Source organism: Panthera leo, chromosome D2, assembly GCF_018350215.1.
Source record: "Panthera leo isolate Ple1 chromosome D2, P.leo_Ple1_pat1.1, whole genome shotgun sequence".
In the NCBI taxonomy this organism is placed as follows: domain Eukaryota; kingdom Metazoa; phylum Chordata; class Mammalia; order Carnivora; family Felidae; genus Panthera; species Panthera leo.
Window position 1 is genome coordinate 29,682,089 of NC_056689.1, and position 60,948 is coordinate 29,743,036.

Here is a 60,948-nt window from a genome sequence, read left to right on the forward strand (position 1 = left end):
GCTTCCATTCTTGCTAAAGTGAAGAATAGACAGTTTATTTCATGAATTAATAAGGCGTCTCCTGTATGACCTTCTAACACCAGATTTGGAGACTTCTGTGTAGAAACTAAACTCAAAAGAAGCTGTGACAAACTAGGGTATTCCAACCAGTCTGTCCCTCTGTGAATAGAACAGCCTGGTTCTTCTGAAATCTCTGACTGGATCTGAGGGCAAAGAAAGAGGGCAAGTTTTTATTTACTTTTCATTCCTAAGAACATCATATGGCCCTAAAGAACTAGGGCCCCGTAATGTCTTAGGTACTACTTGGTGTATTCCTTAATCTTTCTGAATGTGATTTGACTCATCTCTGTAAGAAGGGGCAGGCTTTGGGGGTCAGATATGGGTTTGAATACTGGGCCCTTCAATACCCGTGTGGCCTCAGTTTTCCTTTGCGTAAAGTGGGGAGAATAGTACAAAAATAATAATAGTTAACACCACCAAGTGTTTATTGTGTTCCTGGCACTATGTTAACGTCTTTACGTGCATTTCTCATTTAATTTTGAGGACCAGCTTATGAGAAAAAACGACACTGTTAGATCTTCATTTCACAGAGGGGGCTCAGGGAGGTGAAGGTTTCCCAGGTCACCAGTAGCATAGCTGGGACTTTACTCCAGGTGGCTGATTGCCCAAGCCTATTCTAACCTTAAACCCTGGGCTACTTTATGGGGTTGTTGGGAGGACAATGTATCTAAAAGGCTGGCACAGGGTGGATGTTGCTATTCTATTTATGGTCATTCTATTTATGGTCTATTTATGCTCATGCCCACACCTTACCTTCTACCAAATTTGGAATTCATTTAATCAACAATTTCTTCTGGACAGAGTGATGAGAAGCTGTGTGAGAGGTACTTAGTAACCACATGGGTTCCTTTTTTGGGGTAGGTTCTCCTGTGCGGAGGGCCAGGTACCAGTGGGTACGCTGTAATCCTGAGAGTAATTCTGCAAACTGCATTGATGAAAAGGGACCAATGTTCAACCTGCTTCCAGATGAAACCAACAGAATCCTCCCTCCAAGGACTGACCCTTTTTTGTAAGTGAACTTTCTCTGATCTTACTTTCACTGACCCCTGTTGAGACCTTGGCTTGGAGATGGGAGGGTTGTCCAATGTGTTTTTCTTCAGGCTCTTGCCTTGGTGGCTTGGTTTTCACCACACAGTACATGGTAAAGCTGTATACTGTATTTACTGGTGTGTGAGATGCGCAAGAATGCACGATTCATCCATACTTTTGCAAGGTCATTTTGTGGTGGCAGAGACAAAAACCAACTACTTTTCACCAACAAGTATTGGAAATGATTGAGCATTATTCTGTTTATATAAATAGAGCACGTTATATATTAAAATCCAATAGGAGTCTGGCAACTGCGTGCATAAATAAAATGCAGTATTTCGTTAGAGTGGACTGTTATTTGGCCAAATAAGGAACGAAGTATGCGATCACATGGATCCTATCCTGAAAACATTATGCAAAGTGAAAAAAAACCAGACACAAAAAGCCACACCTTGCATGATTCTATCCATATGAAATGCCCAGAATAGTCAATTCTATGGAGGTGGAAAATAGATGAGTGGTCACCAGGGGCTGGAGGAGAGGGAGGAATACAGAATGATTGCTAATAGGGGTTATTAAAATATCCTGAGATTAGATAGTAGTGATGAAAAAAGAAATTAGGGAAGAGAAGAATAAATGGCCATGGCTTATCAGAGACAAAGCCAAACCTCTTCTTGATGAAATAAAACCTGATTTAAACTTGCAAAAAAGATCCAATAGGAATTCATAAGTAACAAAAATGGAATTGTCTTAGAATCAGTTGTTTTAGTAAGCAGCAAAGTCGTATAACAGGTAGCAAAAATGCGTTATGAAAAGGATTATCATAAAGGTTTAATCTTCAGACTTTGAAGATTAACCCTAGAAAATTACTCTCCGCAAAGCCAGGGAAGTCATCGTGCCCAAACCAGGTGAGGCCATCATCACTCAGCGGGGGAGGGGGGAGGTCCTGGCGGGGGAGGGGGGGTCCTGGCGGGGGAGGGGGGGTGGTCCTGGCGACCCTCTTCGTTGCTGGCACTCACTGCATAAGAGATTACATCGTCACCATCCTCAAAATGTCGCTCTGAAATCCTGCTCCTATGCCTCTACTTCCTTTTTTTTTCTTTTTTTTTTTTTTATAACCTTTATTCAGTATTGAGAGTCAGAGAGACAGAGTGTGAGCGGGGGGAGGGGGAGGGGCAGAGAGCATGGGAAACACAGAATCCAAAGCAGGCTCCAGGCTCTGAGCTGTCAGCACAGAGCCCGATGTGGGGCTCGAACTCAGGAACCGCGAGATCATGACCTGAGCTGAAGGTGGCCACTTAACCGACTGAGCCCCCCCAGGCACCCCTCCTGTGCCTCTACTTTTAGTCCACAGCATTAAGCTTGAAATTGATTTTGTAGCATCCTCCATTATTTTAACTTCTGAGTTTCCACAGTAATTCATTTAAAGCTAAAATGTTGGAGGAATAACCCAAGTTCTCCCAAACAACTATTTTTACACCATTTCGTCTCTCCTTAAGTCTCTACAATCTTCTCTTTCCTCAGCTGGGAAATTTTCCATCTCACTCTGACACCCCAGACACTTAGGAGTGAACAGTTCTTGCTTCTGTGTTAGTCCCAGGCCCATTTGCCCTCCTATCCATTCTTTTTCCTTTCCTCTTCCTTCTCTGTATTGGGTAAGGGGTGAGGGCTCATCCCTTGGTCTGCATCTCTCAGGCTCCCTGATCTGTGGCTGAGTTTGGACAATGGAAGGCACAGAAGGGAGACCAGAGAGCATGAGAGGCAGGGAGAGATCAGGATGTTTCTTCTCCTCGGTCCCTGCCTTGAGTGGCACCTCTGGCAGGACTGTGTCCCCTCCATGACTTCGGCTCCCACCAGGTATCCCTAGTAGCTGGGCTCAGGGAAATCCACCTCCTTCCATTGTCCCTTTAGCCCACGGAGAAAAGTATCTTCTCTCATCTCTGGGTTTCCTCGCTCTCCCCTATCTGGCTTCACTGCTTTTCCATCACACATTAAGTAGTTTCCTGTGTTAAATATTGAGATGAGCTTCCTGATTGGACTCTGTGGCAGCTTCTAGGGCCACTCCTCCTTGTTCTGGGGATCCCACCTCTACACGCCTTTTCTAGGACTTCAGTTCTGCAGTGCCTCCTGTGAGACCAGCATCTTGTTTCCACCGGGGTGCAGAATTCTCTAGCATCTCAGGCAGTTAGCTAGAATCCCTTCTTTGACTCTGCATCCTGTCCAGCTATTGCCTGTTCTCTGCTCCTCTTCACGGTAACACTTACTGAAAAGGATGCTTTCTGTCTCCCCATCCCTCTACCCCTTCTGTTTGGACTTCGTTCATTTCTACCTTCCCCTCAGAATGTTTGGTAAGGTCACAATTACTCCTGGTTAACACATCCACTCTTTACTTCTCTGTGTTTGGCTTTCTCAACTTTTTAATTGCCTTCAAAACAGTTGATGCCCCCACCCAGGAAATGCTTTCTTCTCTAGCTTCCATGGCCCCACCTTATCTTGAGTTTTCTTCTACTTCCCTGACTATTCGTTCTTCTCTGTTCAATATTTAATATATTGGTATGGCCCTGGCTCTGTGCTGGGCCTCTTTTCTATCTGCATGCTTTCTTTAGGTGACCTCATTGTTCCATGTTTTTGATACTCTGTGTGTGTGTGTGTGTGTGTGTGTGTGCGTGTGTGTGCGTGTGTGCGCATGCGTTTCCACTTTTCCGGTGCTGATCCCTTTTCCCTGACCCCACAGTCTAAACTAGCCACCTGGTCACCCTTTCATACATTAGTCTATTTCACTTCTCTGCATAGCATTTAGCACCATCTCATAGTTTCCTGATTTATTCACTTTTTATGGTCTGTCTTCCCCAATAAGTTCTAAATTTCTCGAGGAGGGACCTCATCTGTTTGCCCCCATTCTATCCTAGGCACTTAGAATAGGGATCCGATGTTCAATATTTACTGAAGGCATGCATGCATGATGCTCTGATCTGTTGTATGGCCTGTGGTTCACTATCTTCACGGAAAAAATGACCCATAGACTATGAAACACAGTTTTTGTCTCTGATATTTCGTTGTGTTGTTGTACCACTGAGGGGTAGCGACATGGCTCTGGTCTTTTGGTGCTGAGTGGACTTCTAAACCACCAAACTGAACCCAACTGAATGAATATATTTACTTTTTTTTTTAAGTTTATTTATTTATTTTGAGACAGACAGGGAGCACAAGTGGGGAAGCAGCAGAGACAGTGGGGGAGAGAGAGAATCCCAAGCAGGCTCTGCACCGTCAGCGCTGAGCCCAATGCAGGGCTCGATCTCACGAACCATGAGATCATGACCTGAGCCAACATCAAGAGTCGGACGCTTAACCTTCCGAGCCACTCAGGTGCCCCAATACATTTACTGTTTGAGAGGAAATTGAATGTTAATATGGTGGCAAACATAACGCTTAACATGTCACAAAGAATTTCTTTAGATTCAGTTGTGTTGAAGCACTGTGAATATTAGAAGTTTTGTAGAAATTTTAAATTTGGGAAAAATGTCATCTATCTAGGCTGACTTACTTGTTTGTGCTTTCTTTAATGGAAGAAAATGGGAAAATATATCTTTTTTTTTTAATAAATGTCCTCTTAATTTACCAAATACAGGATTGCTATGCTACTGATAAGAAAATTAGCATTGCTTATATGAGTCTGCAATGTGTAGATGTTGATAGATAAATGCAGTGAGTTAAGTCTAGGCAAACATGTAGAAAGGCCTGATTGATTTGTTTTTTGTTTTAAAGCATTGACTAACTGGGAAATGTGTAACTTTTAGTTTGAGCAACTGGGTGGCTGCATTAATTTTCTACCTTAAAAAATTTTTTATGGTTATCTTTCTTATGTCTCAAACTTCACTGTTTTTTCTTTTCCATTTTTTTGGTCTTACTTCAGAATGACAGGATCCCAGAACTTGAATGATGTCTTCCCTCTCTCTGAGGACTATTTTGGATCTGGATCCGGATCCGGATCCAGCTCTGGCTCTGGCTCTGGCTCTGGCTCAGGATCTGGAAGCGGCTCTGGAAGTGGCCTCCTCACTGAAATTGACCAGGAATACCAACCAGTAGATGAAAACGATGCTTTTTATTACAACTTTAGGCCTCTCAAGAGAAATCTGCCCTCAGACAACCAGGACTTGGGCCAAGATGGACCAGAAGAGAATTTCATTCTGTGAAAGGGAGGGTTTCCCATTTTGATGCCAGGCAATGCATTCTATACGTTTTATGTACCGGAGTGAAATGATCAATTCTGGAATAAAAAAAGGTTTATAGGATTTCAAAAACATCTGAAAGAAAATTTTAGGTTTCATCACCTTTTTTTCTTCATGAATTCTTCAAGCTTCCTTCACCTATCCTGTTGTCCTGGAAAATACCTGCATTCCCTTTGTATTGTATTCAACCAACATCACTATGAAATTACCTAGACTGCCCACGTCTAGAAAATGGCTTTAAAGAATAACTTAACCTGTTTAAAAAAAATTCAGCCTGAGAGAAGCAAATTGACAAGTGATATTTCACACCCCAGTCTTCAGAAACCTGACACTGATTGTGAATTATATTGATATGCCCCTTTTCTTATGAAAAATCCAGATGAAACACTGGGTAAATTTATAGAGTGGGTGGGTAATTGACAAGTCCCCTGTAAAGTGTACCACTCTGTTGTTACCACTGGATGTGCTGGGAGAGCTGGTGGGCCATGTTTGCTGAGAACTACGATTGGTGTTACAATGAGAAACTTAGGACCCAAACTAAAGCACGACTGTGCTCGGAATACTTCATACTGCTTTCCTTTTTTTTTTTCCTGGATATCTGTGTATTTTCAAATGTTCCTCTATTAAAGCAGAACTATAATCAATGAGTTAAGCTGTCTGAGATCTCTTGTTATAATAGATAAATTAAGAAATAATCATTTTTGCTCAGATGTTTCTAGAAGTCTTATCGACAAGATATCAGCAAGATTATTTTACAGAACAAATTTTGCAATCAAATCCTATTAACCAGCAGATGAAGAAAACAATTGTGGTAGAGCGAGGTTATTCTTGTCCAGGCGCCTCTTCTTCCTGAAGGCTGTTCCCATCTCTGTTCCCCTGAGTTCTGAAAAGCTTGTCAGCATCGTTGTCATGAATCCTGTTCTTCCTTTATTTAGTCTTGCTTCCTTCCATTCCCCTTCCAGGTTATCTATCCTGAGAATGCTCCCTTAGAAACTTACTGCATTGCTACATGGAGAGTCCAACTGGTGACAGTTGGCGACAGGAACGTAGAAAGCAGACGCTAAAATGGGATCTGGGAGCTAGATCACCTGCTGCCTGACTGGCAATGAGGACCCCATCCCCGGCCAGAGATGCAGCACAGGGACAGGACAGCACTGCAATTACTGAAGTTTTCACTGACGATGACCTGGGGGGTACTAGGGCTAGGGTATTGGGCATTGAGAAATAGGAGGAAGTGGTAATTATAAAGACAATAGTATTGGATGGCTATTGCTAGAAGCAAGTAATGCTTTTAAAAGAGACAATGAAAGACCAAGGATGGTTAATTAAAGGCTAAATGTGAAAACAGATGGGCTTCCTTCGCAGCATTGGGGCACGCCTCAGACACATCGCAGTTTCAGTTCCAGACCACCACAACAAAGTGAGTTTTGCAATAAAGTGAGTCAAACGAATGTTCTGGTTTCCCATTCCATATAAAAGTTATATTTATACTATACTGTAGTCTATTAAGTATGCTCTAGCGTTATGTCTAAAAAAAGCCAAAAACAATGTACATACCTCAACTTAAAAATACTTTATTGCTAAAAAATGCTAACCATCATCTCTCAGTGAGTCATAATCTTTTTGTTAGTGGAGCAACTTGTCTTGATGTTGATGGTCGCTGACTCATCAGGGTGGTGGTTGCTGAAGGCTGGGGTGGCTCCAGCAATGAAGTTTGCCGCATTCATTGACTCTTCTTTTCACGGATGATTTCTCTGTAGCAGGCGATGCTGTTTGATAGCATTTTATCCACAGTAGAACTTATTTCAAAATTGGACTCAATCGTCTTGAACCCTGTCCCTGCTTTGTCAGCTAAGTTTATACGATATTCCAAATCATTTGCTGTCGTTTCAACCATTTTCACAGCATCTTCACCGGGAGTAGATTCTGTTCCAGAAACTATTTTCTTTGCTCGTCCATAAGAAGCAACTCCTCATCTGTTCACTTTTTTTTATTTTTTTTAACGTTTTTTATTTATTTTTGAGACACAGAGAGACAGAGCATGAACGGGGGAGGGGCAGAGAGAGAGGGAGACACAGAATCTGAAGCAGGCTCCAGGCTCTGAGTTGTCAGCACAGAGCCCGACGCGGGGCTTGAACTCACGGACCACGAGATCGTGACCTGAGCTGAAGTCGGCCGCTTAACCGACTGAGCCACCCAGGCGCCCCTCATCTGTTCAGTTTTATCATGACACTGCAGCCACATCTTCAGGCTCGACTTATTTTTTTTTCAGTCTCCACTTCTTTAAAATTTTATTTTTAATCTTTACTTTTGAAAGGGAGAGAGAGAGAGACAAAGATACAGTGCTCATGATACATGAACTCACAAACCGCAAGTTCATGACCACCAAATCAGCCAGTTACTTCCTCCACTGAAGCCCTGAACCCCATGAAGTCATCCATGAAGGTTGGAATCAACTTCTGCCACACTCCTGTTCATGCTATTTTGAAATTTTTTTTTTTTAACGTTTATTTATTTTTGAGACAGAGAGAGACAGAGCATGAACAGGGGAGGGGCAGAGAGAGAGAGAGAGACACAGAATCTGAAACAGGCTCCAGGCTCTGAGCTGTCAGCACAGAGCCCGACATGGGGCTCGAACTCACGGACCGTGAGATCATGACCTGAGCCGAAGTCGGACGCTTAACCGACCGAGCCACCCAGGCGCCCCTGTTCATGTTATTTTGACTGCTTCCGTGAATCACGAATGTTCTTAATGGCATCTAGAATGGTGAATCCTTTCCCGAAGGTGTTCCATTTACTTTGTCCAGATTCATCAGAGGAATCACTCTGTATGACAGAAATATAGATAAGAAATATATTTCTTTAAATGATAAGACTTGCAAGTCTCAGTGTCTCCTTGACCTGGGGCTACGGAATGGATGTTGCGTTCGCAGGCACGAAAATGACATTAATCTCCTTGTACCTCTCCCTCAGAGCTCTCGGGTGCGTTGCCAACGAACAGTAACATTTTGAAAGAAATCTTTCTTCTAAGCAATAGTTCTCATCAGTGAGCTTAAAATATTCAGTATATCGTGTTGTCAACAGAAATGCTGTCATCCAGGCTTTGTTCCATTTATAGAGCACAGGCAGAGTAGATTTAACATGATTCTTAAGGGTCCTTAGGAGTTTTGGAATGGGAAATGAGCCCGGGCTTCAACTTAAAAGTCACCAGCTTTACCGGCCCCTAAAAAGAGAGTCAGTCGGTGCTTTGAAGCCTTGAAGCCAGGCATTGACTTCTCTCTAGCTGTGAAAGTCCTACGTGGCATCTTCTTCCAACAGGCGTCTTGTCTATATTGAAAATCTGTTATTGAGTGTAGCCACCTTCACGAATGATCTTAGCTGGATCTTCTGGAAAACTTGCTGCAGCTTCTACACCAGCACTTGCCGCCTTACCTTGCACTTTCACGTTATGGAGAAGGCTTCTTCCCTTCAACCTCACGAATCAACCTCCGGTAGCTCCAAACTTTTCTTCTGCCACTTTCTCACCTCTTTCAGCCTTCAGAGAGCTGAAGAGAGTTAGGGCCTCGCTCTGGATCCGGTTTGGGCTTGAGGGAATGTTGTGGCCGGTTTGATCTTCTATCCCGACCACTCCAACTTTGTCCATATCGGTATAAAGCTATTTTGCTTTCTTATCGTTCATGTGTTGGCTCGAGTACCACTTTTCACTTCCTTCAAGAACTTGCCCCTTATATTCACTACTCGGCTGTTGGCGCAAGAGGCCTAGCTTTCCGCCGATCCTGGCTTTCGGCACGCCTCCAGGCCTTCGTCACTAAACTTAGTCATTTCTAGCTTTTGATTTAAAGTGAGAGATGTGTGACCGACTCTTCCTTTCACTCGAACACTTAGAGGCCCTTGTAGGGTTATCAATTGGCCTAATTTCAATACTGTTGTGTTTCAGGGAATAGGGAGGCCTGAGGAGAGAGAGAGAGACAGAGAGAGAGAGAGGAGAGACAGGGGAACAGCTGATTGGCGGAGCAGTCAGAATACACATATTTATTAAGTTTGTCATCTTATTTGGGTGCAATTTATGACACTCCAGGACAATTACAATACTAACATCCAAGATCACCGCTCACAGATCACCGTAACAAGGATGGCAACGAGAAAGAAATATTGTGAGCATGACCAAAATGTGACGCAGAGACACAAAGTGAGCAAACGCTGTCGAACGTTAAACTGTCAACCTAGCCAAGTCTGTCATGTAAAGTCAGGGCCCTGACTGGAAAAAAAATGGGACCCTGAGAGATGACATCCAGGTTGATACATTCAGATCTCGATGCCCCTGATTCCCTCAAGCCCTCTGAACTTCAGCGGCCCACTCCTTAAGAAGTAGGTCTTCCCTCTGGCTTAAAGGTGGTTAAGAGGCTTGTGCCCTTCAATACCACACGCAGGCTCCCTCAAGGTCTATCCCTAACTTCTCTCCTTACCCATGAGATGAGTAACTACAGCTACGATAAAAATGAACGGGGAAATTTGGGGCCCGCTAAGAAAGAAAGGTAATATAGTCTGCGGGTTCTGCAGAACCCAGCTGTCATGTACCTCAGCAGTGAGTGTCTATATGACTTAATTCGAAGAGTGCTGGATTAAGGGACAGAGGTAAAACATAGAAGTAGTATTCTGTTTTAACACCCTGGCAAGAACTCCGGGAGAAGGTGTTGACGCCATGCTAGAATGGCTCTTAGAAGCTAGAAGAAAGCAACAGCCCTTCTTAAGTGGAGTAGGAATGCTTACAACCACCACAGCAGGCCGTGGAAGAAGGGGTGAAAGGGTTTAAGGAAGTGAGCACGTTACATGAACAGACTGTCAGTCTTGAAAACCCCCAAGAAGACTTTGTTCTACGGGAAGCCCCAAGTGATAAAGAATACGCTGGTGAGAAAGACGACATCTCTGAGCTATCAGTAATAACTTTCCTCTGAGGGGCAAGGTTAATGGTACAGATGTTGCTGCAGAACTGGGCTCACTAATAGCAATGGGAATGAGAGGTTCGCGAAACGATAGAGGCCAGGTGGTAGTGCAACCGTTAGAAGCCAGGCGGTGCAGTTACCATAATAAGCGGTGGGGGCAGGTGGAATCCAGGGGAGCCTGCTGGGCAGAGTCATGGAAATGTCCTCTCTAGAGGTAAGAGAGCTGGTAAGCGTTCTGCATCCTGTTCCAGTGTGTGCCTGAGGGGTTGTGTGTGGGCCAACACCAGCTAGCAAGTCAAACACACACACACACACACACACGAATATTAGGTACAAAAAAGAATGAAATATTGCCATTTGCGGCAACACGGATGGACCTAGAGGGTATTACGCTAAGTGAAATAAGTTAGACAGAAAAAGACAAATACTATATGATTTCACTTCTATGTGGACTCTAAAAACAAAACAGAAGTGGACTCATAAATATAGAGAACTGGTGGTTGCCAAAGGGAAGGTGGTAAAGGGATGGGTGAAATAGGTGTTGTCTGTTTAGCTGTTTTCTGACGATCCCTTTTTTATTTATTTTATATTTTATTTTTATTTATTATTATTATTTTTTATTTATTCCTGGACCAATCTGAGTTATTTATGTAAGCCATCTGCTGCCACAAGCAAAGGGATGGAAGGTCAGCATACTGGTCGTCATTTGATACACGTAAGGAAAGGTGAGCTTCAGGTCCCACATACTTTTCTGGTCCGTGTGCGGAGTCATGGTCCAAACCAGTGCTGTGGTCCCCGCCCCCCGGGGCCGTGGTCCAGGTTCTCTTTATTCATCTCCGTAGCCGGTGGGAAGTGGATTCACGTGGGAGTCATGGAATAGAGTGGGATTACCATCTCCCCAAGGAAAAGGCTTGGCCCTGATGCGGAGATGGGGGGAGGCGACCAACTAGGGTCTCTCGCGCTCTGCGCGATGCGAATTCAGGAAGACGTTCCGCATGCTCACTTCCACGCCAGGAAGAGCTACGAAGTAGGTGAGGGCCTTTCATGTGCGAGCTAAGCCCTCCTCGCCATGGGTGCCGCTGGACGTGGACCAGTCCCAGCTGTGCCCCGGACCGACCTGACAGCCCCGGAAACCGGGACACAGCCACCGCCCCCCATTTTCGATCTGGACAGCCTCAGCACCTGATGATCCCCTTTTTATATTTGAACTCTGAGCGCTGGCACATGACTGGGGTTTCATACTAGTTTCTTCTTTTTGTAAAAGATTCATTCTACCTCTGGGGTCGTTCCTGGTTAACTGCCCGCGCTAAGGCCTGGCTGGGCCTGCTCTCCTGGCCCCACGCGGTGCCTGGCCTGTCCCAAGAGGGAGCCTTCCTCTCGTGGGTCCTCATATGACGAGCAGCGAGGGGAGTGCCAGCTGCACCCCCGTGTCTGTGATGCCCGTGGCAAAGAGAAAATCTGCTGGAATAGATTTCTTCGGGGTAGGAGAGCTCAATAAAATGTTGATTACAAAAAAAAAAAAAAAAAAAGCAATAAGTACAAACCTCCAGTTATGAAACAAATAATTCATAGGGGTATAAAATGCAGTGTAGGGAATATAATCAAGTATATTGTAATAACGCTGTGACAGATGACAACTATACTTATGGCAGTGAGCATTTAATAATATATACAAATGTTGAATTGAGATGTTGTTTATGTGAAACTAACATGATACTGTATGCCAACCGGGCTTCAATTAAAAAATACATCTATTGTTGGGGGGGGGGCACCTGCGTGCCTCAGTTGGTGGAGCATGAGACTCTTATTCTTGAGGTTATAAGTTTGAGGCTGACGTTAGGCATAGAGATAACTTAAAATCTTAAAAAATATATATATATATATATATGTATATGTATATGTATTGTTGAAAGTAGTTCCGATATAATAAAAGAAAAAAAAGAAAATAGCTGTGAGAGGAAATTCTTCCTGTGGGCAGAGCTTCAGGTGGTGTAACTGGTCATTTCCTCTGTGTGGAAAGAGAAGTAGCCTAAGGTTAGAATATATACACTTTCATGGGTAGTGGTGAATGTTTTGGTCAGGGGCCTAAAATAGAAAGATTGTAGATTGGGGACTAAGAAGTCTGAGGTAAAGGTATGTGAATGGCTTAAAGTAAGACGTAGAGTGTGAAAATATGTTTTTAAAATAAAGTCTATTTATTTTAGTAATCTCCACACCCAATGTGGGGCTTGAACTCACAACCCCAAGATCAAGAGTCGCTTTTACAACTGAGCCAGCCAGGTGCCCCCAGAGTGTGAAAATCTTTGTATCAAATGTAATGCCCATCAGAAAGCATCCGTCCCAATCTTTATAGCATTTTACTTTTGGTGAGAGTTGTTAAGTTATACCCTCATCTTCCCATTAATAAATCTGTGATTTTTCAGGAGGAAGTTTGTGAGTTTTTATGCTCAATAGGGTGTTACCGTCATGAGACCAATTTTTTTGGCTCCCATAACTATTCCAACAGAGGGGAAAAAAGGCGTGTTTTAGAAAATATACTGCTTTGTGTTTTCTAGTTAAGTGTTACATCTTACATATTTGAAGAATAGAGGAGCGCCTGGGTGGCTCAGTTGGTTGAGTGTCCTACTCTTGATTTTGTCATGGTCCCAGGGTTGTGGGATCGAGCCCTGCATTCTGCTCTGAGCGTGGAGCATGCTTGAGATTCTCTCTCTCTCTCTCTCTCTCTCTCTCTCTTTCTCTCTCTGCCGCTTCCCCTGCTCATGCTCTCTCTCTTTAATGTAAAAAAAGGAAGGAAGAATAGATAGCCTAGGTTGATTTTTTTTTGTAGTTTCAAGTTTTTATTTAAATTCCAGTTAGTTAACATACAGTGTAATATTGGTTTCAGGAGTAGAATTTACTGATTCAGCATTTACATACAACACTCAGTGCTCATTATAACAAGCGTGCTCCTTAATACCCATCCCCATTTAACCATCCCTAGGTTGGTTTTTATTTATAATACAATACTTTTATGGAGAAAGATTTTAAACTAGCCACAAAGGAACTGTAGAATATTTCGATCTTTGGAGAGGTAATTAGACTGAATGAAAAAGTGTAAGTTTTAGAACTGCAAAGTCCTGGCTTAATACCAATTTCTCTCTTTATTAGCTTTGTAACTCAAGGCAAGTCACTTAATTTTGCTAAGCTTGTCCAGGGAAGGAAATAGTGAAGGGGTTAATTGTGTGAACTCTGAGGGCAGGTTACCTGGATTCAAAACTCTGTCACTCACCCACTAGGCAACCCTAGATCAGTTACTTAACCTCTCTGTACCTCAGGTTCCTCCTCTTTAAAATGAAGATAATGATAGTGCCTACCCTACAGGCTTATTGAGAAGATTGAATAAATTAATGTATGCAAAGTGCTCAGGACAATGTCATTGAGTGAGTGATCAAAAACACAGGCTATTATCATTATCAGTATTACAGGTTAACAATATTTGCCAAAGGGTGGTGGTGAAGATCAAATAAGGCAATATATGAGATATGGTTAAGCTCAGTGTTTGGCACATAGTCCCTAAAAAAATTCTAATCATGGAAATGTGTGTTATAGCTACTTCATAAGATTATTATTTTTTTTTAATTTTTTTTAACGTTTATTTATTTTTGAGACAGAGAGAGACAGAGCATGAACGGGGGAGGGGCAGAGAGAGGGAGACACAGACTCCAAAGCAGGTTCCAGGCTCCGAGCGGTCAGCACAGAGCCCGACGCGGGGCTCGGATTCACGGACCGCGAGATCGTGACCTGAGCCGAAGTCGGCTGCTTAACCGACTGAGCCACGCAGGCGCCCCTCATAAGATTATTTTAAAGGTTCCATCTATGTGCCAGGTACTGCGCTAAGTGATGGGGATACAGAGAGAAGCAAAGACCTACAACATAGCCTTTGTCCTTGAGCTTAGAGTCTAACAGAGATTGAATGAGAATCAACGTGTCAGTCTTGCCTGGCACAAAAGCAGGTAGACAGATGGAAGTGAATATTCTCAGACACATAAAGGAAGTAGAAGCCAAGTAGATTTTTTAAAATTCTGATTCTTTTACTTTTGGGTTCTATTTGTCAATCATTGCCATAATTCTAGGGCTTTTTAGAGGGGGAAGACTTAGGGTTTCTTCTAATTTGTACTTTTGAGTAAGTAATCCATCATCTTTTTTCTCATATGATACAATCAACAAAAATCTACAAAGGATCAAGTTACCAGGAATAAACAGTTAAGAATATTCCCAGTGTTGGGGCGCCTGGGTGGCTTGGTCGGTTGGGTGTCCGACTTCGGCTCAGGTCATGATCTCACGGTCCGTGAGTTCGAGCCCCGCGTCGGGCTCTGTGCTGACAGCTCAGAGCCTGGAGCCTGTTTCAGATTCTGTGTCTCCCTCTCTCTGACCCTCCCCCGTTCATGCTCTGTCTCTCTCTGTCTCAAAAATAAATAAAAACGTTTAAAAAAAAAAAAAAGAATATTCCCAGCGTAACGGGGGAAACACATGCATAGCTATAATACATTTTATGTTGTATTTTTTCAAATCTGTAATAATTATACACAAAAATCTAAGGTAGCAAAGAAGAGGCAATGATTGATTTTGCGAAAGTGTTTTGTCTCCATTCCCTCAGCATGCGGTCTGTTTTACCATCTGAGTCACTGCTTAAAATATTAATACAATTGATCTTTCAGAACTCTATTTGTCTTCTTAGGTTTACACTAACGCAAGGTTTCTCAGCTTTAACATTATTGACATTCTGGACAGGATACTTCTTTGTTGTAAGGGGCTGTCCTGTGCATTGTAAGATGTTTAGCAGGATTTCCGATCTCAGTAGCACTCCTACAGACTTGACGATCAAAAATGTCTTCAGGCATTGGCAAAAGTCCATTGGAGAGAAATATCCTGTCTTCTTGAGAACCACTGCACTAAACCAATGATTATTTTGGGACTTAAGTCTTATCAGTTATGTTTCTAGCTTATAACGGTATAGTATGATTTATCACTTATAATTGGTTCACAGGAACTTGGAACTTTACTATCATAATCATGCAGCTAGTTGATATGTGATTTGTTACAGAGGAAATTATGCACAAATCTACACTTTAAAATGTTTATATGTTGATTACTGGATATTTTATTTCTTTATCTTCACAAGGACAAAATGCTAATAAAATGAGACTTTCAGAGAATAATAAACTGTTCTTAAGAATTAAAAAAATATAATAGTATCTATTAGTTAATTATTGCTTTTAATAAATTACCTCAAAACTTATTGGCTTCAAATAACAATAAACTTTAATTATTTCATAGTTTCTGTGGGTCAGAAATCTGGGAGTGGATTACCTAGGTATTTCTGGTCAGGAGGTCTTCTCAGGAGGTTGCAGTTAGGATGTTAGCTGGGTGGCAGTCATCTGAAGGCTTGACTGGGATGGGAGGACCAGCTTTCCAAAATGGTTCATTCACATGGCTGGCAAGTTAGTGTAGCTGTTTACAGGAGGCCTTGACCCTCTCTTTGTGGACCTCTCCATCGTGCTACATGACATGGCTGCTGACTTCTCTCAAAGTGAATGATCTGAGAGAGCAAGTCAGAAGCAGCCTTGGAAGTCACACACTATCACTTCCATCTTTTTTGTGTTGGGCATACAGAACAACCTTGATAGAATTTGACAAGGGACTACACTGACGTATGGATCGTTGGGAGTAATCTTAGAAGCTGGCTACCATAACATGGCAATAAAAAAAAATTGTAAGTGTTGGGACAAAAAGTTGGGGAAAAGAGAGAAATAAAAACAAAACAGCCAACCAGATAGGTGGAAAATAGGAAAGAAAAAATATGAAAATGACACAACCAATCCAGTAAGCCCAATATATGACTAATAGAAGATCCAGGAAGAGAGAGGAGAGAAAAGAGGTGAGAGGAAATCAAAGAAATGTATCAAGGTTGCAAGATACAAAGTCAAAATAGAAAACCATACACACAAGCATTAAAGAATTAGAAAATGAAATTTTAAATTTCCATCAAAAATATAAATGCTTAGAGCTAAATTTAGCAGTAGATGTATAAGACCTCTACACTGGAAACTACAAAACATGGCTGAGAGAAGATCTAAATAAATAAATATACCATGTTCACGGATTGGAAAGCTTGATATTGTTAAGATGTCAATTTCCCCCAAACTGAGCTACCAATCTCAATAAAAATCACAGCAGGTTTTTGCTGTTGTTTTTGCTGTTGTTGTTGTTGTTGTTGTTTTGGTGGAAGTAGATGAACAATTCAAAAATTTGTGTGGAAATACAAAAAATTTAACCAAAACATTCTAGAAAAAGAACTAAGTTCCAAGTAATTACACTTCCTTACATCAAAACTTACTATAAAGCTATAGTAATCCAGACAATGTGGTATTGCATAAAGGTGGACAAACAGATCAATGAAATAGAATAAAAACTTAAGAAATAGATCTATAATTATATAGTCAATAAATTTTTGACAAGGCACCAAAGCAATTTGATGAGGTAAAGAAAATTATGTTCAATAAATGGTGCTGGAACCATGTGGACATAAGTAAGCCCTCAAATCCCACCTCATGTTATTTGCAAACTTTAATTTGAGATGGATCACATACCTCAATTTAAAAGCCAAAATTCTCAGGTCATCCAAAAACATTTAGAAAGTAAATAGGCAAGCTATAGACTTAGAGAAAATATTTTCAATTAATATATCTGATACAGGAAATGTATCCAAAATATTTAATAAACTAGAACTCAATAATAAGATAAACATCCTAATAAAAAATTGGCAAAGTCTTTTTTTTTTTTTTGGAAAGAGGATTTTTTACCTTTTATTTTATTTTTTAATGTTTATTTATTTTTGAGAAAGAAAGAGAGAAAGACAGACAGACCATAAGCAGGGGAGGGGCGACATGGAGGGGAGACACAGAATCCAAAGCAGGCTCCAGTCTCTGAGCTGTCAGCACAAAGCCCGAAGTGGGGCTCGAAATCATGAAGTGTGAGATCATGACCTGAGCCAAAATCCACTGCTTAACCAACCGAGTCACCCAGGTGCCCCAAAGATTGGCAAAGTCTTAACAAACACTTCACAAAAGGAGGTATACATATGGCCCACAAGCACATGAAAATGTGCTTGACATTAATCTTCAGGAAAATGCAAATTAAAACTACAGTGAGGGTCGCTTGGGTGGCTCAGTCGGTTAAGCATCCAACTTCGGTTCAGGCCGTGATCTCACAGCTCATGAGTTCAAGCCCCGTGTTGGGCTCTGTGCTGACAGTTCACAGCCTAGAACCTGCTTCTGATTCTGTGTGTCCCTCTCTCTCTCTCTCTCTCTCTCTCTCTGTGTGTGTGTGCCTCCCCCACTCGTGTTCTCTCTCTTTCAAAACTAAATGATTAAAAAAAACTACAGTGAGATAACTACACATCCATAATGGCTAATATTGAAAACATTGACAGCACAAAATGTTGGCAAAGATGTAAAGATGTTAAACTTTTAAATACTGCTGATGGGAGAGTAAAATGGCACAACGGTTTTGGGAAAGGGTGCGGTAGTTTCTTAATAAATATATACCTGTGCTACCCGGAAATTCCATTTTAGGTATGTTCACAAAAGGGCTTGTATATGAATGCTAATTGCGCTTTCAAAAAACAGATGTTCATTAACGGGAAGAAAGGAAAAATATTCCGTAATCTATTCATACAATGGAATACTACTAAGCAATAAAAACGGACGAACTGCTGATAACATAGAATAACATGGATGAATTTCAAAATGATTATGCTCAGCAAATGAAATGAGACACAAAAGAGTACTTATTGTATGGTTCCATTACTGTGACATTACAGAACACTCAAAGCTAACCAATATTGAAAAAAATCAAAATAGCATTTGCTTCTTGGAGACGGGGTTGGTTGAGACAATATAAGGTTTTCTGGGGTTGATGGCAGCATTCATATCTTGATAGAGGTGTAGGTTAAACAAATGCTTGCATTTGTCAAAACTGATCAAATGGTATACTTAAGACTTGCATATTTCATTGTATGTAAATTATATCTCAATTTAAAAAAGGGGGACACTGAGATAAAACATTGAGTACATTTAAGAAAAGAACTATGTATTTTTGAAAGAAACAATTGCTATTTACAATGGTGACTTGAAAAGGGGGAAAAAAAGAGTATTTACTGTGATTACAACTGTACCAGCTAAAGTTAAAGAGAATAAATATATTCTATTTATATATTCTCTCTATATTTTCTACTACATATATATCCTATAAATATATTTATATATTTATCTATATATATCTATATATATAGATAGATATTATCTATATAATATATCTATATTATATGTAGATAGATATATTATCTATAGATGATATCTATCTACTAGATATCTATCTAGATAGATAGATATCATCTATAGATTATATATGTTTATATATATATTTTCATATATATCATATATTACATATTTTATATATTATATATTTTTATATTTTAAAATATATTTATATATATTTATATATATTCTTTATCTATTTAGAATACATATCTATATTCTAAGTTGAGAAAAAAAGTGTTTTTATACTCAGCATACTGTAAATTCGATTTTAAGGTTTTCATTCTTTTGGTATATTTATTCTTTTTTTTCCTTTTTCTTTTTACTTATTTGACAGAGAGAGAGAGAGAGAGCAAGGGAGAGGGACTGGAGGAGAGAGTGACAAAGAGAGAATCTTGAGCAGGTTCCACGCTCAACACAGAGCCTGACACGGGGCTTGATCCCATGACCCTGGGATCATAACCTGAGCTGAAATCAAGACTTGGATGCTCAACTGACTGAGCCACTCAGGTGCCCCTCATGTATTTGTTCTCGATTCCCTTTATTTAGCTTTGGCTCTCAACTCTGCAAATAGCTGCTCCTTTACACTGTCACAGGTATTAATATGACTTTTTAGTTTTCATGAATTTCAACAAATGGCTATTTTTCTCTTAAGAGGTTGCTGGTAGGTAGATAAAGACTCAAACTATCTTCTCACCTAATACTTTTTTTTTTTTTTTAACGTTTATTTATTTTTGAGACAGAGAGAGACAGAGCATGAACGGGGGAGGGTCAGAGAGAGGGAGACACAGAATCTGAAACAGGCTCCAGGCTCTGAGCTGTCAGCACAGAGCCCGATGCGGGGCTGGAACCCACGGACCGCGAGATCATGACCTGAGCCGAAGTCGGCCGCTTAACCGACTGAGCCACCCAGGCGCCCCTCACCTAATACTTTTTTCCTAAACCTGGTCCTTCTGTTTATGAAAGTAAATGCTCATAAGTTAGTCCTATTTTCCCCACCTCTTTTATTTGCAAAGGGCAAATTTACAGATGTCACAGTCCTTGCCTGGAAAAACACTGTACTTCTTACAATGCAGCTTTAACATTCTGGCTTGCCAAATAAGTAGATAGGTAGGTAGGTAGGTAGGTAGGTAGATAGATAACTTGCTCAACAGCTCCACTGCTCCTTGTATTTATTACAATAACATAGCTATTGGGTTTTGATCAGCAGAACAAGTCATTAGCACAAATTGGCCTTTGGCATGACCCTCTTTGCCAGCTCTTATTCATACTTGGCTTCAGTGTTTCTTCACTGCTGCTACTTTTCTTTCATTTATTCTCCTTAATGTGTTGATATTTAGGCCCCCAGACAAGAGTGGGTGGGAACCAGAATAGCAGTCAAGAAAACAGGCATATCTTCTAAGTATATATATAAAAAAAAAAAATCATCTTCTTTTTTCATTAGTAATGTCATTTCATGAAGATTTGGCATTGTTGTTATGATTTTCTTCTCACAGTTCAAATGACAGTATCAGCATCAATACAGTTATGAGTAATATACTAATACCTAATACAGCTTTAAAATAACTTTTGGAAATTTAGAAATCATTGGACTCCATCCAGGTTCTATCTGACTTATTAAACGGGCTTTGACTATGCTCTTTATTATTATTATTTAAAATAATTTTTTAATGTTTACTTTTTTTGAGAGAGAGAGAGAGAGAGACAGTGCACGAATGAGGGAGGGGGAGAGGAAGGGGGGGACACAGAATCCAAAGCAGTCTTCAGGCTCTGAGCTTGTCAGCAGAGCCTGACATGTGGCTCGAACCCACGGACTATGAGATCATGACCTGAGCCAAAGTCGGACGCTTAACCAACTGAGCCACCCAGGCACCCCTAGTATTTATTAATGTCAAGTGGGTAGTCTGGTAGGGTTAAAAAGAACTGTACTGTAGGTCAGGTCATCAGCTCTTCTACCCTCACCATTTGTATAGTCTTGATCCTAATAAGAGTCAGGACTAGTTGATCTCCACTTAGAGATCTAATTAAAAATTAAGTCAAAATATTTACTGTGGGTTTACTGGGTTTTAGGTACTGCAGTCGGTCAGAGGTATGGGATGAAGTTGTAACTTTTGGTTCCTTCCCTAAACTGGTAAGGAAGAGAAACTATTTAAAGGGAGGTGACTCCTCCTTTCATATTTCAGTTTAAAGGTCAGTTTCCTACCACCCTATCTAAAAATAGCTCTTTTCTGAGGCGCCTGGGTGGCTCAGTCGGTTAAACAGCTGACTTCAGCTCAGGTCATGATCTCGTGGTTAGTGAGTTCGAGCCCCTCGTTGGGCTCTGTGCTGACAGCTTGGAGCCTGGAGCCTGCTGTGGAATCTGTGACTCCACCTCTCTCTCTGTCCCCTCCCCAGCTCATGCTGTGTCTCTGTCTCTCAAAAAATAATAAACGTTAATAAAAGAAAAATTTAAAAATAGCTCTTTTCCACTCATGTCACCTTGTTTATTTCTTTTTAGTGCTTTCTTCTAATTAAAAATATTATATTTAATTACTTGTTTATTGACCACTTTCTACACTAGAACATAAGTGCTTGGGGACAAGAAGCTTATTATTATCATTCATTATTATTATTATTACTTTCTAATTGGTTCTATCTCCACAGCCTAAAACAACACCTGTCATTTAGTAAGCACTCAATAACTATATGTTTAATGAACAAATGTCTGCATCCCAGAATCCAAATATCTGGCTTCAGGAAATAGTTATTTGATGGAGATTCCTATTTAAAAAACAACAACAACAACAACAACAAAACTATCTAGAAGGGGAAAACATAGAACACATTCCCTCTTCTTAGATTTAGCTTTACTTTCTTTGCAGCCTTAAAGTTTCATTTGTTTTTGTTTCATTATTATCTATATTTTATTAAAGTTTACTTATTTATTTTGGAAAAGAGTGTGGCAGAGGGGCGAGGCCGAGAGAGAAGGGAAGAATCCCAAGCAGGCTCCTTGCTGTCAGGGCAGAGCCCCACAGGGGCCTTAATCCCACAAACTGTGAGATCTTGACCTGAGCTGAAACCAAGGGTCAGATGCTTAACCGAGTGAGCCACCCAGGCACCCCTTTACCTATATTTTAATGCTGATTTGAGCATCAACCATAACAGAGACAAACTTTAAAACATGTACAAAGATGTTGTCCCACTCCACTAAATAGGAATTTTAGAGGCACACAAAGGAACACATTTAACCACAGTGTAGGGCTAACCCACAGATCATGGTTTTTACAGAAATTTCTACTTTATAAACTTGGTTTAGGATTTTCTGCAGCTAAGGTTATGAAGGATGTTGATGTGCAGTTTTCTTTCCTGTAATGTCCTTGTTGGATTTTGATATCAGGGTTACGCTGGCCTCAGAAAAGGAGTTGGGAGGCATTCTCTCCTCCTGTATTCTCTTAAAAAGTTTGTGTAGAAAGCTTGGTATTGTTTCTTTGTTACAGTTTTATAGAACTCACCAGTGAAGTCTGCAGCCTAGATGAATTTTAGGGTGGGAAGATATTAAATTTTGTGTTCAATTTCAGTGATGTAAGACTGTTCAGATTTTGTATTTCCTCTTATGTTCGTTTCAGAAAGTTGTTTTAATGGAACATGTCCATTCCCCTAAGTTGTCAAACTTATTGGCATAAAAGTTGTTCACATATTTCCCTGTTATCCTTTTGATGTCTGTAGGATCTGAAGCGATGCCTTCTTTTCCATTCCAAATATTGTTAATTTGTGTTTTCTCTTATTTTCTTGATCAGTATTGCTTATCAACTTCATTAGTCTTTTCAAAGAACCAACTATTGGGTTTCTTGATCTTCTCTACTGCTTGCCTATATCTATTCCATTGATCCGTTCTTATCTTTGTTTTCCTTCCTTCTACTCTCAGAGTTTAATTTTTTTGTTGTGGTAAAAAAACACACAAAATTTACCAACTTAACCATTTTTAAGTGTACAGTGTGGTAATGTTAAGTATATTCACATTGTGAAACAGATCTCCAGAACATTCTCATCTGGCAAATCTGAAACTCTATATTCATTAAACAGTAACTCCTCTTTCCCCCTTCCCTCAGCTTCTGGGAACTTTTTGTGTCTATGGATTTGACTAGATACTTCATATAAGTGGAATCATCCTGTATTTATCTTTTTGTGTACGGCCTATTTCACTTAGCATAGTGTCCTCAAGTTTCCTCTATGTTGTGGGGTGTGATAGGATTTCCTTCCTTTTCAAGACTGATTAATATTCCATTTATCTGTCTGTGAGCATCTGGGTTGCTTCTACCTCTTGGCTATTATAAATGAATATGAGTGCTCATATGTGCTATGAACATGTATGTGCAAATACCTCTTTGAGACCCTACTTTCAGTTCTTTTGGATACATAGACAGGAGTGGGATCGCCAGATCATGACAGTTCTATTCTCAATTTTTTAAAGAACCTCCATGCTGTTTTCCATAAGGGGCCTTGACATTTTGTAATTCCACCAGCAGTGCACAAAGTTCCAATTTCTCCACATCCTCACCCATACTTGTTATTATTATTTTTAATGGTAGCCACCCTTGGGGCACCTGGGTGGCTCAGTTGGTTAAGCGTCTGACTTCAGCTCAGGCCATGATCTTACAGTCCGTGAGTTTGAGCCCCTCGTCGGGCTCTCTGCTGACAGCTCAGACCGGGAGCCTGCTTTGGATTCTGTGTCTCCCTCTCTCTCTGCCCCTCCCCTGCTCATGCTTTGTCTCAAAAATAAATAAAAACATTAAAAAAAAATAGTAGCCACCCTGGGGTGCCTTGGTGGCTCAGTCGGTTAAGGGCTGACTCTTGGTTTCAGCTCAGGTCATGATCTCACTGTGAGCTCAAGCCCTGAAGTGGGTTCCATACTGACAGTGTGAAGCCTGCTTGGGATTCTCTCTCTCTCTGCCCCTCCAGTGCACACACACTCTCCCTCTCTCTCTCTTTCTCTCTCAAAATAAATAAACTTAAAAAAAAAAGTAGCTGCCCTCATGGCTGTGAGATGCTATCTTGTAGTTTTAATTTGCATTTCTCTGATTAGTGCTGTTGAGCAACTTTTCATATGCTTATTGGGCATTTGTATATCGTCTTTGGAGAAATATTTGCTCAAGTCTTTTGCCCATTGTTTAATCGCGTTATTTGATTTTTTGTTATTGAGTTATAGTATTCTTCCTATAGTCTAATACTATGTTTAGCTGTAGGAGTAATTTATATAGTCTTAATATCTTATCAGATATATGATTTGCAACTATTTTCTCCCATTCCATAGGTTTCCCTTCCACTCTGTTGTGTCCTTTGATGCATAAAAGCTTTTAAGTTTGATACAGTCATTTGTCTATCTTTGCTTTTGTTGCCAGTCCTATGCCTGTCATTTCTGTTGCTTTTGGTGTCATATTCAAGAAATCATTGCCAAGTCCAAAGATCTTCCCCTATGTTTTCTCCTACCAGCTTTATAGTTTTAAGTCTTAAGTCCATTTTGAGTGAATTTCTCTATACGGTGTAAAATAAGGGTCCAACTTTACTCTTGTAAGTGGAAATCCAGTTTTCCCAACACCATTTGTTGAAGAGACTGTCCTTTCCTCATTGAGTTGTCGTGGCATCCTTATTGAAGATAATTTAACCATCCCTGTGAGGACTTACTATATATATATTTAATTTTAGATAAGCTTTAAGTTCACAGAAAAGTAGAGTGCAAAGTATAGCTCTCATATACCCCCTGCTCCCCTCCACATGTTCATATGCTTTTACTTCCAGATGTGAACTTACATTGCTGATTTTTAAACTCTTCTTTTCAAATATATACATTTAAAGCTACAGACCTCCCTGTATATACTTCGTACCATAAATTCTGCTATGTTGTATGTTCATTTTCTTTTAGTTCAAACTATTTTTAAGTTTCCACTAACGTCTTCTTTGACATAGAGGCTTAGAATTATGTTGCTTAGTTTCCATATGTTTGTGGATTTTCTGACTATCTTTTTGATATTTCTAGTTGAATTTTTTTGTGGCTAGAGACCATACTCTAATTTTGTGCTTGCTTTATGGCCCTGCGGCACCAACTGGATTTTGTTTTACGATGGGATAACGATGGCGCGTTCAGATTATCATTCTTTTCCTGCTTTGGTCAGGTACAGAATACACCGTGGTGGTTCAACACTGCTTTTAAAAACTATAACAGCCTCCCATTCAACTGGAGGGCCTCTAGGCTACACCACAGCGTCAGGATGCGGTTAAAACCAGAGTAGTGGCTAGTAGCATCACCTGTTTTAGGAAGGCTTCCCCCACCTCACGCACTGGCTGGGCTGCAGGGCCTGGGGGAGGCGGGGCTAGATCGCAAGCTATCCGCGTACTTTACAAAGCAACGGATGTAGCACCCTCACGTTTTTTCTATTGGTCGGCTCTTCAGAGGCTACAAAGCTAACAAGTTTCTCAAAACCCAGAACCTCTCAGAAGGAGCGGGAGCTGGGCAGAGTTCCAGAAAGATGGAAAAATGCATAATCCCTGGATGAAGAGAGCACGTACCCTGCGAGGCCTAGGGAAGCAGGGCCTCGGGTAACAGCGCCCCTTCACCTCGGAGGGGCCCTAGTAACCCACCCAGGGAGATAAACCACCCCCCCCGTCCTTTTCCAGTTACTCAAACTTCCACAGGGAAGAGGAACTGGGCGTGGCAAAGCCCGTCAGCCGACCGCCCCTCACGTGACGGAAGGGAGGGAGAGGAGGGCCTGTGGTGCCTGCGTCCGCCCAGGCCCCTCCCACTTTACGTCATCTCAGTGGCCCCGCCTCCTCAGCCGTAGGGTGGAGCACGAGGCCCCGCCTCCAAACTGCCAGTCCTCGAGGGCCTGGGTGGCCAGTGGGGCGGGGCAAGAGGCCGGGAGGGGACCTGAGCAGGGGGAGAGGAGGAAAGGAAGGGAGGGGTCACGTGCGGCCAGCGGCTCCAGGTCACGTGACGGGCGCTGGGGCGGAGGGAATCTGGGCTGGGAGTTCTCCTGAGGGAAGCGGAGTAAAGTGGGGGGGACGCGGCGGCGGCGCTGACAATGGTGAGTGCGCGGCGGCCCGCGCGCTCGCCTCCAGTCCTGGCCCTACAGCGCGCGGCGGGCCCGCCAACGGCGGGCCGGGTATCCCGGGTGGGGCGGAGGGGAGCGGCAGGAGGGGGGCGGCGAGCAGGGCGGGGAACCGGGTTAGGCCTGTCTAGCCACCCCGGGAGCGGGGAAGGGCGGGCGGGGCCGCCTTTTCCCGGTCTCGCAGAGGCCCGAGCACCTGCGGGCGGCTGCGCGCTCTCCTGGCCATGTCGGAGCCTCTGCCCGCCTTCCTCGACCGGCTGTGGGGGCCCTGGCTGGGTACTCGGACCCCGCCTCTGCGGGGGCTCAGCGCCGCCTCCCCTTCCAAGGTAGCTAGTCCCTCCGCTCCTTCCGGACAGCCTAGCTTCCCTTCAGGTGGAGTGACCCGGGAGTCCCCCAGTTCCGGGCTGGTGGGGGGGGGGTACTGGGTCACTCTCTTTCAGTGTCACGAGCTTGATAAACTCCGGGTTGTTGTTGTTGTTTTAATCTCTTTGTGGTGACATTCTGCCGTATCCTGACCCCAGTTCAGCCTTGATTTTGACACTTGTAGAATGGGAGAAAAAAAGGAAAGGACGTTGAAGTGGGATGATTTTAATTCAGACACTGGTTTTGTGCCCGCTAGTTTAAGCTTTGGCTCTCATTTCCTTCCCCAAGCCATTTTCTAGAAACTTAACGCTTCGGGATGTTGAAATGGCCTAGGGAACAGAGAAGGGAGGGAAATCGGAGTACTCCAACCGGTTCGTGGGAAGCACAAGGCGTTTAACTTTGTGTGCGTTGGCCGTCTCTAGATTGGATCTCATTTGGCTCACTTTGTGGTATTCGTTTGATTTTAACAAGTGTACGTTGAGTGCCTACTGTGTGCTCTCTTGATACTGTTAGCTTTACCAAAGCTCCCTGGTTGAGTAAACTGAGAGTTTTGGCTGAAGCAGAAGCTAGGTTTATTTAAAAAAAATTAAAAATAAATTGTTTTGAATAAATACATCTTAAACTCAGAAATCGTGTTGATTTAATTAAAATCAGAAAAGTAAAAGACAGACCTATTCATTCTTAAACTGGGGGCCCTTTTTTTCATGCAACAAATAATTACTTAGGTTGGCCAGGGGCCACGAGCAAGACTGAAACAGGCCTTGCTCTCTTGTAGCTTACAGTCTAGAGGGAGGTAAACATCTGTTTGATCTGTTTGTACAAATTATTTATTTAACGTGGAAATTACAGTTGTGATAAATCTAAAAAGGAGACCTTGCCTAGTGAGGGAGTTAGGGAAGTCTTTTTTAATTGAATATAATTTGCCAAGAAGACCTAAAAGGCCCTCCTATTTATTGCTTATTTTTAAAATTATTACTTTTAATAAGCTTTTGAATAGTTTAAGAGCAATTTATTTTCAAGTTACTCATCAAACATAAACTGAATTGTAAAGCTTTATAACACAAATGGACATAAATGTAACCTATGCAAGAAAATTTGCTGTTTCATTGCTTGTGTAAATTTTGAGAGCCTCCCTATCCACTCACCTTGAGTTGCATTTCTTTACATCCACTGGAGGTAGTGAAATTTCTTCAGTGAGGGCTAAAGAGTTTGTTGGCTTTTAACATATTCACATGTAATTTTGCTGGGTGGTAATGCCCAGTATGGGTTTATGAATTATATGGAAAATCTTAAGTTAACCTAAAGGTGATAGGAAGGTTAGGCCACAATTAGAAAACTGTAAAAACAATGCTGTAATCTTTTAATAGTCATAGATATTGCAGGTTAGCTATTTAAAGGCTACCTAAGAGTTTTGACTTGTATATTATTGTCTAATATTGCTCCTGAAAATCTCATATTTTAAATGCTCACTTGAAGATATGAGTAATCTTTCAGTTTAATACATGTCTTCTGTAATTTCAGCAAAAGCCTATGTTAATGTATACTAACCTTCTTTACAATTTTCACTCACTTTCTACCTCCTAGTCTTCACCATCCTGTCAATTATGTATTTTGATTTCTTTACATAACAGGAAAATTATTAAAATTTGAAGTGAATAATTAAAAAAGATTTTAATTTTATGACTTTTGTTTGAAATGACGGAAGATGCATATCTTGTAGTAAAAACTTCAAAAGCAAGACTTTGGGTAGACAAATCTTTTTTCTTTCAACTCCTTTTAGAAGGAGAACAAAGGGGCGCCTGGGTGGCTCTGTCGGTCTGGTCGCTTAAGCATCTGACTTTGGCTGGGGTCATGATCTCAAGGTTCATGGGTTTAAGCCCCCCTTGTTGGGCTCTGTATTGACAGCCTAGGGCCTGCATCGGATTGTGTCTCTCCCTCTCTTTCTCTCTGCCCTCCTTTCCACTTGCTTGCTCTCTCTCTCAAAAATACATAAGCAACAAAAAACAAAAAGAAGGAAAAGAGAAAAGCCAAACTTTTACCTCAGATGTCTTTTTCTCTCCGTTGTCTACTTGTTAATTGTAAGACCTTGACAGTTTTCTGGAGGCCTTTGATAAGACTAGTTTGTTTTTGATGTGTCCTAACGTGAAAAACTGGATGTTAACCTGGTGCTGAATTCTCATGGTGTTTGTTAACTTAATCTTGTTAAAATGTTACAGTTTATTAATCTATTATGCTTCTGTATGTATTATAACTGGGCTTTTAAAAAAAATCTAATCTGTCCCCATCTTAGTGTTTTGACAATTTATGTTGAAAAGTAAGCCTACTTTTTAAAGTTTTAGTTGTGAAATACTACAGGCATACAGAAAGTAATAAAGGATAACATAGCTTTCACATATTTTTAATGCGTAGGAATTTTTGATTTTTACCTATCATGTCAAAATAAGACTATTTAACTATATAATTATGTTATTAGTTAATTGTGAAGTTTTATAAGACTAGCAAGTGTGAGCGGGAGAGAGGCAAGAGAGAGGGAGAGAGAGAATCCCAAGCAGGCTCTGTGCTGTCAGTGTAGAACCCCCATGTGGGCTCGATCTCCTGAACTGCAAGATCATGACCTGAGCTGAAATGAAGAGTTGGTCGCCTAGCCTGACTGAGCCACCAAGGTGCCCCTCTTTTACACCACTTTAATTAGTGGCAATTTTGATTTTGATCTTTTAGTGTCAGCTTTCAAATCCTAAGTTCTCTGTGCGTTAAGTATCCATATGTGGGAAAAGTTACCATAATATTTGCTTTTATTTGTAAAAGAATTTTTGTAGTTTTCGAATCTCATTTTTCCTGGAAGCAGCTCTGGGAAGTATTAAAGGGGAATGAAAAAATTGAATTTTATTTTCCTGCTTCTATTTTATATCTTAAATGAGGTTGTTGTCTTCTACCCTTTCATAATTGCTCCTCCCATAGCAGTTCCCACCTTCCCACCCTTCCCTGCCACCTTGGCTGCTCAGTAGTTTGCACATAGTTGATAATTAGTAAATATCAGCAGCCTGATTTTGAGCTGCTGTACATTGTCATATCTGTAGCCCTTAGGAGAACATAAACCATCTTGAGCAAGTTTTGAATTTAAAACTTGGGAGTGTGAAAGCTAACTAGGAAGGGACAGTGCACATGACCTATCACTGATGTTTTTCATTCTAAGTTCAGAATCATTTTCTGATTAAAATTAGTTTTCTGGTTAAAATTGACTTTGTTATTTGTAATGTTGCCAGGAAAGATTAAAACATTGCTGAAAGGAAAACATGCTGCTTGTGTTTTTGTAGTATGTCAAAAATACAAATCTGGCAATTTTTTGAGTTGATTTCTTGAAATTACGATATATTTATTTTTAAACTTGCCCATTTTTTTTTAAGTTTATTTATTTTGAGAGAGAGAGAGCACAACTCGGATGAAGGCAGAGAGAGAGGGGAGAAGGAGAATTCCAAGCAGGCTCTGCACAATCAGTGTTGAGCTGGATGCGGGGCTCAAACCCACAGACCGTGAGATCAGGACCTGAGTGGAAACCAAGAGTCAGACGTTTAACCGACTGAGCCACCCAGGCATCCCTGAAATCACAATCTTTTTGTTAATATAGGATTAATAAAACCCAGCAGGCTCAGAATTTAGGAAAACACTGTCTTCTTTGATCATGGTATCATCCTGTGACCTACTGAGTTTTAAGAGGATCATTAGCTTGCTTGCTGTTACTCTGCTACCTAAGGACAGAATTGAGATTTGATGCAAGTTCCTTGCTCTAGACTTATCTACTGCACCGATGCTAACTTTTGGGGGGAGGGCTAGTTTCATCAAATATTCCAGATTTAACTCCTTTCTTTTGTATCTATTTTTTATTATGAGGACAGCATGTGTTTTTAACTTTTTTATATTTAATTTTTTTAAGTTTTCTTTAATGTTTTTTTTGACAGAGAGAGAGAGAGAGAAGAGAGAGAGAGAGAGAGGGAGGGACAGAGAGAGAAGGAGATAGAGGGTCTGAAGCAGGCTTCACGCTGTCAGCCCAGAGCCCAGTGTGGGGCTTGAACTCAAACTGTGAGACCATGACCTGAGCCGAAGTCGGGCACTCAACCGACTGAGCCACCCAGGGTCCCCAGAACAGTATGTGTTTTATTCAATATTAATTTAACATTCAATATATATTTTAATGCTTTCTACTAAATTCCACATACTACCCATAGCTACTGTGTCTTTAGTGATGAGCAAAGGATAAAGTATTTGTCGTCAGGGAATTTACGGTTCAGTTAGGGATTCAGGTATTGAATAAGCACACAGTATAATAAATGATGAAGTAAAAACTACATGGTGTTGTGAGGCCTAAATTTGGAGACTCTAGTTTCAATTAGGAAGGAAAGGAAGGCCTCTTTATGGAAATGAGTCAGACTGAGACTCAGAGGATGAATTAGTTAGGTTAAGGATACTTGGTCTAGGATGAGAAAGAAACTGGCAAATTTGATTAACTTGGATAATTTGAGGCTGGTGTGGTTGGAGGTAATGGGTAGAGCCAGTTACATGTAGGCCACGTTAGGGAATACGTGTGTGTGTGTGTGTGTGTGTGTGTGTGTGTGTGTGTGTGTAACAGTGAAGTACAGAAGAGTGCACAAATATACAGCTTGATGTATCTTCACAAAGTGAATGAACCTGTGTAGGAAGTGCTCTGATAAAAACAAACAGCATAGGGGGGCGCCTGGGTGGTTCAGTTGGTTGAGTGACCCACTTCAGCTCGGGTCATGATCTCATGGTCCGTGTGTTTGGGCCCCAGGCTCTGTTGACAGCTCAGAGCCTGGAGCCTGCTTCAGATTCTGTGTCTCCCTCTCTCTCTCTGCCCCTTCCCCACTCATGCGCTGTCTCTCTCAAAGAATAAATAAACATTAAAAAAAAATTTAAAAACACAACAGCATAACTAGCCCTCTAGAAGCTCCCTCTGTGCTCTCTTCTAGCCACTTCCTGATTTCTAATACTAGAGTGTATGTTACATGTTTTTGACTTTTTAATAAACGGAATAATATTGCATGTGTATTCTTTTTGTGTCTGACCTCTTTCAGTATTAGTGGGTATGTGTGTGTGTGTGAGTCATCTGTGTGTATAGTTGTGTCTCATTCCTTTGCCTATTTATGAATAGACTAAAATTTATGTACCCATTCTCTTGTTGATGGATATTTGAATTGTTTCCTATTTGGAGCTATTGTGAACAATGATGTTGTTAACATTCTTACATTTACATTACATTTACATTTCCTGGTTCATGTGTAAGAGTTCTCTTCAGGGTAGATAACTAGGGGTGTAATTGCTGGGTCATGGGGTATGTATATCTTTAGCTTTACCAGATAATGCCACCTGTTTTCTAAAGTAGTTGTTCCCATTTGTACTCTCACCAGCCTGTTGAAGGATTTTAAACAGCATATGATCAGGTTTATGTTTTTGAGAGATTACTATGGTTGTGTAGGGCAGACTAAGAAAGGATGTAGGATGACAGGATAGGAGATGGTTCTTCATGTAAATTTTATTATTTATTTATATTTTAGAGTCAGAGGGGCAGAGGGAGAGGGGGAGAGAGTGAATCTTAAGCAGGCTGTGTCCCCAACACAGAGCCTGATGCGGGGCTCATCCCACAACCCTGAGATCATAACCTGAGCCGAAGTCGGATGCTTAACCGACTGAGCAATCGAGACACCCCAGCTTATACATTTTCTTTGGAAAAATTCACAGAAATTTAGTCAGTCTCCTCTACTAGAGCCAGTTTTATTTATTCCAAGGGCTTACACAATGTAACGCATCCTGTTCAGACCCATATCGCAGTGCATTTTATAGTAAGTATTACATAGTAATAATTCATTTGGATCTATACGCATAATTTGGATTTTATGAGTTCTGCTATATGAAAGATCCACGAATAAAGGGGACTTTTCAAACCATATATTAAGAATTAATTTTTAGGGGTGCCTAGGTGGTACAGTCTGTTTGTTGAGTGTCTGTCCCTTGATTTTTGCCCAGGTAATGATCTCACAGTTTGTGGGTTTGAACCCCACATTGGGCTCCACACTAACAACATGGAACCTTCTTGGGATTCTCTCTGTCCCTCCCCTGTGCACTCTCTCTCAAATCAATAAATAAAAAAAAATTTTTTTAGATTTCTGGTATATGTTAGTAATTATTTATAGCATTTACCTATGGCAATGATTGAAATTATAGCATGTTTAAATTTTAGTTTTCTTTTTGTCTTTTAAGAAATTGTGGTAAAAAACATATAAATTTGTCCTCTTAACATTTTAATGTACAGTACAATATTAGTTGTATGTGCATTGTTATACTAAATTTGTTTAGGTTTTTTGTTTTTTTTTAGGATTTTATTTTTAAGTAATCTCTATACCCAATGTAGCGCCCAAGCTCACAACCCCGAGGTCAAGAGTTGCACGGTCTGACCCAGCTCGGGTGCTCCTAAATTTGTTTAGTTTTGATGTGGAATTTAAGTTCTTATTTCCTTGTTGTACTCAACAGATTTGCAGTCTGTTTAACTGTAGGTCATAGGTAATTTTACTTGAATTACAAAATGTACTGTCTGACAACACATAATTATGGGCATTTTCCTTTTATTTCAGAGTTTTCTTGGAGGCTTTTTTGGACCCATTTGTGAGATCGATGTTGTCCTTAATGATGGGGAAACCAGGAAAATGGCCGAGATGAAAACTGAAGATGGCAAAGTAGAAAAACACTATCTTTTCTATGATGGAGAATCTGTTTCAGGAAAGGTAAATCTTGTGTTTGGGAGAACTATCTAGTTGTAGGATATTAGAATTAGTCATCAAAGTTGTCTGCGCTGTTTCTAAATTTGAATGATTTTGTTGGAGATGGAAGGTTTTTTTGGAAGGTCAGCTAAAATCCTTGATTCCATTAGAGCATTTATAGGAAAGATTTTTTTTTTTAAAGTTTACTTATTTATTTTGAGAGAGAGAGAGAGAGAATGGGGCAGGGGAGGGGTACATGAAGAGGGGGAAAGAATCCCAAGCAGGTTCCACACTATTAGCGCAGAGCCTGACTTGGGGCTCAAACTCACGAACTGGGTGATCATGACCTGAGCTGAAGTCAAGAGTCACTTGACTGACTGAGCCACCCAGGTTCCCCTACAAGAGAGATTCTTACTGGAGGGATTACAGGGACAGAGTCTAAAATTGTATGCAGAATTTTGTGTTTGTGACTATGCATGTTTCGCTTTAGCTTCTTCACTGGGGCTGTGATCCACTCAAAAGTTTGTCTCTCCTTTTACATTAAGTTGAGTTGTAGAGATTGGGGATAATTCTTTAGTATACCTTTCTAAAAATTTCTTTCTCATTCTTTGTAGCTTATCTCTCTACACTACTACTGTGGTGTCTGTTGATCTCATTTCTTGGTACCCTGTAGAGGATTTAATGTACATTTGGAATGTATCTATGCATAGTCAGATACGTTTATGATACCTTACGTAAGGTTTCACTTTTGCCCCTTTTCCTTATCAAGCAATGTAGAAGAATAATCTTTTTTTGTAGAAGAATAATCTTACACCTTAGCAAATATGATTGATACCCATTAATCATAACTTTTGTTTGTTTGTTTTTTGATTTTTTTTATTAGTTTTCTTTATTTTTGAGAGGCAGAGAGAGACAGAGTGCTTGTGGGGGAGGGGCAGAGAGAGAGGGAGACACAGAATCGGAAGCAGGCTCCAGGCTCTGAGTTGTCAGCAGTCAGCACAGAGCCCGATGCGGGACCCGAACTCAGGAACCGTGAGATCATGGCCTGAGCCAAAATAGGACGCTGAACCGACTGAGCCACCTAGGTGCCCCGTTTGTTTTTAAGTCTAGAAGGGAACATTTATTGTCTGGTTTAACATAATCTTATGTCATCTGGGCCAATTAGGAGTTCATGGCTGATGTTATAGGACAAATAAAGGAAGAGGACAAATTTAAGGAAATAAAGCTACTTCAGTGTGGTTTTTAAAAAACAGTAGGCCTTCAGATTATATTTTTGGAATTGCTAGAGATCATATGTAGACCTAATCAATAACTATAGACTACATTTTTAAAAATGATAAAACCTTTTGTAGATAAATGTTTTCTGTTGCTCAAAAGATACCGTATCTGGAATCTGATTATTTATTGACCTGAGATTTTTTTTTTTCATTTTTAACCTTTTTATTGTAAAATAAAAGGTTAAATTTTTATTTAAAATATTTTTTTGTATTTTTATTGTAAAATAAATTTTTATTGTAAAATCTATTTTTATTGTAAAATAAAACACGTAGAGAAAAACCACAAAATAAATATAAGGCATGTTTTCTTGTAATTACCATTGATGTCAAGAAGGAGAACTTTGCCAGTAGTCCCTGTGTCTCATCTCAGTCACTTATAGTCTCTTCTCAAAAGAAGCCAGCCACTATGCTTTCTATAATAATAAAATCCCTTGTGTTTCTTAATCGTTTCTTGTTCCTTTAAAAAGATTGATATCGCTTTTAAATCTCTTTCAATCTCTGGTTCCCTCTTTATGACTATCTTTTCTTTAAACTCTGAAGAACTTGGGACACTTGAACTGCAGAGTTCTTTGTGATTGGATACTCATGACAGAGTTTTTGCCTTGTAAATTGGTAGCTGAATTTAGAGACTTGATGAGACACAAGTTAAATTCCATTGGCAAGAGTATATGTGGGTAGTGTTTTTGTTGTTGTTTTTATCAGAGGGGTACATGATATTTGCTTTTTGTATCTATTTTGCAAATGTTGTAACTGCTGTTAATATTGATTCCTGACATACCTTTAGAACACGTTATTAAATAGATGATTTATGAGTATTTTGAAAAGATAGCTTAAAAGAGAAGAAAACAAGCATTGATTATCTGTGACCCAGCATGTTCACTAAGAACAAGTCTAGGTTTTCTGAAATATCTGAATATAATAAAAAAGATTGTTGGATTAGAGGTGGGAGATCTAGCCATGACTTTACCAATCTTGGTAGATAATTCGGGGCAGTCATTTAACCTTATGGATTTCACCTTAAAATTAGGGAGGTTGGACTGAATAATTGGTTTCCAAACTTGGCTTTGCATTGTAGGGACTCTGCATAAAAATCCTGCATATATTAGATCTAGTTTTGAAGTTCTAAGAGGTCTGATATCCCATCCAAAGCAAGAATAAATTCTTTTTATGGTATTCCTGACATGTGAATTTCTGTCTGCATACTTTTTTTTTTTCCAGAACTTTTTTTTAAGAATTATTTTTTAAGCAGTTTTAGGTTTACAGAAAAATTGAGAGGGAAGTACAGTTATTTCCTGTATACCTCCTGCCCTTATACGTGTAGGTCATGATCTCGAAGCCTATGAATTTGAGCCCTGTGTTGGGCTCTGTGCTGACGGCTCAGAGTCGAGCCTGCTTCAGATTCTGTGTCTCCGTCTCTCTCTGACCCTCCCCTGCTTGCTCGCTCTCTTTCTCTCATTTAAAAAAAAAAAAAATTTCTAAAGTTTTTTTTTTTAACTTATTTATTTTGAGAGGAGGAGAGAGACAGAGAGAAAGAGTGGGTGGGCAAGCAGGAGGGGGGCAGAGAAAGAGGGGGAGAGAGAATCCCAAGCAGGCTCTGTGCTGTGTGGGGCCCAAATTCACAAACCGTGAGATCGTGACCTGAGCTGAAATCAAGAGTCAGATGCCTGATTGTGCCACCCAGACGCCCCAGATGTGCCACAGTTTATTTATCCACTCACCTACTGAAGCACATCTTGGTCGCTTCCAAGTTTTGGCAATTTATGAGTGAGGCTGCTACAAACATCTTTGTGCAAGTTTTGTATAGGTATAAGTTTTAAGCCCATTTGGATGAATAGCTAGAAGTGTGCTTGTTGGATTGTGTGGTAAGCCTATCTTTAGCTCTGTAAGAAGCTGCTAAACTGTCTTTCATTGTAGTGCTACCATTTTGCATTCCTTCAGCAACGTGTGAGAGCGCCTGTTGCTCCACATCTTTGTCAGCATTTGGTGTTGTCAGCTTTCTGGATTTGGTCCATTTTATTTATTTTATTATTATTTAAAAAAAATTTTTTTTTTTTAACATTGATTTATTTTTGAGAAACAGAGTGAGACAAAGCGTGAGCTGGGGAGGGGCAGAGAGAGAAGGAGAGACAGAATCTGAAGCAGGCTCTGAGCAAGCGGTCAGCACAGAGCTTGATGCGGGGCTCGATCTCACAAACTGTGAGATCATGACCTGAGCCGAAGTCGGATGCTCAACCGACTGAGCCACCCAGGCGCCCCTGGATTTGGTCCATTTTAATAGGTGTGTAGTGGTAATGGGATGTTGAATATCTTTTTTATGTTTATTTGCCAAGTGTGTATCTTCTTTGGTGAGGCTCCTGTTCACATGATCTGCCTAATTTTTAATTGGCAGATTTTTAAATTGTTTGTTTTCTTCTTGTTGAGTTTTAAGAGATCTTTTTATGTTCTGGATAACAGTCCTTTACCAGATGTGTCTCCTGCAGATATTTTTTCTCATTCTATGGCTTGTCTTCTCATAGTCTCATTCCCTTGATTGTTACATGGTATTAATTTTGATTTCCCTGATGTTCAGTGAAGTTGAACTACTTTTCATAGATGTATTGGCCATTTGATATCTTTTATGAAGTGCCTATTCACGTTTTTTGGGGAGTGGGGAGAGCTCATTTCTCTACTCAGTTGACTTTTTTCTTATTGGTGTATAATATTGGAGAGACAGTGCATGAGAGTGGGGGAGGAGCCGGGGGTGGGGGGGCGGAGGTGGACAGAGGATCTGAAGCGGGCTCCGTGCTGACAGCAGCCAACCAAAACTATTGAGATCATGACGTGGCCAAAGTTGGCCGCTCAATTGACTGAGCTACCCAGGCGCCCCCTTGTGGCTGTCTTTTGATGAATAGCTCTAATTTTAATACATTACAAATGTTCCGTTTCCTTATTATTATTTTTTTAAGTTTATTTATTTTGAGAGAGCACGAGCCGGGGAGAGGCAGAGAGAGAGAGAGAGAGAGAGAGAGAGAGAGAGAGAAAGAGAAAGAGAAAGAGAGAATCCCAAGCAGGCTCTGCACTATCAGTGCAGAGCCCGACATGGGGCTTGATCTGGCAAACCGTGAGATAATGACCTGTGTCAAAATCAAGAGTCTTAATGACTGAGCCAATCCAGGTGCCCCAGTTTCCTTTTTGTTAGTATGTTTTGTATCCTATTTAAGGAATCTTTGCCTACGTTATGGGCATGAAGATATTCTCCTGTTACCTTTCTCCTGTAAATTTGTTTATTTTACACACTTCACATTAAAAAAATTTTTTAATATTTACTTATATTTGAAAGAGAGAGAGTGCATGAGTAGGGGAGAGGCAGAGAGAGATGGAGACAGAATCTGAAGCAGACTCCAGGCTCTGAGCTGTCAGCACAGAGCCTGACTTGGGGCTCGAACTCACGAACCATGAGATCATGACCTAAGCCGAAGTCGGATGCTTAATGGACTGAGCCACCCAGGTGCCCCTACACTTCACATTTAGAGCCTCAGTTTGCTTGGAGTTGATTTTGTCTGTGTGACATAGGAATCAAGGCTAGTTTCCCCCCACCCCCCACATGGATATCTGGTGAACCCAGAACACTTATCGTTTCCTTCATTGCACTGCAATATCACCTTTGTCATAGTTTAGAGGTTGTATGATTTTATTCCAACTTCTGTTGTGTTCCGTTGGTCTATTTGTGACATTTGCTTTCTTTTCTTTTTTAAAAAATAACCTATTGAGTATAATTCACATACCATGAAATTCACCCTTTTAAAGTGTACAAGTCAGTGTTTTTACTATATTTGCAGAATTGTACTGCCACCGCCACTAATTCCCTAACATTTTCATCACCCCAAAAGAAACACCATACCATTAGCAATCGCTTCCTTAGTGCTATACACTGAATATTTGTGCCTTCTTAAAATTCACGTGTTGAAACCTAATTGTCAACGTGATGGTATTTGGAGATGGGGCCTTTGGGACATGATTAGGTTATGAGGGCAGAACCCTTATGAATGGGATTAGTGCTCTTATAAAAGAAACCCCAGAGAAATCCCTTATACCTTCTGCCATGTGAGAACACAGTAAAATAGATGGCCATCTGTGAACCAGAAAGAGTGCTCTCAACCAAGTCTGGTGGCACTTGATCTGATCTTGAACTTCCTAGCCTCCAGAACTGTGAGCAATGAATTTCTGTTGTTTACAAGCCATCCTGTCGACAGTATTTTGTAATAGCAGCCCGAATGGACTGAGACACCTAGCAGTCGCTAATCTACAAATCTTTCTTTCTCTATGGATTGGCCTTTACTGGATATTTTATATATATGGACTCGTACAATATATAGCCTCTGGTGTCTAGCTCCTTAATGTGATGTTTTCAGGGTTCATTCCTTCTTAAGAAGTTAGTAAAAAATATATATATATACTAAATTTGCCATTTTATCCATTTTTTAAGTACAATTCAGTGGCATTAATTACATTCCCAGAGTTGTACAACCATTACAAAATTTGTTCATCACCCCAAAGAGAAACTTTGTACCCATCAAACAATAACTAGCCATTTCCTTTTTCTCCCAGTCCCTGGATACCTCTGGTCCACTTTGTTGTCTGTAAATTTACCTGTTCTAGTTATTTTTTTAAAATGTTTTATTTATTTTTGAGAGAGAGAGAGTGTGAGCAGGGAAGGGATGGCGTGGTGGGGGACAGAAGATTCAAAGTGGCCTATGTGCTGAGGGCAGCAAGGCCAATGCAGGACTCAAACTCACGAACTGCAAGATCATGACCTGAGCTGAGGTCAGACGCTCAACTGACTGAGCCACCCAGGCATCCCTCTAGTTATTTCTTAAAGGTGGTCATACAAAATTTGCCCTTTCACGTCTGCCTTATTTCCTTTAGCATAATGTTTTCAAGGTTTGTTCATGTAGCATGTATCAAAACATCATTTTTTATGGTTAATATTCCAATATATATCCGTGTGGAATATGGAGGGATATACCACATTTCCTTTATCCGGTTCATCAGTTGAGGACATTTGGGTTTCTACTTTTTGGCTGTTATGAATAATAATGCTGTACATTTGTGTACAAGTTTCTGTGTGAATATATGTTTTCATTTCTCTTAGATGTATATACATTAGAGTAGAATTGCTCAATCATGTTAATTCTGTGTTAAGTTTTGGAAAAACTGCCAGTCTTTTCCAAGCAGCTGCACCATTTTGCATTCTTTCCAGCAATGTATGAGGGTTCCAGTTTCTTCACTTTTTTGGCACTACTTAATATTGTATTTTTTATTATGGCCATCTTAGTGGGTATAAAGTGCTATCACATCTCATGGTTTTGGTCTGCATTTCCCTAATGACTAGTACTGAACATCTTTTCATGTGCTGATTGCCATTTGTATATCTTTGGGGAAAAGTCTATTCATACCCATTTTTTTTTCTTTTTATTGTGTTGCTTTTTATTGAGTTACAAGAGTTCCTTTATATGCTGGATACAAGTCCATCATCAGTTATGTTTCACAAATATTTTCTCCTGTTCTCTGAATTGTATTCATTTTTTTTTTTAAGTTTATTTACTGTGAGAGAGAGAGGAAGAGTGCTCAGTTGGTTAAGTGTCCAGCTTTGGCTCAGGTCATGATCTCACAGTTCGTGAGTTTGAGCCCTGCATCAGGTTATCTGCTGTCAGCCCAGAGCCCACTTTGGATCCTCTGCCCCCTCTCTCTGCCCCTTCCCTACTTGCACGCACATGTGCTCTTAAAAATAAACATTGAAAAAATTAAGTGAAAAATAAATAAAATTAATTTCAACTTGTATCACTAGGCCTTCTGAGTAATTCTGAGAGTCTTATTGATTGTTTAATTATTGTTTATTATTAATTGAAATTACTAGGTACAGTAATTGTAGAAAATTGTGAATTGTGAAAGATTTGATAGTGATTTTTCTGGGAATATTTTTGGTGGGTTCATAAGGTATAATTCCTTAACATTCTTTTAGATTGATCAGTGATAAGTAAATTGTCTTGAAGCAATTCAAGCTTGTCTACCAAGCCACCCATAGTGAATTCTGAATTCCTTGTTACAAAAGTGAACAGAGGTTTATTCTGAGGTTAAGGGCTTTATAGTTTAATTTTTTAAACAAAGAATATTACTGAAGTATCTTTCAAGAATATGGACTTTATTCTTCTGGCAGCAGTTGAAACTAATTTTGGGAAACCACAATATCCAGCAACAACAGAGTACAGATATCTTGGTAATTAACTGTAAATTATACTATAAATGGTGTGGAAATTGATACATGTTTGTCTTAAACACAGTGTAGATGAATTTCACTTACATAGCTCCTGAAGACAGCATTATTTGAGACATCTACAGGATATTATATGCTGAAGAATGAGCTTTGAGATTGGCCTGTTAGAGCGATGAATATGTCTTTTTTTTACGTTTATTTATTTTGAGAGAGAAAGAGGAGAGAGAGAGAATGCATGAGCGGGGAGAGGGGCAGAGAGAGAGAGAGAGAGAGAGAGGAGAGAGAATCCCAAGCAGGCCCTGCACTGTCAGTGCAGAGCTCAACACGGGGCTTGAACTCACTAACTGTGAGATCATGACCTGAGCCGAAATCAAGAGATGCTTAACTGACTCAGCCACCCAGTTGCCCCTGTGTATGTTTTATATATGGATTGTTTCCTTATGTTTTGTTTTCATGGCCTTTTATACATATACACATAGTCTCACATATCCAAATTACTTATTAATAGTAAAGGGGAAAAATAGTAACTTCAAATTGGAGAAACCTGGCAGATCACCTTGACCAGATGATCAAAGTTAACATCACCAATTGGCATCATGTACTTCCTAATAAGATACACTGAGAAGGATACAACTTCATTTTCTGCGATATTCTTGGCAAAAATGCATAAACTGAGTCTAACTGTGGTAAAACGTCAAACAAAACCCAAATTGAGGGATATTCTACAAAGTAAGTGACCTATATTCTTAAAAACATCCAGGTCAAGAAAGGCAATGACTGAGGAATGTTTGAGATTAAAGGAGACTAAAAAGACATAACTGTATGTAACATACGATTCTAGATTAGAGCCTGGACAGAAGGAAAAAAGGGTATAAAGTACATTATTGGGACAGTTGTTGGAATTCGAATATAAACTGTGGAGTTTTAACTTTCCTGATTTTGATAATTGCACTGTGATTATGTAAGAGATTATAGAGGAGCATGATGCTTCCAGATTATTCTCAACTGTGAAAAAAAAGTTGTGTATCTATGCATGCACATATATAGAGAGAGAAAAGGTGGTAAAGCATATGGGACAGAATATAAACATGATGAATTTGAATATAGATTATATGGAATTTCCTTGTGCTGTTATTAAAACTGTTTTGTAAATTTGAAATTGTAATAAAAGTTACAAAATTGTAACAGTTAGTATTAAAACTTTTTAACCCAGTTCACTATCCTAGTTTAATTTATGTTTCTATGCTCCCTTTTAGAACAGCTTTTAAATATGCTCAATTATGTTTTCTAACTCTGGGATCCTTTAGATTCCAGAATATCTTGCATCAGGCTTACAAAGCAACTGTTTTTGACATCAGTAGGAGACCAAGGACAATTTCAGAGTTTAGGTAATTTGGTAGGAAAATGAAATAACTTTGCATTTCTACCTTAATAATAGGGTTTCAGAATGTTTTTTGAAGGTCTGTACATTTAAAAAATACCAGACACAGCCACGTTCAAATGAAGGCATTCCCAAAACCTGTTGCCAAATAGACATTTTAAAAAGTATGTTCTTCTTACGTGTTTTATTAGTATAAATTAGAGAAGAGCTCTAATTCCTGCTTGGCTTGAGAAACAGCTGGGAGTATGCTTGTTTTATGCTAGTTTTATGCTTGTTTTATTTGTGGTTCAAGCCTAAAATTCAACTTGTTAGTGTATGTGGAGCCTCTAAGTACTAATTTTTTTTCCTTCAAGAAGTATTTTTCTGACTTTGAAGGTGTTATTTGCCTATTGTAAAAGAGCAACAAAAGAAATCTTGAAAACTACAAAGAAGAAAACAAAATTACTCATACATTCCAGAAGTAACTGTTGTTAAGAGTATTTCTTTTGTGTAGTTTAAGAAATACAATTGGCATTATGCTTGTATACAATTTGACCATGCTTCCTTCATGTAACATAACCATGCACATCTTCCCACATCATTAAAAATTCTTTGATCTTATTATTTTTAAACTTTAATAATATTCCATCATATGATGTACCACAATTTGTTTATTCTTTCTCTGAGATATTAATTTGGAAGGCAAGTAACTAACTCATTCTGGTTACAGATATGGAAGATACAGAAAAATGAATATTTTAGTTAATATAGTTTTCAAACAGAAGTAATTGGACCTCTGCTTTTATTGACCCTTGATTACTGTTATCTTTTGAGAAGCATTATTAAAAATGCTTTTTTGAGTCATATTAATATTTTTTATAGTAAAGAATACATCTGGAAGTAGGCTTTTTTATATGTTAGCTAATCCTTTAATGTTTGGAAAAAATTTTCTTAATATGTATGTACTTTACAGATATTTTGTCAATTCAAATTAAAAATTTATAAAATTAAGTTTTCCATTTGGCAGATGTGAATTTAGGAATTTAAAGATTATATATTTTACTTAAAAAATATGTGAGATAAATCATACTCAAAATTTAAATCTTTAGAAATTCTGTTTTTAGGGTGAGTAGCAGATTCAGGGGCAATAAACATGGCTTTTAAGGTTAGGAATTATAACTATATTTTTGGTTACTAAGAGCTGAAAATGATCTTTTTAAGTAAATTCTTGGAATTAGTGATTACCTTACATTAAAATGCTATTGTGTAGAATTGTTTAACTATTTGACTGGAAAACACATTTGAATAGTTGAAAGTTTTCCCTGTTTTTGATTTGAGTATAGTTCTCCAGCTTATAAAGGATTCCTTCCTAACAAAGCAGGTGCTTTTAAATTTATGTCTAAGTGATTGTATAAGTTATACCTTCTCTACTGCTATAAAGTCATCATGATCTAGGTATGTGGTGGTGTCTCAAACTTCAGAAATGAATACCTGAAGGGCTTATATATTGCATTCATCTGGAAGGAATCTATTGGTAGGCCCACTCAAAGGATTGTTAACATCTTTTATAATTTCATGTTTTGGCAGGTAAACCTAGCCTTTAAGCAACCTGGAAAGAGGCTAGAGCACCAAGGAATTAGAATTGAATTTGTAGGTCAAATTGGTGAGTTTTAAAATAGTATTACTTTTTTTTTTTTTTTTTAAATGATAACTGAGTTTGAAGAGGGTTGGATTTGGCACTTACATGCGTGAATTAGAGCTTAGCTTTGTGGAAGGAAGGAATTGATTTTGCATAATAAAAGAGGATTTATTTTGTAAACATTAAAACAGGTTTCTTTGTATTGTATTAAATGATACTTGACTCAACCTGCCTTTATTTGTTATTAAACTTAGTTACTAAAAATGAAAGGAGTTATGTGAGCTACCAGCCTTGAGAAATAATTCAAGTAAAATTAGTTGACTCACTGGAATTTCCATCTGCCTGCATCTTTCACCAGCTTTACAATTTCCAGTGTCACTTTCATCCTTCACTTTCTAATTACCCATGCCATTTGTCTTCCTAACCTAGTGTGTGCCTGTAGCCAGACTCACCTGTCAGAAGATTCCATGTGAAAAGGAGGGATGTAATTTCTTCTTGACTTAGATCAGCTTCCATAAATATTTCCATATATGTATTTCAGAGGCATTCTTGATTTAGTAGGAGTTAAACTCTATAAATCTTTTGCTACTACAGATTCAGAAAAGAGAAAAGAAAATGGGTCTTTCTAATACAGTATACATAGCTGGGTTTTAAATCTAGCTTTCTAACTTTTACTATACATTTTTAAAGTGTCAAAATTGGAATGGGTAGATACTTGTTTCTGTATCTATTCCAGACGAGATTATATTTGAGGGGGCAAATTTTAGTAATTCACTGATAGTTGAAACGTTTTTTGTATTTGTATATTGTAGTTTTATCAAGGTAATATATTTGCCTAACTAAAGCAAAACAATAAATGCTTTCTGCCTTGAGGGGAGGAGGTTCAAATAATTGCCGGAAATGTGTCTATTAAAACAGCTTCATATTGGGCAAACTCTAACTACATTAAAGGGATGAATACGTTATTAATAATAGAAATTTTCATTGTGCCGTGCTGCTTGAATTTTTTTATGCCTAGGTGGAGCATAATGAAGGGAATAATGGAATTTATATCATAGCTCTAGTGTATTAGAGACAAATCCAACTAATTATTTTGGTAAAAATGATTTGCTTTGGAGGTAGAAGTTTGAGTTTTAATGAAACATATTAAATGTAATTGGTCGTTTTTGCTTTTTCAAATTTCTTAGAACTTTTCAATGACAAGAGTAATACTCACGAATTTGTAAACCTGGTGAAAGAACTAGCCTTGCCTGGAGAATTGACTCAGAGCAGAAGTTATGATTTTGAATTTATGCAAGTTGAAAAGCCATATGAATCTTACATCGGTGCCAATGTCCGCTTGAGGTATGAATGCGTATTAGCAACGGTATAGATAGTGTCAAAAACAGAAAGTAATGGCTACTGTTGAATGACTCCTTAGAACTTCTCATTACAATTCTGGACTGAAAGGCTTTAGATTTTTAGGAATTCTGCCAAATATTTTGTTTTGTCTAGCTAATGCTCATCTGAGGTAACGATAGTCTTCTATCATAGATTTAGAGAACCCCGTCACGAGAAGTTTGGTTTAGTCATATACTTTTTTTGTATGAATCATCCCCTAGGTACTTTCTTTGTCTGGTAAACAGAATTACCTCAAAATCCATTAGTTTCCCAACAAATCCCATTTAGTATATGGTTAAGAAGTGCTGAAGAGAGATTTCCCCAAGTAGGTGTGACCATAGCACTTCAAATGCGTGTAAAAAAGTATGTACACTATTCTTAAAATTGTTGTTTGTATTTTTTTGATGGGGGCATTTAAAAATTTGAATTCGTAAGTGAAGTTGATCCCAAAGGATCAGCAAGGAGGAAAGCTGAGTTGCAGTTAATGTTTGCTTATTGAAGACACTGAAATTTATGGTAGGAGATTTAACTTACCCTCTCCTTTAACTTCATAGGTATTTTCTTAAAGTGACAATAGTAAGAAGACTCACGGACTTGGTAAAAGAATATGATCTTATTGTTCACCAGCTTGCCACATATCCTGATGTTAACAACTCTATTAAGATGGAAGTGGGCATTGAAGATTGTCTACACATAGAATTTGAGTATAATAAATCAAAGTAAGTACCTTTGACAACAGATAACTTAAATGTTCAGGGAAAATTAACAAGCCTTTCAGGTCTTTGTAAATTGGTCAGGGTAAGGATAGAATTGACATTAATCGGATGTTAACAGCCCAGTAGAATCTCTGAACAGAAAGAAACTTTTGGCGTCTTCTAACTCAGTGCAGGTGTCTTTTGTATTCTATTCCTAATAGGTCTCTGCTTGTTTTTTGTTTTTTGAGAGAGAGAGAGAGAGAGAGAGAGCGCGCACAAGTTGGGGAGGCGGGCAGAGGGAGAGAGAGAGAATCTCAAGCAGCTCCCACACTCAGTGCGGAGCCTGATGCAGGGCTCAGTCCCATGACCCTGGGATCTTGATGTGAGCTGAAATCAACAGTCGGATCCTCAACTGACTGAGCCACCCAGGTGCCCCCGTCAATTTTTGTAGAGGATCTTACCATCTCAGAGGGCAACTAATACCTTATGTCTGTAAAAATTTACCTGACTGGGCTGATATAACTTTAGCCTAGTTATCTTTTTTTTTTTTTTTAATGTTTTTATTTATTTTTGAGACACAGAGAGACAGAGCATGAATGGGGGAGGGGCAGAGAGAGAGGGAGACACAGAATCGGAAGCAGGCTCCAGGCTCTGAGCCATCAGCCCAGAGCCCGACGCGGGGCTCAAACCCATGGACCGTGAGATCATGACCCGAGCCGAAGTTGGACGCTTAACCGACTGAGCCACCCAGGCGCCCCCCTAGTTATCTTTTTAAAACTAAACAAAAATGCTTTTTCTGTCCACCTAAGCAATACATTTTCATTACTGAAAATTTTGGCAATGTTAGAAAAGTAAAAAAACAATCATGTTTTTCTCATTATTTTATTATTTAAAAATATTTTTTTAAGTTTATTTTTGAGAGAGAGAGAGAGAGAACACATGCGAGAACGAGCACAAGTTGGGGAGGGGCAGAAGAGAAGGAGAGACAGAATCCCAAGCAAGCTCTGCACCATCAGCGCAGAGCTTGATGTGGGGCTTGAACTCACGAACTGTGAGATCATGACCTGAGCTGACATCAAGAGTTGGACGCTTAATCAACTGTGCCACCCAGGAGCTCCTATTATTTTTCCCACTTAATCACATTTAATATTCTCTTGTGTACCTTTCCATGGGGGAGGGGAAGGTATATAGCACATTTATATAATGTTGCATTTTTACAGAAATGGGCTTCTGTTTTGTTTATTGTTGAATGCCTTTTTAAACTAATATGGAATAATTTAAGCATAGACCAGAGTATATGGACACTGCAGTGAATCCTCAGGTACCCATTGCCCAGCTCCAGTAGTTATGAACACATGGTCAGGTCTGTTTTATCTGTATCCAGCCCTCACACTCCTCATAGATTATATTAAAGCCAGTTCCAGACATGGAATTTCATCCATAAAAATTGTGTATCATTTTTAATAGAACGGTAATTCTGTTATATCTAAAAATATTAATAGTTTCCTAATACCCATACCATATCCAGTCAGTGTTCACATTTCCCTGATTGTCTCATAAAATATCTTTTCCCCCCACATGGTTTGTTCAAATCAGTATCCACACAAGATTTGTTCAAATCCAGTGTATCCAAACACATTTCATTTGGTAGTTTGACTCTTAAATTTCTTTTGTTTTTTTTTCCACTAAAATTTATTTGTTGAAGAAATGGATGTATACTTTTATCCCCTTCCTGTGTACTCTTCTGTTAAATGACTTTTATTACTTGTCCCTCGCCAGTGTATATCACTAAAAATGTGATATAGACATGCCTTCAGGGTCTCAAATCATATTATTAATAAAATTATCAAATTGTTTAGGACCTAAAAGCTTGTCACTGGAAGCCTCCCTTCAGCCTGACATAATTACGTTGATCAATTCCTGGGAAATTATTTTGAGATCCATACCTGGGGGAAGGTTAAAAAGCCCTCTGGGTATTGTAGTAATTTCTAGGTTTATTACCACATTATTTCAGAATACTTGGGAAAGGTCTTTGATGACTAGATATCACAGCAGCAGACTCAACCTGTGGAGTCTCTTTATGGCCAAGTGCTTTGTTAACTGTGCTATTCTAGCACTTAGAGTAAGGACACTAAACTCTTGTGCAGAGTTTTGATGTTCAGAAACATCATTATACACCAAATAAATATTGCAAGCATGAAAATTTTAATTTTTTGCGCTTAAGTTCTTTGGAAACTAAGCTCTTAAGTAAAGGACCTGCAGTTAATTAGGCTAATTCTTCCTTTGAGGTATATTGATAGTCAAGTAAAAGCTTGATTCCTGTTTTTTTGTTTTGTTTTGTTTTTTGTTTTTTGTTTTAACATTTATTTTTTGAGAGACAGAGCGTCAGTCAGGGAAGGGCAGAGAGAGAAGGAATCACAGAATCTGAAGCAGGCTCCAGGCTCTGAGCTGTCAGCACAGAGCCTGACGCGGGGCTTGAACTCATGAACTGTGAGATCGTGACCTGAGCCGAAATCAGACACTTAACCGACTGAGCCACCCAGGCACCCCGATTTCTAATTTTATAGTAAAATAATGAATACTTTTTTGTAAAAAAGGAACATTAAATAATATGAAGAGTCAAAATGGTATTCTTTTTTTATTTTTTTAAAAATTATTTTATTTTTTTTTTTTTGCTTTTGAGAGAGAGAGCATGAGCAGGGGAGGGGCAGAGAAAGGGGGAGACACAGAATCTGAAGCAGGCTCCAGGCTCTGAGATGTCAGCACAGAGCCCGATGCCGGGCTTGAACTCATGGAGCTGAAATCGGACACTCAACCGACTGAGCCACCCAGGCGCCCCCAAAATGGTATTCTTAAATAGTTACTATCCTAAAGATGTCTGCTAAAGCCTTTCAGGACATATTTCATTCTTTTTGTTTGTTTTTTAAACTGATATTTAGTAAATGAGGTATATTCTTTCCCCAAAGGTATCATTTAAAGGATGTGATTGTTGGGAAAATTTACTTTTTATTAGTAAGAATAAAAATCCAACATATGGAGTTGCAACTGATCAAAAAAGAGATCACAGGAATTGGTAAGTCAAAAAAAATATTTGAATTAAAATTCCTGTTTTAGTTGAAATTTAAAAATCTTAAAATATTGTTTAAACACAGTAAATATACACATTGGATACAAATTTTGATACTTAGTATTGTTTAATAATCATGCCTTTTAGAAATTAATTTTTATAAATATTTTAAAAAGCATCAAAATTAGGTTATAAATTCACACATTTCAAAAATAAAGTGTAAAAAGTTTTACTATACAGTAAAAAGTGTCTGTGTACTTCAGCTCATAGGTCATATAAGTTTTAAAATGCTTCTAGATATTTATACATATACAATAAGTGCCTCTATATTATACCCTCCCCCTGCTTTTAGTTAAATGTTTATGTACAATACATGCTTTGCTTTTTCACCTAACAGTATATTTTAGAGATCTCTCCATATCACTGGATAGAATATTTCCTCATCTTTTTTATAGTATTCTTTCTATGGATATATAGAACTTAATTGGTCTGCTACAGGTTGTTTCCAGTCATTTCCTTTACTTAATAATGTCATTTTACATGTGTGCAAGTGTGTGTGCAAGATAAAAATCTTAAAAGTCGAATTGTTATTTCAGAGGGTGTATTCATTTGTGATTTTGATACATATTACCAGTTTGTCTTCCTTAGGGGTTCTACATTCCAGCAAGGAATGTAGAAAAGTGCCTCTTTCCTCCTGTTCTTACCAACACAACATTGTAAAATTTTTAGCTGATATAATGGGTAGGGGAAGAAGGTTCCCCATTGTAGTTTTAGTTTTGTCATTCTGAATGAAGGTGAGCATCTTTTCCTGTGTGTAAAAGCTATTTCTTTTCTATATACACTGCCTATCCATATCCTTTGCTCCACCTCTATTATTATTAGTCTCTTACTGATTTGTAGAAACTCTGTATATATTAGGGAAATCAGCTTTTTTTTTTTTTTTCTGTATTAAAAGCAGCAAAACTTTTCCCAGTTTGTCTTGGTTATGATGGTTTTTGCCATGTAGAGATTTTTGATGTTTGTGTAGTCAGATTTACCAGTTTTTCCTTTTATAGACTCTAGGTTTTATGCCACAGAAAGGCCTTTTTCACACTGAGGTTCTGAAAATAATTGTGTTTGATTCTCCTAAAATAATATAGTTTGGGCATTTTGTTTAAATTTTTAATTTCTTTGGAATTTGTCTTGATTAAGATACGAGGTATGGATCCAACTTTAGTTTTTTCCAGATGGCTGACCAGTTGCCCCAGAATTATTTATAACTGCTCTTTAATTTTAATTAGTGTATAGATTTGTCTCCTTTGTTGGATTTTTGCTGAAAATAATTTTAGGCAGCACTTTGTTTTGTAAGTTTATTTATTTATTTTGAGAGAGAGAGCATGTGAGAAGAGGAGGGGCAGAGAGAGGGAGAGAGAGAAAACCCCAAGCAGGCTCTGTGCTGTCAGCGCAGAGCCTGACATGTGGCTCGATTCCCAGAACTGTGAGATCATGACCTGAGCTGAAATCCAGAGTCGGATGCTTAATCACCTGAGCCACCCAGGTGCCCCTAGGCGACACTTTTTAAGAATTTATAATTGTAGTCATAATTAGAAACATCTGTGATATCTGAATCTCCATTTTCACCTACTAATAAAAGTTTAAGTGATTTAAAGATATTAAAATAAAGTGTTGGGTTCCTTTTTGTTTAAAAAGAAATTATTTAAATACTTTTTCTGGTTATAAAAATTGTCTGATTCTATAAAAGTTTAAATAAAAAATAATCTGTACTCATTATTCAGAAGATGTAGCCTGCATATTGTGGGTATTTTAGAACAATGGGATCATTAATATATGCTTTCGTATACTTTTTTCACTTACCGTTTCGTTGACTTTTTAAAAATCTCTGGGATCAAATAATCTCTTAGAAGATAAATACCCAAATTTAAAAGAACTATGTCAGTCAGGTACTCAGTTTGATGTTTTCTCTGTGTTATGAAAGAAAACAATTTGGATGTTGCAGAGAAAACTAGCATGTCAGTGGTTATTTCTGATGTGCATTGTTAGTTTCTATTTTGGTAGATACTAGAAGTGATTGAAGGAACTCTATGAAGAATATTCTTTCTGAACTATGTGTTTGGGAAGAAGGGAGTGAATCATTCAGTTGAGTGATAAGTAGATTAAATAAATGTACGTGGAGAAATAGAAAAGAATGAATTACATTTTCACAAAATGGGAAGATAAATTAATACTCAATGTAGCTGGAAAATAAGAAGTTATAAGGCTGGAAATTATATTCTGGAAATAGTTAACGTAATGTCATTTACATTATTGTGCTAGGACCCAGTACCACCACAGAAACAGAAACAATTGCTAAATATGAAATAATGGATGGTGCACCAGTAAAAGGTAAGATAACATACTTTCCATGTACTACTTTTTGTGATAGGTAGTGCAGATAGTGTTCATGGAAGTTTAGTTTGAAAGTATTTAGTTTGAAAATTTTTAGTATAGAAGTATTTATGAATTTTTAAAACGATTCTTAAAATACTGTTTTTAAGGTCATCTTTGTATAGATACTGAATGACTGTAATGATATTTCCTGGTCCGAAATAAGGTTTGATTTTTTTTACTAAGTTTAAATTTAGTATTTAGAAGAGACATTTATATATTCTCTAGTTCTGAATTTGTAATATTTTGATTGTCTTCTATTAGAGTAGTTTGTCTTTTTTTTACTCATTAAATACAAGTTACAGTATAGCTGAGCATTAATTTCTGTGGGGTTTTCTGTGGGATTTTGTAGTCCTTATAGTATCCAAGAAAACTAGCAGTTCCATTATTATCTTCAGTATCCAAGATAATGAAGCCAGTATTTATCATTTTATTTTTTTAAGATTTTTATTTTTTAAAGTAATCTCTACACCCAACATGGGGCTTGAACTTACTTACCAGCCCCAGGATCAAGAGTAGCATGCTCCACCAACCGAGCCAGCCAGGTGCCCTAGGATTTATCATTTTAAATTTATGTCTTTGTTTTTTTCTCACTCTGTTAGTAATTACTTAAAAAAAAGTAGCTTTCATTTACTGAGTGCCAACTGTAAATGAGGCATTATACTCTGAGGTGCTCTAATGTTTCCTTTAAGTTAGGTGATGGTATAATGTTTCCTTTAAGTTAGGTGATGGTATTCCTTATTCCACAGATGAAGCTGAGATGCAAAGAGCTTTAAAAAACTTGTTAAAGGTGATATGGTGTAGGGGAAGCAGAACTTTACCCATCTTAGATTTTCAGCTGGGACCCTTTAGCAGAGAGACAGATAAATAACGGAAAAAAAAAAAGTTTACTAATGGATGCAGTGGACATCATAAAGGAGAAACCTCAACACAAATAGCTCAAAACAGTGGCAGGGCGCCTGGGTGGCTCAGTTGGTTAAGCGTCCAACTTTGGCTCAGGTCATGATCTCATGGTTCGTGAGTTCGTGATCCCTGCATGGGGCTCTGTGCTGACAGCTCAGAGCCTGGAGCCTGCTTCGGATTCTGTGTGTGTCTCTCTCTCTGCCCCTCCCCTGCTTGCATTCTTTCTCTCTCTCTTTCAAAAATAAAATAAACACTAAAAAAAAATTAAAAAAAAAAAAAACAGTGGCTTAAAATTTCAGCTTATGTAACATCTTCAAAAGAACAATAAATTTGGAGAGATGACCAGACAAAGGAAAGCAGAGCAATTTTAGGCTTCCAAAGGTAGGGCAGACTGTGGGAAGGTAAATATATGGGAGGAAACTAATGGAGTAAGGTTTGTTTGTGGATTCTTTATCAGCCATCCCTGGGCTGGTAAGACTCTGTCTTCATTAAAAGGAGAATTTATATCCTGCCTTTAGGCAGAAAATGGGGAGCCTTTTCTGCTTTTTGCTGCTTCCTAATTGCCTGCAGTTCAAAATAATTTTATGTCCAAGAGGTAGATTTTGTGGTGCAATAATTTGGTTTCCTTCAATAGCTAATTATTGCAGAGTTGGAGTTAGAGCCCAGGCCTTTCTAGCTTCAAGACCTGTGTGTGTGCACTTCTGTGATGCAACATTATTTTGTAAAATTTCAGCAGCCACAAATTTTTATGTAAAGTAATAGGTCATATATCTTTCAGGAAATAGATGTGCACAAGAAAAGTATTACATAAAAAGGACTTAACAGAATATGCAAATAGTTACCCTTAGGAAAGGAGAAACTTTGAGAATCCGAATAGTAGTCTTTTTGGTAATGAATGACCAATCCTCATTCTGAACGCATTTGTTGTTTTGGATGAATTAGTTAATACGTATTAAAGAAATTATACACGTGGTTAGAAATTATGGTAAACTTCATGAAAGAATAACAAAACTACTAAAATAGGACATATCTGTTGGTACCATTCTAAGCTTTTTACATATATTAACTCATATGGTCCTTACAAAGTCTCTACAAGATGGGTATTACTGGTATTCTACATTTCACAGATGAGGAACTTGAAACAGAATGGTTAAGTGACTTGGCCAACGTCCCACAGCCAGTAGGTTGTAGAACTGGGATCTGAATCCAGTATTCCAACTGCAGAGCAGTGGTTCTCATCTTGCATAGTTTTGCTTCCCCCCCCCCCCCCCCCCCCCCCCCCCCCCTTAGGACATTTGCTGTTGTCCGGAGTTATTTTTGGTTGCCACACTTGGGGAGTGCTGCTGACATCTAGTGAGTGGAGGCCAGGGATGATGCTTAAACTCCTATGGTGCACAGGACCTCACCCACAACAGGGAATAATTGGGCCCAAAATGTCAGTAGTGCTAAGTCTGAGAAACCCTGGTTTAAAGTTTTCTGTTATGCTGCCGTCTCATGAAGAGCTAAAGTGTTAGTGTCTTCTTTATAATGCTTCTTTAGAATTAAATGGAAATTGCTTTTCTTTCAGGTGAATCAATTCCAATAAGATTATTTTTAGCGGGATATGACCCAACTCCAACAATGAGAGATGTGAACAAAAAATTTTCAGTAAGGTACTTCTTGAATCTAGTCCTTGTTGATGAGGAAGACAGAAGGTATTTCAAGCAGCAGGTATGGCACAACCCAGGCTGATGTTTTGTTCTATGGCAGTTCTAGAAACACCTGGAAAGTACTCACTTTTCTATGCTTTATAGTACTGAGCAAGTGGGGGTTTCTATGAATATGCTAGGAAAGCAAGTGTGAGTGGAATAGTGTTGGGATAGATTTGTTCCCTGTCATTCTGCAGAACACCAGAGTGGGCTATCATTTGGCAGCGTTTTTATTTTTCTCTTGGAAGTTTTGTATTTTTTTTGTTTTAACTTGTTTTATTTTTTATTTTTTTAAATTTATATCCAAATTAGTTAGCATATAGTGCAACACTGATTTCAGGAGTAGATTCCTTAGTGCCTCTTGCCCATTTAGCCCTTCCCCCCTCCCACAATCCCTCCTGTAACCCTCAGTTTGTTCTCCATATTTTTGAGTCTCTTCTGTTTTGTCCCCCTCCCTGTTTTTATATTTTTGTTTCCCTTCCCTTATGTTCATCTGTTTTGTCTCTTAAAGTCCTCATATGAGTGAAGTCATAGGATTTTTGTCTTTCTCTGACTAATTTCACTTAGCATAATACCCTCCAGTTCCATCCACATAGTTGCAAATGGCAAGATTTCATTCTTTTTGATTGCCGAGTACTACTCCATTGTATATATATATACCACATCTTCTTTATCCATTCATCCATCGATGGACATTTGGGCTCTTTCCATACTTTGGCTATTGTTGATAGCGCGTCTATAAACATGAGAGTGCATGTGTCCCTTCGAAACAGCACACCTGTGTTCCATGGATAAATGCCTAGTAGTGCAATTGCTGGGTCGTAGGGTAGTTCTATTTTTAGTTTTTTGAGGAACCTCCATACTGTTTTCCAGAGTGGCTGCACAAGCTTGCATTCCCAAGGTTTTGTATTTTCTTATAACTTTCTTATAAAAGACCTATTGTTTGTTAAACAAAAAAAGTCAGGCAGTAAAGAACAGAATGAAGTAAAGGTCAACAAAGTTTTCCAGATAAATTTGTATATGTGTATTTAGACCATATTATGTGTGTTGTTCTTTAATTTGCTTTTTCACTGAATAGTGTCTTGAATATCTTTCCTTTATCAAAAAATGTAGATTTCCATTGCTTTGAATGGAAATCACTTGCTTTGAATGATTGCATTATCACTTTGAATGATTGCATTAACTTGATGGATTCTGGGTTTCCATTTTGTTGTAAATGTACTTGAGATGACCCAAATCTAATAATTTTTTTTATATATAATGTTTACCATAAAACTTGTTCTCATTTGAAGATCAATTGCAAGCCTTTGGTGAATTTTCAGTGAAGATTGTGATTGGAATGGTCTTTTGTATTCTGAATGAGATTAATAAATACTTGAGTGTCAGTTGAGCATTCAAAACTAAATTAGAAATTATTCTGTGCTGGGGCGCCTGGGTGGCTCAGTCGGTTAAGCCTCTGACTCTTGATTTCAGCTGAGGTCGTAGTTTCACAGTTTTTGGGATCAAGCTCTGAGTTGGGCTCTGTACTGACAGCATGGAGCCTGCTTGGGATTCTGTCTCCCTCTCTCTCTGCCCTTCCCTACCTTGAACATGTGTGTGCATGCGCGTTCTCTCTCAAAATAAATAAAGTTAAAAAGGAAATCATTCTGGCTGAGTATGGTGAAGAATACAAAAACTACTTTTTATACTTTGTCTTCAAGGTCCTCACATTGCATATGTGCAGAAAAAGAAAAATTATATAATTAAAAAATTTTTTACAGTTTATTTACTTATTTATTTTGAGAGGCAGAGACAGCATGAGCAGGGGAGGGACAGAGAGAGAATCCCAAGCAGGCTCCACACTGTCAGTGCAGAGCCCGATGTGGGGCTTGAACTCAAGAAACTGTGAGATTATGACCTGAAATGAAACCAAGAGTCAGCTTTTAACCGACTGAGCCACCTAGATATACCCCTAAATTAACTAACAAAAAACTTAAATAATAGTTTGACAATAATTTAGAAGAGAGAAAACCTTTTGCATTGATACTGCCGTAATGCTGTATAATTAAACATAGGTAATTTGTAAGTCAAGATGGATTATATAAACTTTACAGTTTCCAAAATGTTGCATGTGTAGCCCTATGGAATAAGTACCTTGCTTCCCTTGGGCATTCACTTGGATGTTTGGTAACCAACATAAACAGCCTGTCATGACTTTATGAAGCAAATAATTATAGGATTTTTTTGAATTTTAGGAATTTAAAAGAGACTCAGGATGTATTGGTTAGGGTAAGATTAAATAGGCAGAGGAATGAGTATTTGAAAAACATATAGAAGTTGTAGGGCAGGTTTATTTGGAGTGCATTGGGAGCAGAGAGCTAACTCATTTTGGCTGGTGGGGGGAGTGATGTTGGCAAAGGTTGGATAAAGGTTAAGAAGGACCTTGAATGCTGGTTGGAGATTTATCCTAGAGGTGCTGAGAACTCCTGAAGTGCAATCCAAGCAGTGTTTTAGACGAATCTAGTCGTGATTGGAAGGATGGGCTAGAAAGGGGCCTCAGGCACTGGAGGCAGAGCCATCTACCCAGAAGCTCTTTTAAGTGTCTAAGGTTGAAGTGACAGGGTTTGAACTTGGATAAAGGCAAGTGATAGCAAACCAAAGGGTAGATTTTAGGAATTATTTAAAGCAGTAATAGCTAGAACTTTGTGCTGTGGTGCTCTGGATTGGGGGTGGTGGTGTGCATAGGTGCTGATGGTGGGGGGGGGGGGGGGGGAGGATTGGCAGAAGGAGTGGTCCGAGATTAGAATTGGAAGAAAGTAGGTCACTCAGCAAAGAGAACAGCTTTTGTTGGGAGAAAAATTAATTTTGTTACAGTAAATATTGAAATGGCATTATTTCCATCGTGAAAACTTAAGGCATAATATGAGAATATTAATTTGTCGATGTCTTGCATTTGTTTTACTAGGAGATCATTTTATGGAGAAAAGCTCCTGAAAAATTGAGGAAACAGAGAACAAACTTTCACCAGCGATTTGAATCACCAGACTCCCAGGCATCTGCTGAACAGCCTGAAATGTGAACTGAATAGGAGAAAAAAAGAAAAACAAAAAAACTCCTATATCCATTGAGGTTACGTTCAGCAGGTTAAAGATGGTTGCAGCTTGTAGGGGGGGAAAGGCCAAAACTCCATTTATAATAGTCTTCCTTTATCTTACAGTGCTGCATTTATTTTATGATACAACTAAATTTTCTTCATGTATATACATTAAAAAAAAGCGCTTTCTTTGAAACACTGGAACTTTCTTAAGCTGCCATTTTTTTTCTTTTTCTTTTTTTTTTTACTGCACACTTTGATTTGATTATAAGCACTCAGATATGCATCAACATAAACATTAAAGATTTTCACGTGAGTAGGCTGGTATTTGTAATTTGCTTTCTTCGTAATGTTGATTATAAATACTTTCTCCTTTTTCATGCTAATAATTACCTCTTATTCTCTACATGCAAAAAATTAAATATTTTGTGTTCAAATAAAAATAGAAAAATTGAGTGGACCTTACATCCTGCAAAGATTTAAAACATGGCGTCTCAGTATTTTTGAGAACTACATTTATGTTTCTACATGTGTGTTTGGGAAAGGCATATGGAGTGTTTCACCATAGGTGCTTCTTAGTCTACTATTCCATGGCTTCCTGAATTGTATCCTCTTTGAAGCCTTCTGTGGTGTGAATGTTAAACTTATTTCCCAAGAGATTATGTGGCATCTCCCCGAAGCCTGCTTGCCTGCCTCCTTCCTTCCTTCCCTTCCCTTCCTTCCTTCCTTCCTTCCTTCCTTCCTTCCTTCCTTCCTTCCTTCCTTCACCGTCCGCCCTTCCTCCCTTTCTTCCTATTTCTCTCCCCACCTTATCCCCCTCCCCCGCCTTCCTCCCTTCCTTCTTCCTTTCGCTTTCTTTTTTTCCTCTTTTTCTTTTCTTTCTCTTTCTCTTTTTCTCTTTCTCTTTCTCTTTCTCTTTCTCTTTCTCTTTCTCTTTCTCTTTCTCTTTCTCTTTCCCTTTCCCTTTCCCTTTCCCTTTCCCTTTCCCTTTCCCTTTCTCTTTCTCTTTCTCTTTCGCCATATTAAGTAACTATTTTTGCCTCTGCCATCCAGCAGCTACCACTGTATGTATTCTGCAATGTTGAGTTGACTCTGTGTTGGCATTTTAAAGTTTGTTAGAACTATATAATTTTTCCGTAAATACTCTGAATTTTTTTTTAATTTAAGGCATCTTTTTACCACATATATACAAATAGAATATTCTTGCCTTCACAAATATTCTCTTCCCTTGCTAGGGGAAAATTTGAGGATAGGGAACTCAGGAGGACCTGTGAAGCATGTAGTTATCTAGATCTGGACAATTTCATATTCGGTAAGCTGGGACTTTGGCTAGTTCAATCTCAGATTTAAACTTCACCCACTCTGTTTAAATTTTGTTAACACTAAATTCAAGTCATTAGTTCGAAGTCTCCAAAAAGAAGGTTTCAGTCATCTGTTCATATGCATGGGGTCTGAGCTCAGATACACTAAATGTGGGGCGTAGGAACTAAAATGAAGCCTGCTGTGTGAAACTACTTTCACATAGGGTTCACTGGTTTTTGTACCAATATTTTTTTATACACTTCAGCGCAAGTCTTGTCAGTTAACCTTACCTTATGAGTAAGCTAAGTAACCTAAATTACATTTCTTTAAACCTGTTTACTACTGTGGCACTTTGTTGATAAAATGGTCAGTAACCAACTTCTTTACTGGCAAAAGGTTCCACGTACCATGTGCTGGAGCATCTATTTTAAATGTGGCTCTCTGTGAATGGTAATGTTTTCCTTCATGTAAGTGCCTGTTCAGAGTTTCAAAATTTAAAAATGCCAAATATTTTCATGGTCACTTGCATGTAGTAATTAGGGAATATTTGAAGAAATTTTGAAAACCAATTGTATTTAACCAGCCTCAAATTGTGCAACCATGATGTATAATAAAGAATTTGAAATGATACAGAACTTGCTAATTGAATCATTGAAAGAGTTCTATTCTCAAATCTCATTGTCAGGTTTATCGTTGAAGCCACAACTGCTCATGGTTTAGGAAGCTGTAATTGTGATAAGTTTTTATAAATATTGTCGGTTTCAATTTCAAATAGTTATATAATACTTTTAATTAGGTGGCTGAAAACACTGTCATAAATAAGATGCTTATTCACTTTGCTTGAGACTTTGTTGCACAACCAATTTGGAGAATAAACATTTGAAATCAGTATTTAGTGAACTGAGTAAAAACTTGGCCAATTAGAAATAAACTGAAAAGGAAATTTGTGTCTTTAGTAAAAAGTACAGGGGCACCTGGCAGGCTCAGTGAGTACAGCATGTGCCTCTTGTCAGAGCTGTGAGTTGGAGCGCTGTGTTGGGTGTAGAGATTACTTAAGTAATTTTTAAAAGTACAGGGGTGACGGGGTGGCTCAGTCAGTTAAGTGACCGACTCCTGATTTCAGCTCCATGATCTCAGGGTGGTGAGATCGAGTCCTGTGTCAGGCTCCATGCTGAAAGTACAATATCTACTATAGTGGTTCTCGACCTTGGCTGCATGTTCAAATCACTTTATATTTTTAAAATAACCATGCCAGGTCCTACCCAAACTAATAAAATCAGAATTTCAGGGGCCAGGATATCAGCATTGAAAAACCTATCCAGGGTTGAGAACCACTGTCTAAACCATGTTAATAGTTGTTTCCATCACTAGTGAAGAATTTTTTTTGTAGTTTTGAACTTTTTTTTTTTCAGCAGAACTAAAAAAAAAAAAAAATACAAGAGGGTCAAAGCTTAATCATTTTGAATTTCTGATAGCAAGAACATCATGAATTAAAAGTCACATCAGTTTTTAGAAAAACTAGAATTTTGGGGCGCCTGGGTGGCTCAGTCAGTTGAGAGTCCAACTTCGGCTCAGGTCATGATCTCACGGTCTGTGAGTTCGAGCCCCGCGTCGGGCTCTGTGCTGACAGCTCAGATCCTGGAACCTGCTTCGGATTCTGTGTCTCCCTCTCTCTCTGACCCTCCCCCGTTCATGCTCTGTCTCTCTCTGTCTAAAAAATAAACATTAAAAAAAATTTTTTTTAAAAAGAAAAACTAGAATTTTAACAATTCTTAAACAGCCCTCTGATTAGGCAGTCATGTTCAGTTTACACACACTAACAAAGTTTTCTTTAAAGAATTACTGGTAAATTATCTACTTCCCCTACTCACACATTTCCTATCTACCATGCAATTCTCAATTATAAAGATCGAAAAGCATTAATTTGTCACATTCACGGTTTTTCAGTTACACATAAACATGGATGTTAACATCTAAAAGATGTTAATTCTAAACAAAAAGCACCCAAACTAAGGTTTTCAGAATTTGTAAAACCAGCACCCTGGTTTTAAAGAGACCACAGTGAGAAATTCTGGAAATCAAGCATTACAGTTCTTTTTAAATGCAATCATTAGATTAAAAACTAGAACACTTGGGGTGCCTGGGTGGCCAGTCGGTTGGGTATCCGACTTTGGTTCAGGTCATGATCTGTGTGGTCCGAGGGTTTAAGCCCGTGTCGGGCTCTGTGCTGACAGCTTGGAGCCTGGAGCCTGCTTCGGATTCTGTCTCCCTCTCTCTCTCTCCTCCTCCCCCGCTCACACTCTCTCTCAAAAATAAGCATTAAAAAAAGTTATTTTTTTAATTAGAACACTTAACCAATTCTAACTTAGGCTCTATTGAATTTGAGAAGTAGCTCCCAAAGGAGTTTTATTATTATTTTGAAATCATAAAAGGGGGAAAGTACATAATTAGAAAAAGAACAAGTGGCTGGCAGTGTTTTGAATTGTTGGGGAGGAAAAACTTCATCTACCCTCTTGGATTCTGTGTTTGGGAGCCTGCTGATTGACAAAAGACAGGCAAAAAAAAGATGGACTTAGTATGAGGGAGTTCACAAAAATGCGACTTAAAGCGATAGTTAGAATTTGGGGCCTTATAGATCATCTTGAGAGGGGAAAGGGGTAAAAGACACTTACAAATGACTTCTTTTTTTTTTTTTTTTTTTTTTTTTTTACAAATGACTTCTTAATAGCAGAAGTTGGGGGTAGAAAGGGCAGTTATGTGGAAGCACGTGACTTAAAAAGGATGGTAACTATAATCATTTTGTGAGAAAAGTCTCTAGGTGTCATGCCAACCATGTCTTCACTAGTGAGGAGATAATCTTCCCTGGTTGCTCCCTGAGAGGGGATTTATGACAATTGAGTTCTTTTGGGAGGCTTTGCTTTTTAGGCAGAGGATTTCAGGAACTCAAATGTCTTCTACTCAGAATGTTTATGCCACAGTGGCATATTCCAGACCCCTTCATCAATATGGATCAAGTAGTTGGAATACTCAAGTCTTAAGTACCAGGTGAGTCAGTCA

At 38.9% G+C, this 60,948-nt stretch overlaps 2 protein-coding genes across 3 annotated transcripts in view; both read left to right on the plus strand.

Annotated features, from left to right (window-relative positions):
- SRGN (serglycin) overlaps positions 1-5,965 on the plus strand; it is a 15,063-nt gene extending 9,098 nt beyond the window's left edge. The window contains exons 2-3 of the mRNA XM_042908004.1: positions 922-1,069; positions 5,003-5,965. Coding sequence (XP_042763938.1) covers positions 922-1,069; positions 5,003-5,282 — 428 coding nt within the window. The 3' untranslated portion in view covers positions 5,283-5,965. The remainder of the gene's footprint in view (positions 1-921; positions 1,070-5,002) is intronic.
- Positions 5,966-25,572: 19,607 nt separating this feature from the next.
- Positions 25,573-56,785, plus strand: VPS26A (VPS26, retromer complex component A). 2 transcript variants are annotated; one of them, XM_042908167.1, is made up of 9 exons: positions 25,573-25,676; positions 32,705-32,854; positions 43,308-43,383; positions 44,547-44,703; positions 45,294-45,458; positions 48,401-48,507; positions 50,815-50,883; positions 53,396-53,538; positions 56,461-56,785. In XM_042908167.1, exons 1-9 carry the CDS (start codon positions 25,674-25,676, stop codon positions 56,572-56,574), a joined length of 984 nt encoding a protein of 327 aa, XP_042764101.1. In that variant the 5' UTR covers positions 25,573-25,673; the 3' UTR covers positions 56,575-56,785. The 2 variants fall into 2 exon arrangements, with proteins under 2 accessions (XP_042764101.1, XP_042764100.1); XM_042908166.1 differs by lacking the exon at positions 25,573-25,676 and adding an exon at positions 25,803-26,026.
- Positions 56,786-60,948: the final 4,163 nt, after the last annotated feature.

Coding starts and splice junctions, on each gene's coding strand:
- VPS26A (XM_042908166.1), top strand. CDS start 25,925: ATGTCGGAGCCTCTGCCCGCCTTCCTCGACCGGCTGTGGGGGCCCTGG. Junction 43,384..44,546: donor TGAATTTGTAGGTCAAATTG/GTGAGTTTTAAA, acceptor CAAATTTCTTAG/AACTTTTCAATGACAAGAGT. Junction 50,884..53,395: donor GGATGGTGCACCAGTAAAAG/GTAAGATAACAT, acceptor CTTTTCTTTCAG/GTGAATCAATTCCAATAAGA.